We start from the raw sequence: 60,948 nt of genomic DNA on the forward strand, positions 1-60,948 counted from the left end.
TATCAGGCACCGAGCACTGATAAGATGTGAAACCACGCCCATCATACCACCCTTCGAACACTTGCCACTTACAGCCATATAGGGATCGCGTGGAAACGGCCCTAGCCTTCTGAGTAGTGGCGATTACACGCGGCGGGAGCCCCAGTGCATTTTGGTTCGTCTTCTCACGGGCCAGGCCCAGAGAGCCACCCTGTCCGGGTGGGGGTGGTAAATCTCCCCGTTGGCTTGGGACAGTATGTCCGTGCGAGGGGGGAGGCGCCATGGCTCGGCGTATAACAGAGGGATTATCTCTGCCAGCCATGGGGCTTTGGGCCACCTGGGTGCTATCAGAATGAGAGACAGGCCGTGCTCTCTCACCCTGGCCAGTGTGAAAATTATCAGGCACAGGGGAGGAAAAGCATACAACAGCACTTTGGGCCATGGGTGGGCCAGTGCGTCTGCCCCGAGGGGCGCGTCCATGTCCTTTAGCGAGAAGAACATAGGACAATGGTGATTTTCGCGCGAGGCGAAAAGATCTACGGCTGCCTGTCCAATCTCATCCATAACCTCTCCACTATCTGCGGGTGAAGACGCCAATCCCCGTGGATTGGGTTTCCCCTCGATAGCAGATCCGCGCCTCTGTTCCGAATGCCCGGGACATGAGTCACGCGTAATGACAGAAAAACCTGTCTGCTCCACACCAAAAGCCTGTAAGCTAGAGCGTGGAGTTTCGACGAGCACATGCCACCCTGACGGTTGATATAAGCCACTACCGTGGTATTATCGCACCGTACTAGAACAGGATGTCCCTGCAGGCAAGGCAGAAAATGATTCAGAGCTTTCCAAATAGTAAAAGCTCTAAATAGTTAATGTGCGCTGAACGTAGTCTGCTCAGCCACAGACCGTTCACCGTTCTGCCTTCCTGGGTGGTTCCCCAGCCTGTTAAGGACGCATCTGTCGTCAAAACTTTTCGCATCGTACCGTCCCGAGGGGGGGTTCCCCGTGCGTAAAAGTTCTCACTCTCCCAATGGCGCAAGGCCGCCGAGCAGGCGCGCGTCATCGTTACCGAGCGGCAGAGATCGCAAATCGGGCTGAAATGTAGTGTACAAAACCCATTTCGTGAACGTTCTCATTCTCAGGAGACCAATGGCACAACTTGGATAGATGAAGCCATGAGATCCTGCAGCCTGAGGCATGTGCGATATTGTACTCTCGCCCCTTCACTGAACTGAGACAGACAGTCCATCAGCGAGCGAACGCGCTCTTGAGAGAGACGCGCTCGCATGGAGACTGAGTTCAATTCCAAGCCCAGGAAAATGACATTCTGACTGGGAGTCAGATTGTTTTCGCTCGCATTCACCTTGAACCCGAGGGATGTGATGTGCGCGAGCACCCGGCCGGTGTCCAGCGACACCTTCTCCTTTGATTTGGCTATGATGAGCCAGTAAGTCAGAATTCTCAGCCCTGATAGTCTCAGGGGCGCCACGCCCACCTCCGCACACAGACAGAAAGTTCGGGGACTCAAATTGCGCCCGAACGGAAGAACTGTGAATTCGTAACAAACGCCTTGGTAGGCGAAACGAAGATATTTCCTGTGTGGAGGGTAGATGCTTATGTGAAAGAAAGCATCTTTCAGATCGACTGATGTGAACCAGTCGTTCTGCTTTATGGCACAGGCGAGAGAGGCTTGTGTCACATTCTGAAATTGAATTTCCTCAAATGTTTGTTCAACACTCGAAGGTCCAATATAGGGCGGGGGGGCGCCACGCCTTTTGGAACATGAAAATACCAGGAATAAAAACCATGGTTTATCAGATTGGGTGGCACCATCTGAATCGCTCCCTTGTTAGGAGGGAGGAAATTTCCTCTTTCAGAATGTGTGAGGCGTTTTCTTCTGTGTGAGAAGAGAGAACGCCGTTGAAATGCGGAGGTTTTATTGCAAACTGCAGCTTGTAACCCTGGGTTACAGTACGCAAAAACCCACTCGGGCGCTGAAACGGCTTGCCAAGCCGCTTTGTGACTCGCGAGCGCCCCCGCTCGGGCCGGAGCGGAGCTGTATGGGCCCAGCTGGTTCATTTGTGATGCAAAGGCGCCATCTAGTGGGAACACTAGAGGCGACATGCAGAGGTTTGGAGGGATTTCCTCTGTCTGCAGTGAGAAGTTTTCTTTGCGGAGAGAGGTCTTCTCTCCAAAACGAATTCATTTGATTCGTAGCTTTGTGTGTTTTGTGTTGGGCAAACACTGGGGCCGAAGCCTTTATTGACAGAGTGAGGGAAACATAGTGTGGTGTCCACTGTGCTGAACTTTCCCTCACAAGGTGCCCCCAAAAGTGGGAAAAACACATATCTCCTGAACACATGAACTGGGCAGTCTCAAGTGCAGGCAGAAAAATAATATCCGCGGAGAGAGATACTCTCTCTGTAACGGATTTATTTAATGCGTTTTTTTTTTTTTTTTTTTTAAGTGTTATTTAGTTATGTGTGTGTTTTGTGTTGGGGAACACAGGGGCCTTACACACACAACGTCCACTAAAAACACATCGGCTGGACAGCCGCAACTGAGCTGTGTGAGCCCAGTTGGTTGATTTATGAGGCAATGGCGACCTCTTGTGGACGGACTCAGGGCGACATGCATGGGATCAGAGAGATTTGCTCTCTATGTTGCCGCTGGCAGATATATAAATCTGCACGAATTCATTTGATTCGTTTATTAAATGTGTTGTTTAGTAATGTGTGTGTTTTGTGTTGGGAAACACTGGGGCCGAAGCCTTTAATAACTGGGTGAGGGGAACCAAGTGCGTGCGGTGTGGTAACACTGCTATGTACTTTTCCTCACGACAGCCCCCTCCCCCGTAACTTGTTGTTGTGGGGGGGAGGGGGACACACACACACAACGTCCACTAACATACGGGCTGGGCAGCCACGAGAGGGGATTAACCGACCGTAGGTGGGAGACCCTGTTAGTTAACGTTACTCCCAATGGTCGAACAACAGGCAGGCCGCTTGCGTTCGGGACCGCCTTCCTAGGAAGGCATAAATTGAAAACCTCAACACGTAATCGTAACAAATCAAGGCCCGTGAGACCGTGTTAACAGTCTAGCGGGACGCTCCAGCCGTTCAGACTGGGCGGTGGTCCCAGCGTTTACCCGTCGTACATATTTATAGCGGCGATGAGAGCACCACACGCGGCCGGGCAGGCTCGTCGTGATAGGCTGTTCCCCGGGGGAAGCGGCTGTTTAGACGGTCACATAGCCATGGGTGGGCCAGCGGTGAAGAACTCGGAAAAATCCGTGGCGGGCAGCCATGTAAAGGAGGAGCAGGTGAAGGACAGCGAGAGCTCGGGCGGCTCCGGATGCAAAAAACACAGCGGATAGGCTGAAGAAACGACTGTCACTCACGTCTGGCGGAGGCTGATCTGGCGATATGTCCTCCTGAAGACTCGAAAGTGAGCAGCGTAACGTTAATCCAACCGAACTGTGTCAATGCAGAGATCGCGAGAAGCGAATGTCAACTGAGGAATAGCAGCGCACCCAGCTGTGATATGCCCGTAGGTAAGGGGGTGTGGCCTCACCTGGCATTGGCTGCGCGCTTCTGTCTGTTAGCCAGACTTGGTGCAATTGGATGCTTCTGCAGAGGTCAGGTACGGATGCCCTTCCCATAGGTGGATCTCGAAACGAGATGATGAAAGAGAACCCCATAGTGGTGGCTGTGGCTGTGTACTGACCGACCAGAAAGAGTGGGCAGTGGTGGAAATGGTGAGGGCCAGGAATGATATACGGCTGTCAGAAATAAAGCAGGCAATTGAGGAGAACAATGACACCTTTGCCAATGTGGCATCCATCAGCCTGCCAACAGTAGGCCGCCTTTTAAAGAGGCACCAGGTATCAATGAAACAAATTTACCTGGTGCCTTTTGAGAGAAACAATGACCGGGTGAAACAACTAAGGGCTGAGTATGTTCAGGTACAGCACCATATATTGTATTACTGTTACTATTTGATGCATCACTTACATCATATGTATAATGGAACAACACTGTAAAAAGAACTAACCAAAAAAATATATCTTTTAGAGAGTTATGGTGCTTGGCGCTGATGTGAACCATCACAAGTACATTTTTGTTGATGAAGCTGGCTTTAACCTGGCCAAAACTCGTCGCCGTGGATGGAACATCATCGGCCAATGGGCCACTGTCCAAGTGCCTGGACAACGTGGAGGAAACATCTCTATGTGCGCAGCTATCTCTGAAGATGGTGTCGTAGGACGTAGGCCATTACTTGGGTCCTATAATGCTGCACATCTTATTGAGTTTCTCAATGAAATTGAGCCGGCCTGTCAAGGTGAAGGGGTCACCTAAGGGGACAATTGTGTGGGACAATGTCAGGTTCCACCACGCAGAGGTAGTTCAAGCATGGTTTCAGGCCCATCCCCGATTCATGACCCTCTACCTGCCTCCATACTCTCCTTTCCTCAACCCTATTGAGGAATTGTTTCCAGCATGGAGGAGGAAGGTCTATGATCGCCAACCCCTTGAGCGTGCCACCCTCCTTCGGGCCATGAATGATGCATGTGATGACATCAGTGTAGACCAATGTCAAGCATGGATCCGTCACGCCAAATGTTTTTTTTCCAAGGTGCATGAACAATGATAAGATAACATTCATTGTGATGTGGACGAGAATCTATGGCCAAATGCTCAAGACAGGCTTGATCCAAATTAATGTAATGTGTGCACTAAATGTTATGTTTTGTTCTCATTTAGTTATATTTCATTATAGAAAGTATTAAAATGATATCTGAAAAATAAAAACTAATTTCCACAAATGATTATAGAGGATGTCTTCATTGATCCTTCACTTGATTACACATGGATATTTTAGGAAATGATATATTATGTAAATGTTGGGTAATGTAATTTTTGGGTAATGTAAGTGTATTGCCTAATGTGAAACCTGTGTAATCTGTCTTTTATAGTACTGTAGCATATTCATTTCAGCACTTCTAAGGCCGATTTGAAACGTATTTGCATTGTTTGCTGTTGGATGAACTGATTGTTAAAAGTACTAAACTGAAAGAAGATCATACTGTTGTGTTTCGGTGATTAAACCAAATGTTCTCATTTCATATTACAATAAGCTTGTGTTTGAAACTGATTATGTGGACTGAAAACATGTGCAACTGACTGAAAGCTTTACATCAGGTTTTGAAAGAATGACTGCGTTACAAGTGTGATCAGTTTGGATTTTTGTACTAAGAGTATTGAAAATGTACACCTTACTTGTGAAAATAGAACCAAAGCGAATAAAAAAAACTGTAAACATAATCTTATAATTAAAACATTTCTCTAAAGTAAGTTTATGAAAGGTATGTTATAATTGAAGTCAACATAACTTCATTTGTTGTTATGCTGTAAATGTTATAAACAGTTTCTTTTTTGTCACTGATCAAAATCAGACAGTAGACAGACAGACAGACAGACAGACAGACAGACAGATAGATAGATAGATAGATAGATAGATAGATAGATAGATAGATAGATAGATAGATAGATAGATAGATAGATAGATAGATAGATAGATAGATAGATAGATAGATAGATAGATAGATAGATAGATAGATAGATAGATAGATAGATTTAATAATGTATTACCAAGCATCGCATGCAGCTCAGGGGAGTGTTTCTGCTCTGTCGCTGGTTGGCTAACACTGTCTGTCTTGGAAGAGGAACTCATGACTGACTGTTTCCAGTTAAGAAAATAAATAAATTATAAAACCCGCTCGGTGTTGAGGAGAAGATGCTTTTTTTCAAAGCATCTCAGTGAGGCAATGAAGGGAGAAGAAGTTCAAAATCGCGTCTGAGAAACTTTGAAGGAATAACGAGCCACCAATCAATCACAGTAAGTGCGCGCAGTGTTTTCCTTATTTCTATAAAACATCTCTCTTTAAACAGTGGACTTAAACATTTCCCATTATTTTTATGATCTGCTGGAAGAAATTCTGTCGATTTATTAGTGTAGGCTACTTCATAACATCATCTCATGTCGCCTGTTTAGATGTGAAATCGATTTTTTTTTTTTTTACATTTCTGGTTTAATAACCTTTGACAAGCATATCCACCTTTCTAATGCAAAATAAAATGCTAAATTAAGTGATTAACATTTAATTCTGTTTTTAATTAGCAAATCTACAAGCTATATCTCTCGTCCTGTAATTTATGATAGGCTTTAAAGATAGGCTAATTGGATATTTATTTGCTTGTGTTTTTTTTAGCAAGAAACTCACCCAAAAAAATATGCATAGCCTATACAACTTTTTTTCTGTAATGTAAATATAATCTAGCCTACTGTTTACATTTAATATAGCTAATCTCGCAACAGTATCATTATAAGAGATGCGGCAATATTAATGCGGTTAGAACGATGGTGTAAGTTGCCACAAGGTGACGTTGTCTCAAGGGCTGCATCGCAGTAAATATAAAGTTTATAAAGTCATTCATTTCAAATAGGCCAACACAAATATGCGTTTCTCTATTTTTCACTTAAATAAATAAAAGTACTGTCATCTAAACTACAATTTCATCATATTTTAATAGTGCTTGGGTATTTTGGGTAAACTACTGTATATCATGGAAGTAGATTCTATGTTCTCAGTCAGAACAAGGATATTTTTCATAAATGGCAGGTTGGGGCAAGTTGTCACATATGTTTTGAATGTTTTAAAGCCTGTAACTTGTGTTTTAATAAATAAATGTTGGACTACTTAAAAAATAAAACCAACCTGCAAAATATTTACCGGAGTAAAAAGTGAGACAATTAGCTCCGGACTCCCTTAATATTATGATTATTACAGTTTTTCTCAGTCGCTTTGGTGCATTTCTCACATCACTATTTAGATTTGCACAACAGTTAATGGAGTTCTCAAAACAATTAGTACAAACTGCAAAAGTTAATAACCTGCAAAAGTGTGTCACTTGCTCAAAATGAATAGCTCATTCCTCAAAAGCAAGTATTCATGTCAATGAAAGTGTCAGTGTCATCAAGATAAAAAGTCCTGACACCATTGTCAATTATGTTTTAATTATGACAGTTAACTCTGTAAATGTTTTCCAATGTAAAAAAAAAAAATCAGATCTTGGTGACACTACCCGAAAATGCTCAAGACAGCACTATATACTATTTGCACAGCCATTTGAAAACTACAGTAAAGTTACACATTACTGTATTTAGTGAGGTAACTGAGTACAAGACACTGAATATGTATGTTTCACATTTTTACTGTATATGCTCTTTGCAATTCTAATTTGTTCACAGCATTGTGCAAAAGAAAAAATACACCCTTATTTACAACAAACATAAACTCCCTTTGGGTAGAGCTGTGCACAACTGTAAACAATATTGCAGTACATATTGGAACTGAACATACAACGTACTGTAAATCATTCATGCGCATCCCTTCTCATCAGTGAAAGCTGAGGTTCACCTGAGAGAAACTGTTCAATTTAGGATAGAAAAAAAAAATAATTAAAAAAGAAAAAAAAATTGTCACATTTGCTTGACAGATTTTGACAATTAGTTCAACATTTTTGTATGTGATTACTCAAGCAATGAATTGAGGACTATTCGTTTTATATGGAATGACTATTCAGCATTCACAAGTATATCATTTTGACTGACATGACTTAAGCAAATGATAATGTTATAAAACAGCAGAGAGTTGTATGAAAGCAATTGATGCATGTCCAAAAGCATTTGCAATTTGTTGGAAGGAATGAGAAACTGCTACTATGATGTGCACAAATGACTAAATGTTGTGGAGGTTGAACCAACTGTTGTGCAAATGTAAATAGTGATGTGAGAAATGCACCAAAGCGACTGAGAAAAACTGTAATGTTAAGTATTCAAATCATCTAAACAGAGCCATGTTTCTTCATTTGTCAGCATATTGCAAGTCGAAGATTGATTGAATACAATCCATTATGGAGAACGCATTACTATTACAGAAACCGGGACTGTGAAGATGACAAAGGATCATGCAAAAAATTAGCCATAATACAATCTGATATCAGGCATTGACAAGAAGGAGTTGGAACTACTAAAAGATATTCTGACATACTGAGTCAACAGTGGGGTATCATTATAATGCTGGTATCAAACAACTTTTGACTGAAGAGGTTTTTGTCAAGCAGAGCAGCAGCCTGTTAATGAACACAACAGATTGTCCCAAAAGGAGATAAAGGCATGAAAGCCTTCATGAACATCAAGGAACAACCATGACACATGCCTGTAAGCCATCATTTTCAAAAAGAAACAAATCAATATAACACACCTCCATTTATTAATGTAGACTAAACAGGCTCTGTGGAGAATTCGCAAAGATCAGACTCCAGAGATCAGAAGAACTGTTGCTATATAAAGGAAGTATCAATACCGGAATTCTTCAAACAAATTACACCCTTGAAAACCATCAATATGAACCTGACCGCCCATCTTCTGGACCTCATGCTGAAGGCTTCCAACCTCTCTCGCTGGCAGTTCATCCAGGAATACTCCATTCCTCCGTTGGTTGCTGTGCCCAGACTCCCTAGTGCCCTGCTTCCGGTTTTTGGCCTGCTCTACATGCTCATCTTTGGGTTTGCGGTGGTGGGTAACGGGGCGGTGCTGGTTCTCTTATGTCGCAAGAAGGCTCTGCAATCTCCCAGCACCTTTTTCATTTGCTCTCTGGCACTCAGTGACCTTCTGATATCCATAGTGTGCGTTCCTGCCACACTGTTGCAGCACTTCTTCACCAACTGGTTGGCAGGTAGAATTATTTTTTGTTCACGCTTGGCAGAAATCTTAGCTTCCGTTGTGTTTATGATGTTTCATAACTGTGCATATCCATGTGGCCACCTCATTTTTCCTTCATTATGTTTTTTTCAGCCTCAGTTTTTCAAAGCGAAAGCTTTAAAAATGTAAGTATATATTGCTGAAATAGAGAGTACATATATACTCTTAGTTCACAGTATGAGTAAAGACACTGATAATAGGGTCTCAGGGTAATAGGGTAATTGGGTCATTTGTGGCAATTAATACATAAACTCAAAGTACGGTGAGTAAAGTGTAAAGGTTTTATATGCTTTCTAGACATTCTTTACTTGTTCATTCATAAACCTACACAATTCGGTTTGTGCTACACTTCAATAGACCTTATTCGCAAACACCGGAAGTAGCTAACCGCGGCCATATTGTTGACATGACATCTGTCCTGCTGCACCTAGCCGCGCGCAGATTTGAGTTGAGGGGAGCAGTAGCCTGGCTTCATCTCGTCGGTATCAAGTGAAGATAAGCTTGATTGGTGTGGACCCACATGAAATAGACCCAATAGCATTAAGTAAAGATCCGTCCTTATTGCCAGCCGTAACTTATCTGGATATTTATAACTAACTTATCTCGTTCATACAGTATCCGTATACAAACTACAATTTACCTCAACAAGGCAACATAATGAATAGGGGTGGAACGGTACATGTATTCGTATTGAACCGAAACGGTACGGGCGTCACGGTTCGGTGCACGAATTTACACGGAGAATACACGGTATAAAAATAAATAAAACTCGCGTGCAAATTAATTAATGTAATGCGGAACTACTGTTAGATACGCGGGTTCTTTAGGGACACATAATCTGTACCATCGGCTTAGCTCTGAACGCGCGTTCACTTCAAACGTTGGCTTTATACGCGCGTCCTATTCGCTTTGGACTAGCGTCGAACTAGACGCGAATTTGACGCTCTATTCGCGTTTGGTGTGACCGCATAATGAACAGGCTGCGATGTCAAGATTGCAATGCTGGAGTGTGTGTGCGTAGAGGCACGGCCGCGATCGAACTGTGTGTGTGTGTGTGTGAGTGAGTGTGAGAGAGAGAGAGAGAGAGAGAGAGAGAGAGAGAGAGAGAGAGAGAGAGAGAGAGAGAGAGAGAGAGAGAGAGAGAGAGAGAGAGAGAGAGAGAGAGAGAGGCGCGGGCGCGATATAGGCGCGAGATCGAACAGTGGAAACATAAAAAAACATACTCCGTCATTTTGTTCATACAGATCATTAAACCTGCAAAGTGTTTACTTATATTTGTGTACACTCGCAATAAAACACAACATTGTGCTTTTGTCACACTGTAAACTCTTGTCAAACTGTAACCTACAACTGTCACCCAACCAAAATCACACACACACACACACACACACACACACACTGTTTTAAAAGTAAAACATATTTATCCAACTCCATTTCAAAACAGTGTGTGAGTCCCATCATCTTTTGGACATTCATCATATTGCATTGGTTTTCATTTCTTGTCCTCGGAGCACTAATCTTACACATTCTACATTGATTAAAAAAGAAAATCGAATGTGTTTTTAATGGTAGTATTATTTTATACATAAATCAATTATTTATAATTCAGATGAGAATAATGTTACATTGTTAATTAATAATGTTAATTAAAATTAAGGAAAACAAATATATTGATCTGAAATATAGCAAATTAATTTTAAATTAATTCAGGTACAATTACCAAACATATCGCAAGGTCTTTTTGTTTTTTTATTAATTTAATTAATAAACTAATTATATAAGACTATTGTCAGTGCACTACAAATAAACTGGTTCTATGCCTTTATTAATAAAACTTATTTAAAAAATACGATGCCTTCTGCATTTTTGTTTTGCTTTTCCCTCCATTGTACCGAAATCGTACCGAACCGTGATGTCTGAACCGAGGTATGAACCGAACCGTGTCATTTCTGTTTACCGTTCCACCCCTAATAATGAACGACACTCGTCTCATCCGTGGAGGTGGAAAAACAAGTTCTTTGTGACATGCAAGATTTGTTGTATTAAATTTAAATGCAAAAGAAAAGGCATGAGAGTCGGTTGTTTTTGTCAATTTGAAGTTTTAATTTAAAATGTTTGCGATTTTAATATAAGTAGCCTAAGTTACATGGTTAGATATTTGACCACTTGCTTGAGCAACTTAATATATAGAAGTAATGCATGGAATAATTGGCTTACGTTGTTAAAATAGTGAGTATGTGTTAAAATAAAAATAATGAGTACCGGGGTGTTTGTGGTACAGCCGCGGATCAGTTATGCGCTGCAAACGCACCATATAAAGCACTATAGCGCGTCCTGCTTCTGTACCGTATACGCACCGCACAAGCATTGCACACGGATTATGTGTGAAACCTGTGGTAAAATGATGGGAACAGACTTTTCTGTGGGGAGTTGGCTGAAAGTTTAGCCTATTTATCCTAACTAGCCTCTCCTGCGCTGGCTCAACTCTGTCTCCTTCCCTTCACGTTTTCTGACAGTCGATAACTTTTCGCATAAAAACTAACTCCGGGGTTCTTATTGCTGTTGTTAGAACAGCCGTGTATTACACAACACACCATCACGCTGTTTAAAAAAAATACAGTGATAATACCATGGATAATACCGACGCTGCCTCGCTTGTCAATTGACAGACTGACAGTTGCTGTGGTTTCTATGTCAACAATATGGCCGCCGCAAACATTGATGACGCAAATCGAATAACATCTATACATGGGCACTGAATAAAAGATGCGCTTGAATCATGAATTCATGCCAGTGAATAATTACCCTTGAAACACAAAAATAAGCTTAGAAGCACTAAGGTTTTTAAAAGAGACATAAACTGTTTAAAAATGTTTAGGCATCTAGCCTGGTTAAAACCAGACCATTCTCAGTTGTAACTGAGTTATCGTCTGGCAAAGCGTCATAGACAAATCATTTCCAGAGGGGCATCACCAACGGACGTCGCGGATAGACCTAAAACCAATCAGAGCGATGAAGGAGATGACGTATGCAGAGCGGCAGAAAAACATCTCCGAGTGTTGTTCTTTGCTCGGTTTTTAACTAAAAGGAAACGTTCAAATCGCTTAAAACAGACGCGATAGCTGATTCGAACGAGTGATGTTCAACGGCGGCATCCATCTTTGTAATGTAGGCTACAAAATCTGCTTCAAAATCCCAGCGCTGTCGTCATCGTGTAAAGCCCCTACGTTTCTGATTGGTGCCGCGATTTCGACGGATTGGAAATGGGCTTGAATGAGCTCTTTAGCCCCGTTCACACTACACGCGACGCGATACCATTCATTTCAATGGTGAGCGGGCGACTTCCGGCGACACGCGCGACAGCGACCGTTGGCGACTAGATGGGGCGTGTCTGACGACGCGACAAAGTTGAGATCTGTTTAACTTTATGCAAATGCAGAGCGACTTTCGGGAGCGACAACCAATAGGAGTGAAGTCAGTGGAGCGCGTCACTCTTCAGTGCTGAGTCTGACCGAGGCAAGTTGAACGAGAAGGTCGTTTTAGCAGTCAGAAACTGTCCTATTATTTATGATATATCTCCGTGTACATACAGTGGTATTCACCGTACTGACTCCATGCCTGAATGGTTTCGGGAACCCAGATAGACCGGTATTTGCCCATTTTCTGCAGTTAAATAGCCGCGATGGCAAAGAGCACTCACTGTTTCTCATTCATCTTTAATATTATGCATTTTATGTACTGATTCCATTTATATTTAGACTTTTCCTTCTGAAATATTTGTTTGTAGCGGCAAGAAAACGTATTTGTTGTCTAACATAGACTAACATCCGTGAATGTCACTCACAAACATTACTAGGTAACCAGTAGTGGGACCGCCCACTAGCAGCGACCTCATCGCCAGCGACTGGCGACTTGCAGCGACAAAGTCGCGTGTAGTGTCAACGGGGCTTTAGCCAGACTAACTTTCAGAGCAAATCTAAATTTGCCGGAAGTTGTCTGCGTTTTCCCCGGCTACTAGGCATCTCAAGGTATCGTCAGAGAATGTCTAATAGTTTGTTTTCATATGACGTCACGCCACTGCTTTGCCATGGCGCGAAATGCAAATGGAGGGCAGGAAGTGATTTGCTGTATTTAGAAAGCACTATAACAAACTCAAAATGCCTATGTTTTGCGTCATTTATGGTTACTTAAATCGATCAAACCACGAGGAGTTTTTATCGTGTATCAAAAGTTGTTGTTCATAAGGGGGGGGGGGGGGGGGGGGGGGGGATGCAAGAAATTGACCGAAAAACTCCGGAAAAAACGGCTTGCAAACCTACGTCTGCGGTCGGGAGGAGCCGAATGGGAAAAATGCCCGTGTGTGCCGTGATCACTTCGTCAAACGTGAGTTAATACAACTTAAGTGGATATGTTTGTGTAACGTTTCCGAACTTTGTAAAGTCAAAGTATGTCTGTAAGACGAGGTAGTTGCTGATATCTACCGCCTCGACGGCAGGAAAATCTTTCAATTCAGTTGAAAAATCGCTCCTCTTTACAAAGTAAGGATCACGTCCAACATATGTTTTATTTTTTGTTTATATCTTTATCTTGTAATAACGTGTAAAGTAGTACAGTACTGACTTTCGTCCATTGCGCTCTTCACTCCCTGCCCTCCATCTGAATTTCGTGCGTCATCATAATCACGTGACTGAATCCCAGCTATTGAAGAGAATTGGCACTGTCTGGTTACTTCCGGTTTCTGGACAGGCTGCAGTAACACGTGTCTTTCCATGCGGGGGCGCTCGCAGGCGAGTGCAGAATGAATGGGAGTCTATGGGGTTTCACCCCCAGAAATCCACTTTTCTCAGGATGTAATTTTTTGTCAAGTAATTTGAAAGTTGCATTCAAAAGGGAGGGCTAAGATAATACACTCAGCTGAAAATTGCATTTTTAAGATCACTTATCTGTTCTAAAAATCCATTCAAAAATGTGATGACGTCACATAATAGCAGAATGCTAGCGTGTTCCGGCCAACAACGGCCTAACCTGTAAGAAATCGAAAGGACATAAGTACTCGTTCATTCGACTTTTGGCCTATAATCTATATTGAACTTGCGGAATCAACAATAAAATCTATGTTGATTCAACGACAAGCAGGAGAAAGAGATACATTTAGCCGTCTAGCTCCATAGACTCCCATTCATTCTGCACTCGCCCGCGATCACCTCCAGTGGAATTCTAATGGAACTGCAACCAAGATGATACACAATGGGGCTAATAGGAAGTGCCAAGGCTCTCCGTTAGACGGGCTCTGGTATCGTCAGAACTCAATCCTTTTCCATCTCTGAAGAGGGTTTCTGATGTTATTAATAATTCACTCCAAAATAAAAAATAATTTACTGATTCTCATGTTCTGCCAAACCAGTGAAAATCAAAATGCCTCCTTGTTTTTTCGACCATATAATGCATGTCAAAACGGTCCAATGTTGTTTTAGACCCCATTGACTTTAATTTCCTGGGCAAAAACAGTTGAAATAAAAGTTTGGAATGACATGAGGGTGAATACACACAATAAAAAAGCATCTACAAATTAGGCATTTACATAATGTAATGTATAATTTCTGGAACACACATTTCTCTGACAGACATTATTATGCTGTCAGACAATTCAATGGACCTGTACACAAGGTTTTAGCCATCTTCAGCTAAAAATGTTGCTGATGGCTGAATAACATTCAGGGCCATCCTAAAAGTACAATGGAGCTGTCATCCATAAATGAGTCGTTGTGACCAAACAGCCTCACTAAGACCAGAAAGGCACTGTTGTGTTTAAACATCTGCATGTTGTGTGCTCTTGACTGCATTTATCTGTATTTGTGTGGTATGGTTTTTCAACACTTTAATTATGTGCAACAAGTCCACTTACATTAGAGCTCCAAGTAGCCATTGATGAGATGGAAGGTCACCATTGATGAGATGGAAGGTCACCATTGATTAACCGAGATCGGTGGAACATGCAGTTGAAATGTAAATGAGCTCTTTACCCGAAGTTCTTGATATCCTATTAGTTGCAGCTGCCCATATTTCTATAATAACAATGTTTGTGTAAATAACAAGTGTTAATGTGCTTGTGTTGCTGTAGAAACAGTGTTCAAATATTTTTTTAGTGTTTTTGAAAAAAGTATCTTATGCTCACCAAGGCTGTATTTATTTGATTTCTTTGACAGTAAAAACTGTATTATTGTTACTGAAAATATAAATATAAAATTAATACTGAAATATTATTACAATCTAAAACAACAGCTTTCTATTTTAATATATTTTAAAAATGTAATTTATCAACCCGATCTCACGACCAATTCGTCCGAATTTGACGAGTGATTAAAAGATGGCTAATTCGTAACAATTCGTACGACCTCACTCTACGAATTAGTAAGATTTTTGCTAAAACGTACATATTTGACGAGTTGCCCAATTCGTATGAATTCGTACGAATGACCTACCCCTGACCCCGCCCCTAAACCTACCCATCACGTGGGTTTAGACAAATCGTACGAATGAGGTCGTACGAATTCGTACGAATTAGCCATCTTTTTAATCACTCGTCAAATTCGGACGAATTGGTCGTGAGATAGCGTTGCATTTATGTATGTGATGGATAAGCAGCATTTTCAGCATCATTACTTTAGTCTTCAGTGTCACATGATCCTTCAGAAATCATTCTAATATGCTGATTTGATGCACAAGAAACATTTCTTAATAATATCAGTTGAAAACACTGATTCAGCAGGATTCTTTGATTAATAGAAAACTCAAAAGAACAGCATTTATTCTTTTATTTTTTTATAGCAATGTAAAAGTATTTACTGTCAGTTTTGATCAATCTAATGTGCCCTTTCTGAATAAAAGTATAATCTTTCTTTAAAAAAAAACAACAACTTACTGATCCCAATGGGATATAATGCATAGATATACATCTTTATATACACTCACCGGCCACTTTATTAGGTACACCTGTCCAACTGCTCGTTAACACTTAATTTCTAAGCAGCCAATCACATGGCGGCAACTCAGTGCATTTAGGCATGTAGACATGGTCAAGACAATCTCCTGCAGTTCAAACCGAGCATCAGTATGGGGAAGAAAGTTGATTTGAGTGACTTTGAACGTGGCATGATTGTTGGTGCCAGAAGGGCTGGTCTGAGTATTTCAGAAACTGCTAATCTACTGGGATTTTCACGCACAACCATCTCTAGGGTTTACAGAGAATGGTCCGAAAAAGAAAAAACATCCAGTGAGCGGCAGTTCTGTGGGCGGAAATGCCTTGTTGATGCCAGAGGTCAGAGGAGAATGGCCAGACTGGTTCGAGCTGATAGAAGGGCAACAGTGACTGAAATAACCACTCGTTACAACCGAGGTATGCAGCAAAGCATTTGTGAAGCCACAACACGCACAACCTTGAGGCGGATGGGCTACAACAGCAGAAGACTCCACCGGGTACCACTCATCTCCCCTACAAATAGGAAAAAGAGGCTACAATTTGCAAGAGCTCACCAAAATTGAACAGTTGAAGACTGGAAAAATGTTGCCTGGTCTGATGAGTCTCGATTTCTGTTGAGACATTCAGATGTTAGAGTCAGAATTTGGCGTAAACAGAATGAGAACATGGAACCATCATGCCTTGTTACCACTGTGCAGGCTGGTGGTGGTGGTGTAATGGTGTGGGGGATGTTTTCCTGGCACACTTTAGGCCCCTTAGTGCCAATTGGGCATCGTTTAAATGCCACGGCCTACCTGAGCATTGTTTCTGACCATGTCCATCCCTTTATGGCCACCATGTACCCATCCTCTGATGGCTACTTCCACCATGTCACAAAGCTCTAATCATTTCAAATTGGTTTCTTGAACATGACAATGAGTTCACTGTACTAAAATGGCCTCCACAGTCACCAGATCTCAACCCAATAGAGCATCTTTGGGATGTGGTGGAACGGGAGATTCGCATCATGGATGTGCAGCCGACAAATCTGCGGCAACTGTGTGATGCCATCATGTCAATATGGACCAAACTCCCTGAGGAATGCTTCCAGCACCTTGTTGAATCTATGCCACGAAGAATTGAGGCAGTTCTGAAGGCAAAAGGGGGTCCAACCCGTTACTAGCATGGGGTACCTAATAAAGTGGCCGGTGAGTGTATATATTTTTTTATGTAAAATCTAATATTTGATGCATTAAAACAAAGAAGTTTTTTTTGGTTTGTACAGTTCTGGATAGGGCTGTGCGATATGACGATATATATCGGATGGACGATATAAAAAGCCTATCGTTTCATATTATGCCATATCGTTTATATCGTGGTGTCGCAAAAAAACATTGTTTACGGCAAAAATTTGGATGACTGCAATCTTTCACGCCACCATGGGGATGCAGGCAGAAACGTGAATAACAGCATGAATGAAGGGGTGACAGAACCGGGTGTTTCCGAGCAGGAGAAGAACCAGCCAGAACAAACCGAGGAGCTCGTTCCTAAACGAGGGGCTAGATGGTTTGGTTAACTTTCTATTTGTTGTATTGACCATTTTAGGGTGGTTTGGATAAATAAACGCCAGTCTCAAATAGAGGCCTGGTCTGTTTTTTAGTTTCGGTTTGTATTTAATCTTCTAAAACCCGTCAGATCGTCTGTTTAAACCAGTTCTGTGGTGCAGATTGCGCGCATCTGGGCGGAGTTGTTAGCGCAAGCAGAGTTAGCGGAGGCCGGAGAGAGAAGGAGATCGTTTTACAGGGTATAGCCTTCATTCTTTCTTGTTGATGTGTTTCGGGCAACAAGTTCATAGGCTCGATGGATATTACCAGTAATGTATTGTTCAGCCCATGGCTGTCACATCGTTTCGTTTTTTTTAATTCTGCCAATAATCTAAAAGCTATGGTTATATTAAATGTACAATTATCGTTATATACTGACTTCACCCTGTGCTGCAACATACATTTAGTTGTACATTCATTTACAGAAATCAGCTGGTTGAATTCAAATTGATGCTGTTATTATCGGATTTTCAGGTGATATTCCCAATTCATTCAGTTAACGGACGCTCTGAGGTAAAGTGTTCAGACTGCAGACTAAGCAACGATTGTATTTAATTGTACAGTACTATCATTACATAGTACAAACATGATCTGAATTCCATAATGTCCTTAAAAATAACAATTTGCTGGCCATAAACTGACAGCGCGCGTCCGGTGTGTGTGCGATACCTCGAGTTGCTATAGACACGGCGCGCGCGCTTCTCGTCCGGTGAGCGACCCCCTTTAGACATAATAAAGTAGCCTAGGCTAATTCTTAGATTAACGGATTTGTTAAACACATTTATAAATAAAACGTAATCTTCGTTATCTCTAGGCCTACACTAAATGAAAGGCCTGTCTCATAGACGCCTGCCTCAAATACAAGCCGGTGCAGTTCGGCGATTTGGGAAAATAAAAGCCCGGGCTATTATTTGAAGTTTTACAGTATATCGTGATATATATCGTAATCGGGATATGAGATGACTTCTATCGTGATATGAGATTTTGGTCATATCGCCCAGCCCTAGTTCTGGACATTATTTCACCATAATACATGGCTACCTTTGATTGGCCGTCAATGGAAAAAATTGGCTTTTTGCAGCCAGATGGTGTAGGGACATAGCCTGGCATGCCAGACCTACATCAGGATGTTAGGTCTGGGAACTCTCCATTGACATGCCTCAATCCGAGGGGCGGGATAAACGGTTACCTTTCAAAATCCCTCTGCACGCAATAGGATAACGCTACAACCAACCAGAGCAACGAACGGTTGTGGATGAGTGAGTCCCATGCGTTTTTCCACCAGTGGAGCTAATTGATATATTAAACTTTTGCCGTATCAGGACGGCAAAAATCCGAACACATCTTCCTTTTTTAAGAATGACTTAAAGTCCCTGTAAAGTCAAAATTAAGTATGTGTTTTGAGTTTGTCACACCACAGAAAAATTTGTTATTAGTCACCCAGCCAAATTTGAATGATAAAAAAAGCCAGCAAGTACATAAAATAAGCTATCAAAATCTTGAAAAAATACTGCTCTCAAACGCTGGGGGCGTGTCCACTGGCTGCGCTGAAACCACGCCCACTCGCGGGAAAGCTGCCGTCGCCACACTCAACTCTACAGCCGGAATGGATGCTCGCACGGTGGGCACGCACTGCCGATGATGGCACCAGTTGTCGGCGCGACGGGAGGATGAAGTGACGTTCTCTTAACTCCAAGTCCTCCAGAGTCGCGGCCAAAGCCGATTCGAAAGACCGCTGCATCTTCATTGTTTTCAAGTAGCAGGGAAATCCCCAATGGAAATCACGCGGAACGTCATGAACTGTGCCGTCATTGTGTTAAGCCCGCCCGCCGACTCTATACACGATGTGATTGGCCTGACCAGTTTTTGGTTTTTCCAGCTCAAAAGCCTATGGAGAGTTGCTAGACCACACTGGCTGCAAAATAATTTTCGCTGCCGCTAGGGTGCGTCTAGAATTTCTAGGCTAGTAGGGACAATATCTGCAATCAGGGCCTAACTGGACCATGATAACCAGCCAACATTTGAACACTTGACATAAACCAAAACAAATATTAAGTAAATATAACCTCAATTATCAGTAAGACAACAAGCTATGGCTGCCATTTGCTTTACTCTACAAATCAGGCATAGTTTGCAGTTTGCATTGCATATTCCATTAGCATGCGTCATGTTATGTTTTAGTTTCTGTCTTTCGCAAGGGTCATTGACCTTTCATCTAATGGCATGGTATAATGAAGGACATCATGATCAGCATGCAGCAGATATATTATTCTAGATTTCATTTGGAATTTTTGAGGATCAGTGAGCTGGAAAATAAGGGTTATAGAAAGCTCCTCGTGACTTCTGAGAGAAGATTGCTCCACAAATCCATGGCAACACAAACCCAATCTGTGATATAATTATGTGGAACATTGTGTTGTGGATGTGCATGTGCATGTGGTCCTGTGCTCTAGCCTTCTGTCCTCATCATTGTCCATAAAGACCATACATTTACTGCCCACACATTTCCTTCTGTTAGTTAGCAATGCTCTGAAAGTCTCAGTATCCTATATGCCATATATTGTTAAGTATCAACAGTTAACCCTATCTGCCATGTACATCTGGAATTATTCAGTTCATTAGCCTGTTCTCTCACTCATTTTCTGTCTCACTGATTCATTTGCTGTTCCTAATTATTTTTTTCATCCACAGGAGATTTTCTCTGCAAGCTAATACCATTCCTACAAGTTACAGCTATTGCGACCAGCATGCTCACCATGACGTGTATTGCTGTAGAGCGTTTCCAGGGAATCCTTTATCCTCTTCATGTCCGCAACAGCTACTTTCTCTGTCATGCCTTCAAGATGCTGGGTGAGTTATGTAGAGAGAGAGATTAAAGAATTTTGCTGAGTGGTTATAGGGCTTGGGCGTCGTGACGTCATTACTTGGCGTGGCCGCCATGTTGACAGCTTCGCGAATGTAAACATACAGCAAGTCGAACGAGGAGAAGCAGCAAAGTTGGGAGAAAGAAAAGAAAAAAAGATGTTAAAATCCCTAAAAGGATGTGGAATTTACCGGGATACGTTAAATAGAGAAACCAGGGACCGGTATGTGGACAAAATCGGCACTTTTAACGGTTTGGATCCATGTGAAATTTCCAACAAAGAGTCGGCAAACAGTGGGAACACAGTAATCCGGACAAAGGTAACTTTAAGATGCGCTCCACCTAGCTGCTAGTTTAGTAACCGTTACTGCTAACAACCATTCACACATGTACTTTTAACTATGTGTTTCAAAACTGTAGTTAGTAACGTTAGCTGTCAACCCTCACGTTTTTTCCGGGTTTCTCACGTATTTGAGCTCTTTTCCTGCTGTCTTCCCGTTTTAGTATTTTCCTGTAAAATATCCCGTATTTTAATACTCTCATAACATTAACGTTAGCCCTTCCATCGGACCCGTCAGTCTCTGTACTGTTGTCCGGTTGCTACCCCCTTGCCCTAAGCATCGTTTTGCTTACTAACTTAAGTTTTGCTTAAAACAGCTACTAACTACACTTTTGAAACACATAGTTAAAAGTACGTTACATGTGTGAATGGTTGTTAGCACTAACTGTTACTAAACTAGCAGCTAGGTGGAGCGCAGTTTACCTTTGTCCAGATTAAGTTACTGTGCTCCCACTGTTTGTTGGAAATTTCATATGGATCCAAACCGTTAAAAGTGCCGATTTTGTCCACATACCGGTCCCTGGCTTCCCGATTTAACGTATCCCGGTAAATTCCACATCCTTTTAGGGATTTTAACATCTTTTTTTCTTTTCTTTCTCCCAACTCTGCTGCTTCTCCTCGTTCGACTTGCTGTATGTTTACATTCGCGAAGCTGTCAACATGGCGGCCACGTCCCAGAATGCAACGCGGCGCCCAAGCCCTATCAACACTTACATTAGCAGCCAGACTTTAAATTTGTTAATGCATTTAAAAGGTAGTTCACCCAAAAATGAAAATTATATTAATTACTCACCCCCATGTCATTCCAAACATGTAAGACTTTCGTTCATCTGCGGAACACAAATGAAGATAATTTTGATGAAATCAGAGAGATTTCTGTCCCTCCATAGATAGCTACACAACTGGAATGTTGACGCTCCAAAAAGTTCATAAAGAGATCGTAAAACTAATCCATATGAATTGAGCGGTTTAGTCAAAATTTTCTGAAAAGACTTGAATGTTTAAATGATGAACAGATTGAATTTAGGCTTTTATTTACTTCCTACTGCCAATACATACACGACACGCTGCTCTGAGCAAGTAAGACATGCTGCTGCTGTACAACATAGCGTACATGAATTACCTGTAGCAGATCTATACAGGTGGAGCTGGGGAAGATGGAGGGTTTCTGAAAACACTCTACGCTGCACTGCTAAGGCTAATGCTATCCAAGTATTTGAAGGTTGAGCACGCAATCTCATTGGCTACTGAAACAGCAGTAACCAATAAGCTTTGCCCTATAGATAACGATGTGATTGCAAGCAGGTTAAGTTAAGTATCTATCAGCCTGCGCCATCTAGAGTTTCACGAGAGAACTTTGCATAAAGGATGGGGTCCTCTTAACCCTTAAATGGATGAATGTTTCGCCAATCATTATTACATATTCGGGTCTTTAGCGACCCGGATATATATCTAACACGGATGGATCTCTACCTGTCGCGATACTATAAAACTCTCCTGATATTAGAGTAACAATTACAGAAGGATAAAATAAAGCATATTTTGTTACCTTTTGGAGCTTAGAAGTGTTCAGTTTGAGCAGATGTTTTATACCATCATCACTGTCCTCATCAGAGCTCATTTCCCAGTACATTCAGCATCTGGTCATATCAACATTGTGTATCAGACATTGCCACCTTATGGAATAAAGGTGAATTGCACTTATTCAGTCATCAAATATTCAATGATTGTTGTAAAAAAAATATACTTACACTGTTACAAACCTTGGGTCATTAGCGACCGTATACATTTTTCTTTACAAATAATTCATGGGAAAATAGGCATTCTTTTGTATTTTTTCTTTTTCTTGTTATATTGTTTATAATGAATTGATTTAGAAATACTAAGAAGGTTGATGACTAATTTTTTTTTAAAATGACGTCCCGGGTCACTAAAGACACGAGGTATGCTTTTAAGGGTTAAAAAATATACAATATACATTTTAATGTATAAACACCTGTTTACACTGTGTGAAAGAAATGTGTTTTTGTTTCACATAATATAATGTAATAAAAATAATATACCCATTTTTATATGTATAAAGACAACAAAGTAGAATAATTCACAATAATTTACTATAATATACTAAAAATATTATGTCCTACAAAATATTAGCATTTTTCCCCCAAGATTTTCTTTCTGTTAAAAACAAGTCCTGTCAATAGAAAAAAAAATCACAATTAATTTCACAATTTCTGACCCGTTTTTTACAAAGCAGACTGAAAAATAATATTTTCAAATTTAGTTTGCGGACCTCTTGCGGTTTCCTGACCTCAGTTTGAAAACCTTGAACTAGACAATACTGACATTTAAAATTCTAGAAAACAACAAATATTATGTCTTTTCCCTCATATTACAGTGGCCGTGTGGTTGGTTGCCCTGGCAATCGCGGCTCCCATGTGGTTTGTCCAGAAAGTGGAGGTAAACGTCCAACCTTAAAAAAAAATACTACATTCACATGTCATTTCCAGAACAATCGCTTTAATCACCACTACAGACCACTGTTTGTAGAGTAAATAGGCCATTTAGAGTTTGCTCACACTTCGCTGCTGGACATTATGTCACAGACAAAACTCAAGTCATTAACAATCAGAGACAAGGAACACAGTGAACTGGGACAGAGACATCAGTATTCATCTTAAATAGTAGACTCAGCTGAATCTATCAGAGGGAAGAAACAATTGTTCTAGTTTTCATTGAATTTATGAAATGGTTTGTAATTATTAAACCAAAAGATGACATGAAAGAAATAGTAAAAAAAGCTGCTGATAGTATAAATATGATCAGAACAAATCTAGCCATTTGACTCAGTAATTCTCATGCACGGCAGCGGCCGCTAGAAATAACAGATGCATCAACACTTAGGTTCAAATTAGATGCTTGCTGTGCTAGCCTAGAAGAGACCATTGAGGGCTTCAAATGCAATGTTCATATGTTTTCATTGAGATAGTAATGCCTTCCACATATTGCGTCTTTGCTTTATGTTTATTGTCCTTGCGTGTGCAGCTTTCACGTTATCTATTAGCTCTTTTTTCTTCAAAGACGTCTTGCATGAATCACTCCAATCAAATGGTCATTGATGTCACGCTGTTTAAGTCAGCAGATAAACTTCATGAGAAGGATCAAAAGCTCTCTTTACCCATTAGAAATGCCTGTCAGTCTGTAAATCAGACCCTTATATTCATATATTAGCTGCCTCTAGCCTTTCCTCCTATCCGTCAGACTTTTTTTTTTAGAAACATGATAGAAGAATGAAGGGGTCACGTAATGAATTTCCTCTATCCAGGTGAAATATGACTTCCTGTTTGATGTCCACTACACCTGTTGTTTGGAAGTCTGGCCAAGCCAGCGGCAGAGGAGAGCCTACACTACCTGCCTGTCCGTGCTGGTGTTCCTGGTCCCCTTGGCGACCATGGCCATCCTGTACTGGAAAATCATGCGAGAGCTCTGGGGCAAACACAAAGTACATGACGTTATGTTTCAAACACTTCCGGGATCTGAAATCAACAAGATTACCAGGTTAGTCTTCAAGAGAGCACTCCAAAAGTGCTTGGTTAAAAACAACACAATTTGGCTCATTTTGGCAACACGGCACTTGATCAAAAAGGGACAGACTCAGCACTGAGTTGTTTTTGGGTTAAATGTTTGACCCAACATGCTGGGCTTTTTTTATTTAACTCAACTAATTTTTTTAAATGATGATACCGCTGGGTTAAAATGAATCCAAAATGGGTTGGAAATTAAAATCACACACAGAATTACTAGGAAAAACAAAGGTAACAGTAATCAAAAAGTGAATGTTTATTGATAAGCAAGAACACCCAGAAATGGACAAAAATACAGGCTAAAGTAAAACGTGTACATGTGTATGTGATTGAGAAAAGGTGCAGAAAAGAAACTCAACAGTTATACAGCTTATACCAGAGGTCCTCACCCAGGGGGCCTCAAATAAGACAAAACAACCAAAAAATTAAGATATTTCTGATTATTTAGTTATTTTTATAACAAATTGTTCATCTGTTGCCAAATTAGTTCCCTTTGTTTATTCCCTGTATAGTCTCCCTGTTTCATTTGAGTCTGTCCGGTCTCAGCTTTGGATAAGTTGTTACGTTGCCTGTCACATGGATTATTCATTAAAGACTTTTGAATCTCATCTTCATTGTCTGTGCTAAACAACCTGTGACAATTAGCGGGATAGTTAACATTTTAATTCTGTCATCTTTTATACACCCTCATGTTATTCCAAAACGGTATGACTTTCTTTCTTCTGAACACAAAACAAGTTATTTTAAAGAATGTGAGTAACCAAACCATTTTGGTGACCATTGACTGACTTCCATTATATGGACCAAAAATATATATATATATATATTAGTGCTGGGCCGTTATCGGCGTTAACGTGCTGCGTTAACGTGAGACTCTTATCGGGCGATAAAAAAAAATATCGCCGTTAATCAAAGTTGGTTTGGGATCATAAATAGCTTTTTCGAATATCGTTATATTTTCGCGCAATTCTAATGTGTAGTATGACGCCGCGCCTACTGTCACAGATCGCGCAGTAGGGTATTTTCCTGTCAGGGACACAAGGTGTACTTTTACTTTGTTACGTTGGGCGACGTTCCTCTCGTTACTTTATTTTAATGCAATAGTTGTTAAATGAGTTTACAAGCGCGCTGTGTCCTTTGTTTGGGCATGAGTGATGCTCATTTACAAATGAATCACTCTTTTGAGTCGATTCTGTTCAAAGACTTCATCAAACAAGTTGTCAGATGATCTGTCTAAATCGGTTCGCGAATCAGTTGATCTGTTCAGTTCCTCGCGCACTGAATCGTCTAAAGCGCTTTCAATTCACACTCGGAGTCGAAACAGACTTAAGAGCATCAAGAGCGTTGGATGAAGTGGCCGATCTACAGTCTAGTCTAGTGAATGCAAATCTGCAAATGCATCATATTTTTGCCAGCGATGAAGATCTTTATTAGTTGAACATCTTCGTAAGCTGTCTGTGAATGAATGATTCCACAGGACGATACATTCGATTTCATTTCATTCAGGTAATACATTGTGTGTGTATTGCGCGTGTATTGCGCAGTGGCATAATCACACGAATAGTTTACATTGATTGAAACTAATTTGTTTAAAAATGAGGCTATTGCAGTAACAAGGCAGGTTCACATAAAATTCTTATGACATATGATGACATTATTTTTTGATCTAACGAGCATTGGCGATGCAAAAACGGACTGTCGTGCGTATTGTTTTTCCTTCTTCTTCCAATTAGCCTACTATGTTAAAAAAAGGACGAAAACATGTTACTTGTTCAATTAATAAACAGTTTGTTTGATGACAAATTGCTAAAGATGAAATTGGCCTCCCTTTCTGTCATTGCGTTTTTTTTTTTTTTTTACCATATTCGACTTTTGCTCCTCGATTGTCGAATGGCATTTTTGGCAGAAATGCACATCCCTACGCGAGGCAAACTATTCTCAAAGACTTACTTTTAGTCATTATTTGGGTAGCACACATATTCTGAATGCCTTCGGGAGAATTCAAATGAGCCATTTTAATCTAGATTAATCTAGATTAATTTCAATATTAATCTAGATTAATCTAGATAAAAAAAAATAATCTATGCCCACCTCTAATATATATTTTCAGTTATACTCCACATAATAAAGAAAGTATAACATTCGAGCTGAGGAGGAAGAAGGGGTGAGCGCAGCGGATATATTGGCAGAAAAAAAAACCCAACGTTACAAAAACAAAAGAGAGAAATCCAAAACGAAGACTGAACGAAACCGTGTGCTTTAAGGCACATTCAACACCCAATAAAGACAAACTAAACTGAGAACAAAATATTCACAGAGAACTAATGATCTAAACAAGGAACAGGTTGAAGAAAGCAATGAAACAATGAGTCTCTAAAACAACAACTGAACAAGCTACCATGACAACTGAAGGGACACACAGGAAATAATGAGAAACAATGAAACTGAAACTAAAACTAAACATAACAGAAAGTAATAAAGGTTTGTAATGACATAAGTAAATGATTTTTGGGTGAACTTTTATTTTTAAGGCAGTCGTGGTCTAATGGTTAGAGAGTCAGACTTGTAACCCGAATGTTGTGGGTTCAATCCTCAATACCGGCAGGAAACGACTGAGGTGCCTTTTAGCAAGGCACCGAACCCCCAATCGCTCTCCGGGCGCAACGGCAAAAATGGCTGCTTACTGCTCTGGGTGTGTGTCCACGGTTTGCAGTGTGTGTTTGTGTTCAGTACTCACTTCTCCTAATGGAATGGGTTAAATGCAGAGGACAAATTCCAAGTATGGGTTACATGTCACACTTTTGTAATGATTATTTTCAAGGTTTTGCAATGTAAGCATCATTACAAAGTATGTTAATACTTTTATACAATATTAATACCTATTGTAATACTATACAATATTATAGGCTGAGCTTAAGTAACAGGGGGGGTCCTTGCTCCATCTCTATTCACCAAGGATCCTGAAAAAGGTTGAAGAACCCCGGGCTGCCAGTAAACAACAATACACACTTATATATGTATTCCGTTTAATTATACGTTGCTTTTTAGAGGCCCATTGAGCAGATGCTTTCATTTCAAGTATTGTATAGCGTCTAGATTGTTGCTCTTGGATCAGATGATGGATCATGGATCAGACTGGTACAAATGAAATGCTGTTTGATTGACACCCCTGTATTGCGCTTTTAATGACATGTCTATAACAATAGAAATGCCTTTCATTCTTCATTCTCAGGAGGAAGAAGCGTGCAATAAGAATGATGGCCACCGTGGTGCTGCTCTTTGCTTCCTGCTGGGCACCTTTCCATCTGGTCTCCCTCCTGCTTGACTATGGTAACACAACATTTCTTGTGCCCTTCCCTCCTGCTTACTGTTGTCAATCTCCTTGTTTTTTTCCCCTGTTTGGTCTCTCACAGGTAATGCAAAATAATAATAATGATAATTTTGCACTTTTGTCTATCAGCCAGCTGCTGTCTTTCCTGTCATAAAACATTCACATTCTCTCCTTCTTTTACTCTCTCCTCCTCCTCAAAACATCAGAGGGTCAACAGATCATTCCTCTGAACCATCGGCATACAATTTTAAAAGAAATTGTATCCATTGTCTCACACTTAGCACTATGACAACTATTGTGAGTTTTGTTCAGTAGCTAGTGGTGACTCTAATACAAAGATTGTTATTTTGCAAACATCTGACAACAAAACAGCTTCATATTGCACAAAAAAAATGTATGTGCCTAATTTATTCTATGAAGAAGCTTATTAAAATCAGTATCAGTAATCAGTAAAGTAATCAGTTACACTATACACTGAACACGTAATATGTGCATGATGTCATCGTTTTTAAAGATTCACATTTTTTTGGTTTACACAGAGACCGTTTTCAAAAACTTGCACTTTTAAACCCGTTTTCAAAAGTTCGCGTTTTCAGGCACCCCAAAACGCCGTTGTCGTGTAAATGAATGGCCAAAACGCATAAACAGTTTTACGTTTTTAGTTGAAAACTATGTCTTGTAAACAGCCCCTTAGTCTTTTTGTATAAACATAAATGTCCTTGCCTGGTTTAATATATTAACCATTATCCTTACCATTATCGTCTGAAGTGCTTTTGTTGCAGAAACACGTGAACCATGGAAAGAACCATATTGTGCACATGACAATGGAGTGGAAGATGTGGAAGGACTCCACATCTTCCACAAGGACTTTTCAGTGATAAACGTTTAAAGGGATAGTTCACCCAAAAATGAACATTCTGTCATCATTTACTCACCCGTAGGTTGTTCCAAACCTGTATACATTTCTTTGTTCCATTGAACACAAAGGAAGGTATTATGAAGAATGTGGGAAACTGATCAGTTCTGGGGCATCATTGACGTCCATAGTATTTTTTTTTCCTACTATGGAAGTCAATGCTGCCCCAAAGTGTTCAGCGGAACAAAGAAATATACACAGGTTTGGAACAACTAGAGGATAAGTAATGATGACAGAATTTTTATCCCTTTAACTAAACCTCAGATATGAATCCACAAATGAAATCTCATGTAGGCCTAACTGTAAAACTAAATTTGAATAGTTTTTTCCCCCTTCATGTTTGCACTTTCTTAAAGAGGTCTTATGAGGAATCATATTTTTTCCTTGCTTTCTTGAGATTTTATAGGTACTTATAATTTAAATTTGAGAACAAAATATCATTCCTAGTGTAAAGAAAGTACAACATATTTAAATTAAGCTGCAAAAAAGGCTTGTTCTAAAAAACCTCAAACATATTATATTATATTATATTATATTATATTATATTATATTATTCATTGATTGGTCGTCCAATCATCCAGACATACAGTGAGCACTGAATCATGATTCATAAACAACAAGTGTATTTTAGTCATTGAGTCATTTACTTAATCTAAACAGAATTTAAAAATGGCGGACGAAATGAATCATATAACTTATTTGTTCAAAACATTGAAGAAAGAAACACCACTGTGCTGCTTGGGGACTTGCAGTGTTCTACTGTGGCTTTGTTTGGAACTATGTACATTGGCAGTGCAAAAATACACAAGGTGAAGGGCTGTGCACATCAAGGACGATAACTATAACTATAAAGTATTAATAATCATTCTAATTCTATGAGAATAGGGAAGTTCATACCACAACTAAAACGATAACGACACAGAGGAAGGATAACATTGGAATCATTTTTAGAACAATTTTTTTCTAGCTGATGAACAATAAGAACATTGACAGCCAATCAGAATCAACCCAACTTTAACAAGTGACCATTTAAATCGACAGAAGATACATCTGCGGTGTGCGCTTATAATAAACAGAACTTTATCATGCGTTGGTGTGAATGCTATATAGTTATCTTTATAGTGATTGCTTTTGGTGTCATTGGGCCTTAACTGCCAATTTTGCCAAAAATATAAGTTATATTTTTGAACTGTTATATCACACTCGCAATTGTGATGATTACAACTAACAATTTAGTTCATACTAAACATATTTTTCCATATGTTTTTTTTTGTCTGTGACGCTCATATTTTCCGGTCTCGCTCGACAGAAATCTAAAAATATTTTTTTTCATTCCACTACCCCTCGTCTCGTGTTTTTAAACACAAACAAGTCAAACCCCTAAAAGTCAACCCTGAAATATTTTATGAAATTATGATTTGTGGGTAAATTGGCTTACAGTTTTATAACTTACCTTGCATGTCTGTTCTCGAAACACAGGTCAGCTGGACCTTGATCTTGACTCTGAGTTTCTCCTGGTCAGTGTGGTTCAGATCCTGGGATTCAGCAACTCGGTGTGTAACCCGTTGGTTTATGCCGCCCTCAACACCACCTTCAAGAGGGACCTGCTGGCTCTGCTCACCCGAGGATGGAGCTCCGGCGGAAGAGGTTGCTGCTGGAGCAAGTGTTCCTGTTGGTCCTGGACGAGTCACAAACGAGTGGGCATATCAACAGTGGAGTCAGTCGAACCCAGACGGGTCCTGGAGACGACATCTAGACAAAGAGAGATCAGGTCATGGAGTAAACCAGCATGGGAAGCTGAACCAGAGAGGCCTGCGTCTAACATGTTTCCCCCCATGAATCTTCTTAGTGCCATCAGATCCAAAAAGACCTCCAGTACCATGATACTTAGCATCATTGACCCTCCACACACAGACAGCACGTCTAGTTCTGACCAGCCTCTCACAGCGATACTGGGAAAGTGAACTCGCTGACTTCAAGAGTTTTAAACCATCTCAAATTCACAACTATAGTCTTTTTGCTCTCGAAATTTCTCCCACAGCTAATGATGTGGATTCAACCACCTGCAGGTCCCAGTTTTCAGACCTTTGAAGGATGTTTTTGCATTTGGAGCTCGGTTAATACTCCACGATAAAGGTGGGAGCGAGTCACCAATAAAACAAATTGAGATGTTTTTGAAGTGCTTCCAGTTTTTGAGCTTCTGAAGAACAGCTACAGTACGTCATTAGTTTCGGTTCACTCTGAGAAGATCGTTTATTTGTGCATCTTTCCTAGACTATGGTAATTCTTTTCTTGCTGGACTGGATTATTTGCAGAATAATGTCTTTTAATGTCAGTTTGTGGAGAGCAGCACATAAGATTATTTGATGATTTTCTTTGTTGTGCTTTTATGTCTGGTATCTAGGAGTGTGTGCAGCCTCTTGCCTCGGGGAATGTGGTTTCTGTCTCCATGGATGGCCCGAAGTCTACTGAAGGTTATTAGAGACAGCAGGACCCTGAAGAGCCGGTTGGAGGTGCACAGCTGAGTGTGGATAACACACCCTCCATAATGACTAACCATGTGGATTTATAACATGCAGTTAGAGTTAGCTTGGGGACAACTTGGAGATCGATACCACTTGCTTGCCAGAACACACACGTTTGGCACCCTGATACCTCATCAACATCATTTAAATGGTTTTATTCGTTATTTTATCAAAAGATCATATTTTAAAAGTATTTGTGTATTTTTCTATTGTGCTAATCATAAAAGTAGCCTAGATGATTTAGTGATTTTGATTATATTACATTCATTGACTTTGTAATCATTGACTTTTATTTTGATATGTTTCAAAAGGTCTCTGCCTGGCATTCTCTTTTATGAAACATTACGTGGCACTAAACTCCATATTGTCAGATAATTTCAGAGTAAATAATAATAATACAATTATTTTAAATACAAATAAAATGGCAGCTGTTACTAAATTATCTAGAAATTAGGGATTTTTTATGCAAATCTGAAGTTGCTGTTATTGTGTAAGGTGATATTTTTGTATGTTATTTTTTAACATATTGTGTATTTTGTCTGAACACATTCTACAAAACAATGTTAAATTATGTTTTAAAAATGGAATACGGCTCTTTTTTTAATCTCTGCTTGCTGTGCTTAGCTCTTTCCTGCTCTGTCAGGTGTCACCCTGAATCCTGCCTGTGCTCAGCATTCTTAGATAAGAGAGTGTCTGTGGGGCCTGTGTCCTACTTCGTGGCAATTTCAATAGTAAGGAAAGGGTGTCTCTGCAGCTGTGAATATTTGCTAGGGATAAAGTAGAGCCCTTACCTGTTCTTGAGTTTATGGTGTGCTGAATGCTTGCTAAGCCGTTCTGTTTGAGGACCGTCTGACAGGTCGTGCATCACTGGCTCCGGTGGTCATAAGTCATAAAATTGTGTTTCATTGATTGGAATATGTTTGACCAGCCCATTCTCATCCCAAGGCGTCATCTAACTGACGCTTTTGACCATGCGTCAACATGCCGACGCACGGTACCCCTTAACCGTCAATATGAGACGCGCCTCCTAGTGGTCTAACCCTAACCCTACCCCCCAGACCTAAACCTACCCATAACGGAAGCGTCATCTAACTGAAGCTAAAGGGTGCGTCGGATTTAGACGCATGGTCAAAAGCATCAGTTAGATGACGCCCGAGGATGAGCGTCTCATATTGACGCTTAAGGGGTACCATGTGCGTCGGCATGTTGACGCATGGTCAAAAGTGTCAGTTAGATGACGCCACATGACCAAGAAGATTTGAAAGGACCACTATAAAAATAGAGTAAATAGTGTAATAAAAATATTGTAAGGCACCACTATTTATAAAAGGCACACCCAGTTTTATGGGGACATTTATACTGTATAAACTTTATATTCGATCCCCTGCAGAAAATATTCAGCATTTTTACAATTTAGAATGATTTTCACAGATGAAAAAAAAATAGCTTTTTGGCAGCAAACACTTAAGATGGGTTTGGTGCACACAGGGATAAAAAAGTACCCCATGTGTAAAATGAAATACTCTGCTGTATCTTTAATGCTGTGGGCCTAATTTTCTGCTAGAGGTCCTGGACATCTTTTTCAGATACATGGCATCATGGATTCGATCAAATCCCAACAGATAAAAAAATCAAAACCTGACAGCCTGTGCTAGAAATCTTATAACGGGCCATGTTTGGATCTTCCAACAGGACAGTGATCCAAAAACAAACATCAAAATCACTGAGCACAAAACCAAGCATCTGCAATGGCCATCCCAGTCCCTGACCTGAACCCTATAGAAAATGAGTGGGCTGAACTGAAGAGAAGAAGCTGAAGCGCCAACATGGATCTGGGAATCTGAAGAGATTCTGTATGGAGGAATGGTCTCTGATCTCTTGTCAGGTGTTCTCCAAACTCATCAGGTATTATAGGAGAAGACTCAGAGCTGGTATCTTGGAAAAAGGAGGTTGCAAAAAGTGTTTGATAAAAGGGGGCAAATAATTGTTCCCAACGTGTTTTGGAGAAAAACATTTATTTCATAATGTGATTTCGCCCCACTTTCAATTCTTTTGTGTAATAATATTATCATCAATAATAATACTAATTTTTGACTATAATTCATATTTAAGGCAGAATTAGCCATACAATTAAGACTTAAATAAAAAAAAAAAAACCTAAAAAAAAAAAAAAGTAAAACACCACATTTTAAAACAAATTAATAAAAATTCAATTAACGTTTCTTTCTTGAACTTCTGATGGATGAACTTGCCATGGAAACTTTTTGGTATTTTTTTTTATTTATTATTATTTTAAAACAAAAACATTCTACAAACAACTTTGCAACAGCAAACATTTGACATTCATAAACGAGCAAACAATTGTCTAAGGGGGAAAAAAAGCAGATACAAAACTTCTACTCGTAGAGAGATATTGTGGAAAATAAAGTGTAGAAAGAGCGAGCACTGAGGCATGTGTGTTAGAGGCGTCAAGGCAGAAACAATGTAGCTTCAATATAAAACTAGAAACGTGTATAAAAACCTCAGAAAACACAGAAAAACCGAGCTGCTCGAACTCCTGCACCTACATCTGAAGAGACACTCAATGTTGAAATTCAGTGCAAAAAGATAAAAGATGTGAGGAAAAAAAACTGTTAAGATGTGAAAAAAGGGTCCCTTGAAATTGATGCAGGTTTTTTCTCTTGCTATTCAACTCTACGTCAATAGGTGGCAGTGCCTGCACTGTACGACAGCTCTACAATTTCAAAATTAAACGGGGAAGCTCAATGGGATGTGGAGCCATTTTGTCCGGATCTGATTTCAGCTTTCCATAAACTCAAACAAATCTGTTCAGAGGTGATGCTGATCCGAGACCTGTGTTCTGAAAATATATCCATCCTATTTCATACACCGATACATCTACATAGCTATATAGCCGAGTCAGACGTCACAGTTCATTTACTGCTGCGTAAATTAATTTAGAAGCCCTGTTTATTTAGATAACATCTATTCCGTTTGTTCAATTTAATTTCAATTTGTTCCTTCGGTTTGGTTTTTAGGCAGTAGTTCATTACGCTGCACTCTTAGGGCTTCCATAAATATATATCTATTAGTTTCGTTTAATAGAATTCTTGACAACTATGTACATAGATAAAACGCTAGTAGTTTCTGGATGAGCATAAATTTCCTTCATCTTTTAGCTATTTTAAAAACACGTACCTGTGCACTACCGCATGAAAAAAAAAATCAAAGAACAGCGAGCAGAAGTTTGAAATGCCTCCTTATCCTTGACATTAATGCAACCTGCGGAAGCAGTTACAAGCGCCCAAGAGATACTGACCGTGGTACTCTTTCAAGCTTTTTCTTTATCTTTTATCATACACATCAACAACATGTCCACAACGAAGGACGCTTTTTCTGATTCAAACAACGATGACGAGTCTATAGACATGCTCAGGGTTAACGTAGAAATGTCTTAGCTATAGAAATAACTACGGGGATATGGCACTAAATCCGCTTGTGAAAAGAACCGGAAAGGATTTGTCTTGTGAACATCTCAGTCACGGCACAAAAATGCTCCAGGAACACTTACTGTAGGTGAATATTGGTAACAGGTATAAATAATACGTTATTACACAATACAAATAAATACATTACTTATTTAAATATAACAACGGAACAGGCAAGAAAGGTGTTGAAGGTGAATAACACATCTCAGCCTTGCACCAAACAGATGGAGGGAGGCATGGAGGGACAGAAATCACCTTTCACAGACTGGCATAATTCGAGGGCAGCCTAGCATACGAGATATTCTGTAACAACCAAAGTAAAATGAATGTTCTAAACAGCAAATGTAACCCTAAACTGCTGACATAACGGTACATCTGAAATTCAAAACCCACAGCTCGTCTTAAGGCATATTTTTGTTCATTTGTAACTGAGTTGAGTTCATCGACAATGCACTGAGGCCAGTGCATCAAGTAACACTAGAATGCATAGTTTAGAGGGAACACAGCGCCCTCTACTGCTAGCCAGTGTAAATCCCTAAAAAAGGGTCCAGTGTTGGCTTCTAAAACCACCGTGGGCTGGGCGCTACATAGAGGCGATTCACCAATTTCTCCGTGACGGGAGATCAAGTTCATTCAATGAGACCCACAGGCCCATTGGAGAGAATTCAAAAGGAATCTACACCTCTCAATTATTTTGTTCTTTTACTCAACAACTGTCTTGTAGTCTTGAAAAGGCATCATTCATATTTGTAGTAGCCTCGTTCAACAGCCTTGGAGGCGATGTATTCTGCTGAATACCGCTGGTCCAGGTCCAGAAGAGCTTGCAGTAACGTGTTAATGTTTGCCCGCAGGCCCTCTTTCTGCATCCACACCCGCAGTAGGTCGTAGACTTTGTCAATGGTATGCTGTGTTTCGGCCACCTTGATGGCGTTGTCGCTCACGCCGATGCTCCGGAAGAACTTGTTGTGGTACCGCACGTCCAGGGTGTCAAACAGGTCGAAACTCTTGCTCAGAGACTCCTCCTCACCTATTAAACCAAAGCATCGAGACTTCAGAACTTGTCTAATGGCCAATTTCTGGAATATGAACTTGAAATGAGCCAATTATAATGATAAATAGTGTATGTTGTGTACTTATAATTGTGGTTAGGAATAATTCAATACTTGAACAGGAATAGGTTTAGATTTAATTTTTATTAAAACACTACCTTTCAAAAGTTTTGGGGCAATAACTTTTTTTAAAGATTTCTTTTTTATTCACTAAGGATACAGCAAATCAATCAAGTCACAGTAAATACATTTATAACGTTACAAAATATTTCTATTTCGAATAAATACTGTTTTCAACAGTGACAATAAGAAGAAATGACAATAATAGGAAAACACTGGAGTAATGGCTTCTGAAAAGCTTGGTCATCACAGGAATAAATTAAGTTTTAAAATGTATTCAAATAGAAAATAGCTATTTTAAATTGTAATATTTCACACACAAAAAATCGTACTGACCCAAAACGTTTGAATGGAAGTGAATCTTCTCTTATTTGAAAGTGTATCTTACTTATTGTGCATCTTATTTTTCTATCTAATGGTTCTTGAACATTTGCATTCTTCAGAATAATATACTTTTTTTTCTATTGTGTCTTAACTCACAAACAAATCAAGTGAACTCACTCACTAAATCATTCATGTCTGAATTACCATCTGACCCAGTCACTGAACCAATAAAGTCACATATACTCAATATAAACCAAGAACAGTTATGTTGTTATGTTGTACTGATGGTCAAGTTCATTTATTTTTTTTAAATCAACAGTATTCTCCAAATACTGTAACTGAGGGAGTAATATCTTACCAAGTACAGGAACAAGTTTTCTGGGAGGACCATCATCCTATAAAAGAAAGAAGGTTTGGCAAAGTTGTGAATTTAGTTAACAGGACCATTCAGCAGTCCTTGCAAACAAGGATCTTTTCACACATTTGAAGGCACTATCTTGTCGTTTCATGGTATTTAACTGTGTAAAATCTGTGATTGATCTGAAAAGATCCCATTGTTGCTAACCTTCGCCCATGACTCTGTATCTCTCTCCGTCTGCCTCGGGGCCGGGGGACTCGATCGAGGCGAATCCTCCATGTAGACCGCAGGAGGTAGAGCAGACAGACTGGTTTGGGAAGAGCTGGTTGTGTTCGGCAAGCTGTCGCCCAATCCCCGGTCTTCATCCTCCACAGGTATGCTCTTGCTACCCGTTTCCTGTGTTTCTTGCGTCAACAAGGGGCGGGACTCTGGGCGATGCTCCTCCTCCCTCTCTAATCCGGCATTGCGGCTGTTCTCTTGTTCCTCTTCTGATCTTGGGCACTCGTCCTGAGTGAAGGCAACAACAACTGATTAAAACTATGGATTAAAAGTAACCAATTAAAAAAATAATACATTTTTACCAATTTATAAAATAAATATAATTTAAACAAAAAATACATTTAAAGTTTATTTAAAGCATCAGAATAATATTAACCAAAACCAATTCATCTAATTTTAAATAATGCATAAAAAAATAATTAAAAAAAGATACTTACAATGGGAATCTTCACTTCTTTCAAATCACCAGCAGTGTCTGAAATAAAGTTGACAGCAAATGTGTCCATAAAAAGTACATTTGATTTTCCACTTTGCAGATCTATTCGTAATACTATGAATGTTGTACAATGTACTATTTAAATAGCTTGAAACTTCTTATTCAGAAGATATTTTTTCTTGGTATTCGGTGGCATATGATCAGATTCTCCCTCCTAAAATGGAATTTGCCATCTTTGGCTATTCGGACAGTTCCCTCTTTGCCTTATTTGCAGCTGGCATTAATGCTGGGCATGGTTGTGACCGAGAGAATTATATTAAGGGATATAAGGTCTTAAACCTTGAAAAAATACATCTAGCAAAGTCATATTAATTTCCCCAAGATTTAGGGTCCAACATTTACATGAAAGCAGGACTTAAAGATTTAAAACATCTGTTATAGTATGATTTTTGTGCTGATTTCTATCCCCTTCTTTTACATGATTTATCTTCCTTCTTTGTACTTTATTTAGGCACTTATGTCATAAGTAATGTCATTGTAATGTTGTCTGGCCCTTTTTCTGGGGCCGATATTGACAACAATATTGAAACTTCTCAAACAGATATAAAAACTCACTGCTATGTTATTCTCAGCGTTGGGTAGGTTACTCCAAAAAAAGTCAATAAAAACTCTCTCTAAAAAGTATTGCATACCTTATTGCTAATTACCTTCTAAATCCCATATCAACCTCGACCAGTTAAACAATACAATGATAAACATGAACCTGCTCTTTTAATTCTTTCAAATAAATAAAGGAAAACTGCATACATTATTCTTGAACTTAAGTCAATTATTGTTTTATATAGAATTGTTTTATAGTCAATACAGTATTTAATGCAATTGCATCAAAAGTAACTGTAATTACAGAAATATTAAGGGTAATCCCTTTCTTTACCTTTTTCAATGGAGAAGTAATTAAATTACAGTAATAACACTAGTAACACTATTATTAATCAATAAGAAATGCATTACACCCAACACTGGTTATTCAATACAAGGACTAAAAAAGGTTTCCGAACATACCACTTTGATGACGTTGACGTTTCTTCCATAAAAATATTCCAAGCAGGATCAATATGATCAGAAGAACCACAATTGGTATGACAACCGCTAAAAAATAAAAGATTAAATTAAATTTTTCCTTCTGTTAATGACTGATGCAGTGTAACTAATATCAAGGCTGAATCACAATTAACTTTTTTTCTCAAGTTAATTTTGGACCATGTCTGTACGCATGTGCGGACCTTACCTATAGGATTAGTATTGTTTGATGCCGATGGCTTGTCTGTTGGACCTTCAGTCGGATAAGAGGTGCGCTTCCTGCATTTTGTATTGGATGTCGCAGTGCAACGGCTCACTTCTTCCTCATCAGCTTTGCACCTGCAAAACCACGGTCAAAAATTATGCCTTTTAGAAAAGGTGTGAAGCCAAAGGCTTAAAAATAGTGGTCGTAAAATGACTATCATTATGAATAGCACAGTGAAAGCCTCAGGGGTTAAAGGTGGAGAGAGAGTGAATCAGTGGGAAAGGGATCTGACTCATTGGATGTGGTGATCTAAAGCAAGGGTTGAAAGGTTAAGAGAATAGAGGCTGGGAGTGTCTGATCTGTCTGCTTTCATCAGGGTGTTGTGCACCAGAACAGAGGACAAATGGGAAGAGCACATTCCAAAGGAAGAGAGGAACTCACCTGGTGCATTTCTTGCACACTTCACACGGCTCGTCTGGCAGGCAGAAGAAACCAGGTTTGCATTCACACTTGGTGTTGCTTGTGCTGGTGCAATCTGCAACCATGATCTGATCTGTAAAGGGTTGGAGAGAAACAAAGAGGTAAGGGAGGGAAGGATGAAGAAATCAGAAACGAGTGGGAGAGAAGCAATAGACTTAAAATTTCTGAAGGGTGACCAGAATTGGATCAATGTTATATCTGGATTAAATCTGGATTTTAGATCAAAAGTGAATCATAAATTATACAAGTCATTTTTGCTTTGGCAAAGTTCAAATGCATGGAATATGCCTCTGAATGGTGACCTGAATTAATGTTGGATCAATCCAGATTCAGAGAGAATGATTCAGTGTCTATCTGTTACATCTTATATCTAAAATAGAAAAGTCACACATCTGAAGGGGGAACTGAATGATTGGATCAATCCAGATTCAATCCACATATGAAGAGAATTATCTGGAGCTAGATTCTTACGTATAATTGTACTGAACTAGCACCCGTCTCAGAAAACAGCTGAAATGCACCTTCGAAAAGTTAAATCAATTATCTAATTACATGTCGAATAAATCCAGATCCTGATCCATATTCGATCCAAATTTAGATCAAATGTATACATGCTAAAACTAATCTCTGCTTCAGAAGACAGTTGAAATGCACCTCTAAAAGATAATTAAAATTTTGCATAAATACAGATTTCGATCCAGATTCAATCCAGATTTAGATAAAAAAATTGTTAGAACTAATCTGAGCCTCAGGAAACAACAAAAAATGTCTCTGTGAAGGGTGAAATATATCATGGGATCAATGTTGGATCAATACAGATCCAGTTTCAGATTCAATTCACTTTACAATTAATATATGCATGGACAGTCTTAATCAACACACCCTTGTGACTCAGCAGGCAGACGGGATAACCTGGGAGTGATTAATTGAGCAAAATAGATTCCGAACAAGACGGCACATGATACAGGCACACCCTGCATCATCCTAAAACACACGCATGCACACAATCCCGGACAACAGACACAAAGGGGTGCATGCACTAGAGTATAGTTCAGTCATTCATACACACACAAATGGCTAGCGAAAGAACACAGGCGTGGGGCCACACCCAGGACGTGTAACATTAGGAGATCAGATTCCCAGGAGTGAGGTGTCCAGCACAGGAAACACTACACTCAACTCTATTCATGGGGCCTGCTTATGTCCCCGTCCTCATGCAAATCCTATGGGAGGCTTATTGTCTAAACAGGCGAGCGAGATTTTGTTTATATGAATATGTAGTGTTTACAACAGAGTTTGAATCTGAACAAGCAGTAGGATCTTGTGGGAAAGAGTGTTTAGGTAAATCAAATGGTTTAATAAACGGTGAACGTGGCTGTCCAATCAAAATAAACAGCAATTTAATGGATGGCTCTGACTTCAGAGGAACCAGAGACAGACTAAATAGCTTTGCAGAAGAATGGACAGTCACAGCGGAGCGTTCTGCGATGGATTCAACATGCTTTAGATGTTCCGTCTCGCTTGCAGGTCACAGTATGCCGCACATTTTTCCATCTTGTATAAAGGCGAGTCGAAATTTCCAAAAGCAAAGAATTCTGATGCCGGTTTCGTTATATCATTTCGTTTCGTTTTTTGTAATATCTGTATTCCGACAGCAGTTCCAGAAGTTAATTGTTTGTCCAGTAGTCACCGGCGATGGGTTGTGTTATTGCCTTCCCAGCATGCCGAGGACCATGTGTGTTCCATTATTCACTCGAGATGTATAAATGTTACATTCCTGAGAGCTCTGCTTCTCTTGAGAGTCAGTGCAGACTACATATGGCTGTCTACTGGAAAACTGAACAATCAATTACAATAGCAGAAGGTTGAGATTTCTGTATCTCAAAGTGCCAGTCACAGACCGGACTCAAACACTTCTTTAAACAACCCTAAGAGGAAGATCTGACCTGGTCTTTTACAAAATGGCTGGTTTGAAGAGGAAAGTGTAGATTGGAGAACGTTACCTCTGTGGCACTGGCTACACTGCAGACACTGCTCCATGCCTGTGGGGTGCTCGGCATACGTGCCCTTCTCACACGCGGAGCAAATGCCCTTCTCCTGGTCCCTGCTACACTTCTCTTTCACATAAGTGCCTGTGTTACAGAAAACATTTTGAGACAGACATTAAATATCAACATATATCATTTTCAGAAAAATGGAAACCAGTGTGTATTCAAAATTCGAATCCATTTAAAATGGTTTTATTATTAAAGCCAGAATACAACATTTAGGCAAAGATGTTTTGTGCAATTTTGAGCCCTGTGTAAAATACATGCCACCTTTTTGTCACAGTAAAATGTAATTTAATATAATGCATAACTTAAAATGACATGTCTCATTCATTCATTCAAAAAAATTCTTGGTATATGCTGAAACCAAACATCTAGTATTAAAACATTGATCCACATTTCCCATATGAAAAATTGACCTGACAATAAGTAACTTTTTTTTTTACTAGTATTTTGGTAGAAATATTTGAGAATCTATTTTTTTTTTATATGATAATTGTATTTGTTCATGAACATAGTTTGTTTTATTTTATGCATTAAACAATTTGTATTTATTGTTTTACATGACTTTAACCATGGCAAAGGAGAACCCATTCTGTGATTATCATACTACACAAAAATGAAAATTAATAAATCATTACAAAAATGAACCACATGTTCTGACTGTTATTCCCAATACTATATTTTGTGTTTAATTCCCTTATCAGCAGGTTTGGTGATTAAGCTTCTCTTGTTTAAGTGTGCTCCTTCATGACCTGTCATTCTGGACATTTAAACACTAACTCCAGGCCTACAAACACCTCATTTTAGCACTAACCTTACAATACCTCTTGCGAGACATCTCTGTGAGAAACCAGAGTCTCACAAATGAGAATTCTGAGTTTTAAGCTCTAAAATAACAATGCTGTTTCTCTTCAAATCTTCTTCAGAGAATAACACTCTTAATAGCATCACTGACGGATGTTTGTCAGCACCTCATCGACAAAGCCTGGAAAGACATTTTAAACATCTTGCAAAAAGCCTATACTGTAAATTACTTAAAAAATGTTGCTTTGAGCGAGTTGACTCATTTGTGTTTACAATACTTGCCTTTACAAGGGAAGTTCTCACGGTTCGACAGGATCTTGTCTGCTACTTACCAGCTTCACAGTTCTTGCAGCAGAAGCTGTTGTGCGGGTACTCCTGGTTCTCCATGCAGCTCATCTGTCTGGCTGTGCGGTTCTGGAGGTCTCCTGCAAACCCGAGCTCTGCTGCCCCATGACCCAAAAAAGTCAAAGCAAAGAGAATAGGGACCTAGAGGAGAAAAAAAAAGGAAATTCGATTTTTCAATATGCATTCATGATGACTTGCAATTGATGTACCTCGGTGGGTACTTGGAAAGATTTTGGTCTAACTTCCTTAAATCTATAAAACATCAATTATGAAATGATTAATTAACTGAAAGTATTAGTGCAGTCAATGGATTAAATTAATTGCGATTAATATCTTTTTCATATTGAATGATTTTTGGAAACACACTGACGCTTTCAATTAAACAAACAAAAAAAATATACATAATTAAAAATAAATAAATTAACTATAGACAAATAAATTATAATAACAAGTAAATAAAGTAAAATTAAATGAAATCCAGATGAGATATTTCACAAGTCATTTATTTGTTATATAATGTTAATGAGAAGATGAGTAAAGACATCTGTTGCTGTCTGAAGTTTTTACGACTGCAAATTTATTTTCATTTATAAATCAATTGTTGTTGCCGTTGCTTTTGATGAATTGGTATTTAAGCCTTCCCGATGAGGCTGTTGGGGCACACAAGACAAAAAAGCCTGCAAGGGCTGCAGATAAGAGGTTTCTTCTGGAGAAATACCAGTTTTGTATTTTCACACGACTGGTCATGCTCTCTCTCACACATCTAGAATTCTTTCTCAGCTCCAGAGGCAAACAGAGAGGTATTCTGACTGAGTTCTCACAGCTGACCTTGTGTGAGCAATCTAGCATTTAATTCAAACCATCTGATGTGAACATCTGCAGAGCAAAGCAAATTAACAGAGCAGGAGAGAATCTTTTCCTGGACCAGAACAAAACAACCTACCCTGACAAAACACACATACACAGAACACTAAATGTGCTCTGGGATCCAAAGAAATCCCAGGAAACGTCTAAAAAAACTTTCTCAACCGGTGAGTCGTTAGCAAGTTCTGATAAGATCACAGACAGCAATGAAAAACAATGTTAAATGGATATCATAAAATGCAACTCTTATCATGCATATTTAGGAGAGCAAAATAAACTTATGTCATGTCAACTTATCCAATAAAATATGGATCAAAAGGTCGACATCAAAGACACTCAAATAAACTTAACAATAATTCATCTATTATTTGGAAATGACTCATGTTTAATTCATCTAATAAACCCTAAAAAAAAACCTCAAACATAAGAGCTACAGCTTTGAATCAATCTGATGATTGAATCAAACTCTCTGAACTCATCAGTAGTTGCTATTAAATCCCTTTTGGTTCAACGTGCTACTACATTTTTTTCTTTCTTTTTTTGACCTAACCCTAAAAAAACTCATCAGTAGTTGTTATTAAATCACTTTGAATCACTTTTGGTTCAACATGCTACTACATTTTTTTTTTCACAAAAAAGAAAAGAGTTTTCCCACAAGCTTTCATAATATGACAATGTAAAGCTAAAGATGCACATTTACAACAGACATTTTAATAAACATTTTTTAGAATATGCTCCCCTGTAGCAAAACTGAATGGTAATATTAAACTCTTAAAGGTGCAGTAGCAAAAAAAAAGCCTGTTGAATTGGAACATGGAGGAAAAATCTGTGGAAAATGGTAATTTAAGTCTAAATTATGAATATTTTGTTGCAAGAAACCTTGACTAACGTTATAAATGGACTTTAGAGGAGGAAATACTTCAATGCGTTTCTTTTTAACATTAATGCGGCACTATAAACAAATGTTCCCAGTGCTAGTATTTGGCCAGTCAGTTTGGTATCTCTGTCTTTTTGTCTCAGAGGATAATGGGAAATGTAGGCCGTTAGATGGAGCCGATGGTATCGAGTTGCTGGTGAGGTGTATGGCGGTGGTGTTGTGTGTCTGGGAGAATGTGGGTCATTTGAAGTGGTGGCTCTAAAGTGTGTTGTTTAGCCGTAAATGAGGCTCTCTCATTGTGACATGCTGAAAAGAGGGAGAAGAAAGAAGGGGTGCCTCAGGGACCGAGTAAAGTGCTCGTCTGAAGTAGAAGACCCCTGCTCCACATGCACAGTCCATACAGAGCTGCTGTTGACTCCCTCACACACTCACACACATCTCTGTCTGCTCACAACGGCCCCAAATATCTCTTCTTTTCTCTCATTTAACTGAGAGAGAATGCAAAGCAACCACCCTCAAACTCCTTTTTCCACTTAAACGCACACACATATAGAGTACAAACCTTGCCTTTACTCTTCTCTATCTCCCACACACATTGGTTTTCTTTGAACACTGTTAGACACTCATTCACCATATGGATGTGCTCTCACACACACACACCTCTTTTATCTCGAACACTTAACTGAAACCTCACAGCTCCATCTAGAGCGTAGGGTTGTGGTGCTTTTCTCAGTAGTGCAATATTTAACATTACATGTCATGTAAAAGTGTTCATTTATATATCAGAGTAAATAAACCAGTGAAATAAAAGCTTGATGAACAATCAAATGGGGTGTAATCTTGTAAGACAGTGGTTTTGCTACAGGATGCTGATTGGACATTTACACAAAAAGTAAACAAATGCCCATGAAATCAAACAATGAAATATTTGAATATATAAATGATCTCTGTTATGATTGACTAACCGTTGTTTACCAATATAATGAGCACTGTTGTCCCTTAGGGAAGGCCAATTTGGAATTCCGAATGATTGTTGATTTATGGGTGATCACATGTTAATATGACGTGACTTCATAATATCTAAATGATCTGGGTGGTTTTTTTTTGGGCTTACGTTGTGTGTGCAAAGGAATAATACACTGGCTGCATACTTTAAAGCCTACTATATGTGAAAAATTCTAAATAAAATATGAACCAGAACAGTAGATTATGCAACTATAATAGTAGCATGCTGCATCGTTGTCTCAAATGTTGATGCTGGACGTTTGTTACATTGAGAAATTTTAAGAAAATATAAATATAATTTATTAAGCCGATTTGACAAAAACATTAATTTAAGTCAAACTGAATAATGAGTAAAAAGAGGTTTTAAAAATGCAGCATTATGACATCATAACGAAAATTGGATACACTACTGTGCAAAAATTGGAGAGAAGTCTCTAACGCTCACCAAGGCTGCAATTATTTGATGAAAAATACAGTGAAAACCATTATATTGCGATTGAAATATTATTGCAATTTAAAGTAACTGTTTTCTATGTTAATAGGGCTATATTATTGTCCAGTTTCACAGACAAGGTTTAAGCCTATTCCCAGACTAAAATTCAAGTTTGAGCTGTCTGACAGCAACTTGCACTATCTTAAAATATGTCCATGCCATTGTTTTGTCTCAAGATGCATACCAGTAAAAGTTTGGTAACGCTTCCTTTTACAGTCCTGTTACCCATGTACTTACTATGTAATTATAATTACTGGGTAATAACTAGGTACTAACCCTGAACCTACCCCTAACCCATGTACTTGCCTTATATTAGCCAGTACTTTCTAGGTAAGTACACGTAAGTACTGTACTGTAAAAGGAAGCGTTACCAAAAGTTTTTTCTAAGGCAAGTTTATAAAAGCTACTTAAATGTTCTAATTTAACTAAGGCGCAATCCTGACTTAATCTAAGCCCTTTCTGTGAAACCAGGCCTATAAAATGTAATTTATTCCTGAAAAGATTAATTTCCAGGAAGTCATTGATCCTTCAGAAATCATTCTAAGCAGCACAACTGTTGTCAAAACTGATAATAATAAGAAATCTTTTATTAATATCAGTTTTGACAACAGTTGTGCTGCTTAATATTTTTGTGGAAACCGAAATACTTTTTTTTTCAGGATTATTTGATGAACGGACAGTTCAAGAGCTTATTTGAAATAGAAATATTTTATAACATTATATATCTTTCCTATCACTTGTTTTGATTAATTTATTCCATTCTTGCTGAATAGTATTAATTTATTTCAAAAAACTCTGATAGTGTATCAAGTAGAGTGCATTTCAGGGCACATAATCCCATGCAGTGTGTGCTTTGATTACATACTCCATATTTTTGCAAATCTTCTGAATGTTGTATGCCTGCAAAAAACTGCAATTACAAAAATAGCACAAGTAATATGCTATTCTGTAGCCTTTGATTCCATGTGCTCTTTAATGTTTAGTCAACAAGTTAAACTACACCGCTGGCAACAATCTGCAACAGCAAAACTTCAGATGTTGACAGTGTAATATTATGTACTAATAGTTGTAGAATAGCAACAGGGTTGCCAAAACAGAAGAGCAATCAGAGAAGACATACCACAGAGGTTTACAGCACACTCACTAATGCTACTTGTAAACTAGTATCAAATAGAGTCGAACAGCTGCGTTAAGACGCCGCAGAGGACCGGGGGTATTAGACAATATGGCAATAAGGGCTATAGTGTCTGACGCAACCACAAAAATTAGGTTCTCGACAACTATTGCATTGTCAAACCGCAGATTTGAACGCCAACCCATCTTTAATAGCCGAAATATCACACCACAGTAAATCAACTCAAAAACAGATTGAAGACTCTATTCGCAGATGCAATGTTTGGAACTCAGAGGAGTGTACAATGGTCCTCTTGTTGGAAGACGGACTGAGTCTATCAGCCTTGAGGGGAACCGAAATGCCATCGAGTGTCCACACAGACAGTAGAACCTCTCGAGACAATGAAATGAGTGCGGGCGACCCGAACGCATGTGTGAGAGTTTCTTGAGCGAGAGTGTGTGTGTAAAGGGGGAAGTCTGAGACTAACTTTGGCTCCAGAGGAGCTCTCTGGATGTCAGCCATGCCTTGTTGTTCTAAGGGAGTTTCCTGGATTGAGCAGCGCTGTTGAGCCACACTCTCTCCGCGCTCACGTCAGACTTTCCACAGACGTTCACATGCACACACGCACAATCGCACCATTTAGACGCAGCCGTCGGGAGGTGGGGTCAGAGAGCGACGGCTATGGAGTGCTGGAGGAATTTGAAAAGAAAGGGAGAAGGAGGACAGATACAATAGACGGAGTGTGAGAGGTCCAGAAATGGCGCAAAAACGTAGGGCAGGCGCATGGGAGTTCGGGAAGGCACGGCGGAGAGGAACGGAGAGAGTGAAAGAAGAGATTCCTGACTCCGAATGGGTACACTGAAAGCATTCAGACGAGTGGAACATTAAAAGTCACACTAATGAGTTACAGTACTCGCTCTCTCACACCCAAACACACACACACACACACACACCGCAAAGACTGAATTTTCCCAGACAGGATACAAGTATGGAGTGAAGCACACGTATCAGTTGCTGCAGTCTGAAAAATTAGTAGCTACATTAATGTCCAACACCTGTTCTGGCCCCATGGGCACATGCAAACCCATCTGGGTCAAAGTTCACTGGTTTGCCAATGACATGAACCCACCAATGACAGCAGAGCCTGTCTGACAGACATCTATGCCAGCGCTCGTTAAAAAGCAGTCAAAGTTTTTCCTGACTGCGTTTGTGTGTGCGAATGCTATGGAAACTCCATGTCTCCATGGCGACAAGTCTGATCCTGGGACAGGTGGTCTTTTTTTCTTTTCTTTGGAGAGGCACGGATAGGCAGATTGAGGGGGAAGTGACATCACTTCCTGTGTCTGCACATTCCAGATCTGGTGAATCACTGGATTCCAGAGTGGCACTAGAACTAACTTGTCAGCTATATTGCTGACAGCTCATAGAGAAACTATTAACAAACAAAGAACATCAGTTTTAGACGTCATGATATGACTTGCTAGATGATTTTTTTTAAATTTTTTTTTGGGATGTATCTGCAATTACAGCCACACCTTTAGAAGCTTTTAGCAAACAACAGTTACTTCCTGTTGACTTATACCTCAAAAACAATCTTATTTTCAAACACGAATCGACAATTGGATTTTTTTTTCTTCTGACCTGTGATTATTTTTACTGTGGCCCCAACACAAACTACAAATGTAAATGTTTTATGAATTGTAATGTATACATTTTTATTTTAAAAAAATATATAATTTTATACTTTATTTTATTTACAATTTTAAATTGCTAAGTTTAATATTTTTTTCCCCACATACATTTATTTTTTTCATTAAAGGAGTACAATTTAGACAGATGGAAATTATAAACTTTTTGTAAAATTTTTAACTTTGGGTTTTCAGGAAACTCCAAGACAGAAAAATGATGGTATGCATGGCAAAACATGCATGTACATGATAAAAAAAAAAAAAGATATTTATTTACATTTACATACATAAAGTCATGTTTATTTCACTGGCTTTTGTGATGCAAACATCCAGAGTACATTAGCAGCCACATCAAGACAAAAGACAATAACAATTTAGTAGAATAATTCCATGAAAAGACCGATCTTGTGCTAATAATTGTAACTACTAACACCGTTTAGAAAACTAATCTCATCTGAAAAATGCTTGTGTGGAACGGTGGTCTGGCTTTTATTATCTAGCGCTGCTAAAAGTGAACTATTGTCTCCATTATCAGTGCTTCAAGACTATCCCGATAAACCGCTGGGTGAATTGTGACAAAGGCGTCTCAGTAGTGGAGGGACGCGGGTCAGCCGGTAGGCATGACCGGTTAGAACTAAGATAAGACCAGAACAAACTCGACGCAAACCGGCTTCCTGCTTTCCCAGGCAATTCATTTATACTGGAGGAAACAGCAGTGAAATCTGGTTCAGACTTCAAGGTCTGCGCTCGGTTAAAATCAAACTTGTGCACTGCAGTTATCTCACAGAACATCCTCAACAAAAATGACAAGGAAACACTCACACGCACACACATTCACAGCATCCAGACAGCCTGCGGTAGGGTTTGGCCAGTAATAGGTGGTCAGGACGTAGACCAGCGTGGTAACCTTAACCTCCTGGATGAGAGTCCTCCAAACCCACAATCACTTTGCACTGGCAGCTCACCAGCGTGGCGTGTTTGGACCAGAGGGGACGCCCTTTTCCTTCTGTCTGAGTGAATAATTGTTGAATATGGATGGAATAACTTGTGAAGATGATGTGAAAACAACTTGCAGTTTGACAAAAAAGCAATATCCCAAGGAAGATGCCAGCATTTTCAAGTAGGGGCGTAAAAATAGACGATTCAGTTTGATACACGATATGATACTTTCACATTATATTAAACAAAGCCAAAATAGAGTTAAAGGGATGGTTCACCCAAAAATGAAAATTCTGTCATCATTTACTCACCCTGAAATTGTTCTTAACCTGTAAGAATTTCTTACTTCTGCTGAACAGAAAAAAAGATATTTTGAAGAATGTCGCTAACCAAACAGTTGATGGGCTCCATTGACTTTTTCATAGTATGGAAGTCAATGGAGCCAATCAACTGTTTGGTTACCCATATTCTTCAAAATATCTCCTTATGTGTTGTTCAGCAGAAGAAAGAAATTCAGCAGAAGAAAAAAAACTTAAGGGTGAGTAAATGACGACAACTTAAATTTGGGGGTAAACTATCTCTTTAAAATTGTGAGTTTTTTTTAAAAATTATTATTTCAAATGCAAACCATAATGATAAACAGTTAGCAAAAAAGTACTGTAAATGTTCACTAAAATGCTAAATTTGGTATTACATTAGGAATGAACTTGAATGGGCTTGAACTTGGTGACACCAGCCAGTAGCATAACATAGCCACCAAGTTAAAACCATCTACATTTTTATATAACTGACTTTAAAAAGTTATGACCAGCCTTGAAGAAAATAATTAGCCTAGATGACTAACTTGTAAGACTAGTCTAAACAGTTTACGCAACTAGCCACTGAATAGAAATATTCATGATTCTGCTAAATACAGAAATATGCACTCTGTCCTGACTACATATATTTAAAAAATAATAATTCATTGTATCTTATTAAATAAATTATTTTATATTTCATAATAATAATCATGGAAGCTAAAATGTAAAATAGTTTGGGTGAACTAAACACAATAAATTGTTGCATTGTTGTGTTGCGATATATTGTTACTATGCATGCTTTCACCACTATTTGCAAGTGATTGATCTGGAATAAGAGACAAACCAGAAGTCCTACCCATAATTGAAAGAAAAACGAGAGGGTTGACCCTAAAACATGGTGGCTACCCAAAAGCTATTCTAAATGCTATTTATGATTATTGAATGAACGGCAGAGAAAGAATGAATGAGTTTTGTTTAACTGGCTGACCACCAAAGTAAACGTAACCGAGACTGGTGCTCACACAAGAGCTCATGAATGAACTGGTTAATGCCAGTGGCAGCAACAAACAACACAACCACAGCACACAACAGTTCAAAGAAAACTTTGGCCAGAATGAAAGCGCAAAGTGTGCTGGCTTCCTTTGCTACTCTTAAACAATCGAGTTTACAATGCTTTCTGCCAGCTCTAAACTATTAGGCGAGAACATGAAATCTACATTGTTTAAAAGTGCCCGTTTCCATATGTGGACGGGCAGCTGTATGTCTTTCTCTTTCATACGCACACACACACACACACTTCTGGCACAATCTTGGCTAGTTGACAATGGGATCTCACAGGTTATATTGTTTAGAATTACAGTACGATAAGGCAGTCAGTCATTCACGTTTGCCGCGTGTGTGTACGTGTTCAATTACGGCTACATCCGCACTACATGCTGTATAGTGCGTTTCATTATGTATGATGATTGGAACTGGCGGATTGACAGGAGTTTTTCCCCGTATACAGATGATTTTTATCAGAGCTATCGGTTAAGGGAAGACACACCGTTCTTCATTATTTCCAGCGGACTGGAACAGGAACCTTATGGAATCATGTGCCTTACATTACCCGCACTGACTCCAGTGTTTTACGCATTATACTGACAGGATGCACATGATAAACATGCTGTACAAAGATACAGACTCAACGAAAGGGAAGGAAAATGATTGATAGGGAAAACAATATTATTATTATTTTAATTCATAGCATAGAATGAGAGGAAATGAAATTGGGAAATGTTGCAAACTTGATTTAAACTCACAACCTGCATAAGCACCATGACTCAAAAATATTACAACAATATAACAACAAAAAAATTATACCAGCCTTCTGAACGTGTGTGTGTGTGTTCTGTGATGGCAAAGCTGAATTTTCAGCAGCCATTACTCCAGTCTTCAGTGTTACGATCCATCAGAAATCAAGATAGATTTCTTATTACTATAAATGTTGAAAACAGATCTGCTGTATAATATTTTTGTGCAAACCATGACACATTTTTATGATTTTTTGATAAATAGAAAGCTCAAAAGAACATAATTTATGTAAAATCTTTATACTATCACTTTAGATTAATTGAATACATCCTTGCTAAATAAAAGCTAAATGTTTCTTTTTTTTCTTCCATACTACTATACTATTTACACATTACTCATTTTGCTATAGGCTAGTGAGTAATAAAGAAAGTTATGTACTGACTTGTTCTGATTTCAAATACTGATATTTTCATTTAATATATGTGCAACTAAAAACCAAAACACTGCTCCTTTAAAGGGGGAATGAAAGTAACTCAGATGATTCATTGCCCCAAGTTTTCACCTTTGTAATAGATTTACGGGAATGAGATCACAAACACACATACCTCGGCAACATATGCAAAAGTGATTTCAAAACAATGCATACTCCAGTGAGATCACTGCTGCCCTTTTGATGCAATACGGCAGTCACACACATACTGCAACTAGTGAACTCTACCTAAACCACAGATCATGTGCAGGCATACAGGCATACACACACTAGTATCTTGGGTATGAGCGTGTGAAAATCTGTAAATGGCTCCTCTCGGGGAACACAGGAAACAGTCAGACAATGTGGAGGCTTCATTTGGAGTTCAGCTCCATGCTGAGTGACAGAAAAACACGCACACCGTCTTTGATAGGAGCAAACTCTACAAAGTTTTGGTGACGACAAGCTGCACAATGATTTACCAACCATCTGATCCTTTAAATAACGCAATATTTCTCCTAAAACCTGTTAATGTCACATTTCGCCAGTTATATCACAATCCCAAAACCACATATCGACCGTTTTCGACCGGCAGATTCTGAAACCTCCAGCCCAACGAGTGCTATTCTCAGTCCCGTGGAGATGATGGGGGGGGGATCAACCAAGCCCTCAGCCCGAGATTTCAGGCGGGCGGCCTGCTGTCCTCAGTGTGCGTGGGAGGATATTAATAGCCAGAGAAAGCCACGACAGCACAGCCTTCCACATTTCAGATTTCCTGTGGCTTTTCTGTCTTCTGTTAAAAAAAAGCGCAGTGAATAGTGACCAGACAGGACTGTCCTAATCTCTTTCCTTTAGAAAGAGGAAGAGAGGATGAGAGAGACAGACAGACAGAGACGATGTGAAAAAAAATGTGATTTACAGTACACTTCCTGTGTAAAACCACATCTGCGGTTCTTCACTATATAGGCCTACACGAGGTGTAACGTTGTGTGATAAGGAGATACGTTGAGGAATTTTAAGTCTACAAGAAAAAAACTAAAAATAAGTTAATTCAACTTAAAATGGCTGATTAACAGTTTAAATGACTTTTTTTCTTCCCAAACAAACTTTTATGTCTTTAAACACCCTAGATAGCATGCTTCATGTCTTGAATTACTGGTTTTGGCCCACATGCAGAACATCTGAACTTATTTAATAAAGGTGTATTCAATTTACCTAAACTGGGACGCGTTTTCTTTTTTGACAAGTAGCAGAACTTAATTAAGTGGGACAAACCAGATAAAATGCAACAGACTGAATCAGAAACGTTGAAACTTAACAACAGCCAGAAGTAAAATAACCTCTAGCCACCCTTGCCAAATTTAATTACCATTAAATATTTCCATTTATTTCCAGCATTTCCATGGAAACATCAGGAGGTAAATAGCTTGACTATGCGTCACAGATCAAAGTCCCGTCCAATGAAAGCTTTAAAGCTGGATGACTCAGTGTCTCTTCTCTTTGTACGACAGCCCCATTGATTATCAAAAACAGGTCGAACAAGTTTTAAAAAAGCCTTATTATGGTTACAAATCACCTTTGCTCTTCTGAACTGGTTAATCTTTAAACTACTGTATTGTTATCAAAAGAAAATATGCGTCATTACAGTCAGCATTAACACAAACAACCCTGCAAAAACAACCTGTTTGATGGGAGACAAGATTATCAGAGCCAAGTGGTATGAATTGTGTAAGATGGCATTTTAAGCCTGAAAAACATATTCCCATGACATTAGGCCAGTGCCACGCTGAGTTGCCCCACTCATTAGCCAGCCTCAGTTCAGTGAGCTCACATCAGACGGAGGCTTTGTGCCGAATGCCTTTCCCATCACTCACACAAGCAGGAGGTTCGCTCTTTTTTATGCTGAATGCATTCTTTGACCTATTCGAGGTGAACATTAATTCAGGCATCTGCAAATGTCAAACTAAAGTAATTCTAGAGCTGTAAAGGTGTTCAATTACACATGATTAGAATAAACAGTTTTTGATTTATTAAAGACAAAAATATGGTAAAAAAATATAAAAGTTATTAAATATATATACAAAATAAAGTTAAATATAACATTTTTAAAGTAGAAATACAATAAAAGAAAAGAATTACTAAAAAAAAAAATACTACATTGTTTTTTTTTTTAAGCTAAGCCTAAAACTGTCAAAAATGAGTTTTTAGTGGAGTCTGTGCATGGTTCAGGCAAGAATCACTGCAGAAGTTTATTATCTAGGGCTGGAGTTTTAACAAGCCTCTAACCAGAACATTTGCTCTACTTACATTTAAGAAGTCATTATGCTTTTTCTATTTATAGAAACTTTATAAAAAAAATAAAAAAAAAATAAAAATAAAAAAAATCGCTCTTTGCCCCATGACATCAAAACCAAGATAAGGTTTTACAGGAAGACTCATCCACACCGCAAAATCCACATGGAAAACATCTGCAAGGCGTGAACAAGCTACAAACTGACACTATTATCCATCGACTTAAATGAGACATAACACCCTCATCTAATTTCCAACATTGAAGCGCACACCCTAATTTAAGCGTGTTTGACACAGTGGCAGGTTACCCAATCTGTGATACACCTGTGGATTCATGCGAGGAGAAGACATAAGAATAAAAGTGAGAGCGAGAGGGTGTTGTTTTCAAGGAGAATCGCCAATGACTGTTCAATTTTAAGTCAAACCAATGGGTAATTATTGTTTGAAGACACTGGATAGGGGGTACGTGCGAACTCACACACACACACACACACACAGAAATGCACACTATTAGCGTTTTAACTGGAGTCAATGGGGGTTGAATAGAAGGGTAGCTGAATAGCAGGCGCATTGTAATATATGTAACACATCTCTCGTTCAGTTACTGAATCTGGGTGCAGTGACCTGTAAGGTGTGGCTACCTTAGACATAAATGAATCTCTGACAGATGCTTCGCCTTTCCTGGGAAGAGGTAAATGGCAAAAAAAAAAAAGAAAAAAAGCCTGACCACAAACCCACATGCTATCAAGATGCTTTCATTTCGACAGCAGATAATCTTTCAACTTGTCTCCCACTTCTTGAACTTTTTAAAGCCACACGGCATATCAATATAAGGTCACAAAGAAGACTAAGCTGAAAATGTTGCTCTCATGAGCTTATGGTTCACGAAAAACATATGAATTCCCTAACTGAATGGATTGGCAATGGCATACTTCACCCAAAAATGAACATGTAAATTAAAATATCTTAGGCCATGTAACCACCATTTAGGTCACTTTTTGCCTTCACTAATTAATTTTAAAAGGTCCTATGCTGTGACAAATATTTCACTTTATTTGTTTAAAATATTTACTTTTAAATAGTAACAGGTTTAAATAATAAAGTGTTTTTAAGTGCAAATGCTACATAGTCTCTCAATACATATTAGCCAAATAAGTACATTTCATTTAAATACATTTTATGTCAACTATTCATCTCAATCAACATACCGACATCCCTAAAAAATAGCTGAAAAGTTTGATAAATGTGCTTCTCATCTCAGTATAAACACTTCTAGACCTTGTTTATTGTGGGAAGTCTACAGCATTGACTAAGAAACAGATATGGCACGATTTCTAACACACAATCTCCCACATCATTCTGATTACTCTGATAATGAGCGTTGCATTTAATTGCATCACGCAATCTTCTCTCTTCCTGTCTCCTCGTTAATGTGGATTCCATAAACATCTGACGGAGCGAAGTGGCTTTAAAAAGGCTCCTAATGAGCAGCGGGATGTGGACTGTGCTCTGGAGTCTTTCTTGTGGATCCCGGGGTATGTGCATGTCCTGTTTGGATTTCAGAGCCGCTCGGAGATACCGTGCACACTTCCTGTCCATGCCCACACCCTAGAGAGCACACTACCGATAACATCGAAGGAGTTTGAGAGGGTAAAAAAAAAATTTGTCAAGAGGGAGAGAGAAATCTGTGATCCCAAGAAATCTCCAGAAAAAAAAAAAGAGGAGTATGAAAAGACTAATGGAGAAGGGACCCCTGCCGATTGTATGCTAAATGTTTGTGATTGTGGGTGGAAAGAGTATACAAAGATCTGATTCCTGTCACTGGCATCTGTGTTGACAGGAAGTTTACAGTAGGAGCTGAACGCCTCCGTCCACCCCCCTCCCCATCCGCTCTCACTGGCCCAGGAATGTGTGAGCTATGCAGACTGGCAAGGATGAGCTATCTTCATCTAGTAACCAGCCAACCAGAGCAGACTCATAACTTAGGATAGTTTACAGCATGCATAAACAGCCCTGTTGCAAACAACCTCTGCCCCATCATTTCAATAAACAAATGCGGGCCTCAAAGTAGGGTGAGTTCACCTGGGGCTCATGGGAAAGGGAGGCTGTTAAGGCAACAAGATTACTAGTTAAGATGATGATCACTCCCTTGGCTTTGATGATTTAATTATCTAATTAACTACTAGCTGAATGCCTACTTATTACATAATACATGAATCTACACAAAAATACACGCAAGTTCAATGCAACACTCATCATGTGTTATTTTACTATACTGTCAATTATCTTGAGGGTCGCTGCTCTATAAGGAACGGTGTAGTTTTAAGTTAAAGATGCACAGTATGAGCCGAGTGTGGCTCTGGACTCAAGAGAAAGTTTTAAAGGTGAGTCAAGTCATTCAGTAAGTGAAGCGTTTTTATAGTGCCACTTTTGGCAGAGCAGAGCTGGAAAAACCAACAGAAGAGCAGTGAATGGCTCTTTCAATGTGGAATAAACTTAGCCTAACACTGGCACTACTCTTAGAAAACTCTCACAAGGCAAGGTTCATAAGAGAAGAGAAGACTGGACTGCTTTTAAAGCTATAGACCGACAAACAGTCTAGCTGTTTTTTTTTACACTTCTTAACCAATAAATGCCACTATTTGGTGGGTCTTTAAAAAAAAACAGCACCCAAAAACAGTATTCACAAAAAAGTCAATTATTTATTAACAATAGCCATTGATTCTATAGTGATGAAAGTGCATCTTAATAGGCTAAACTGTAAAAAATGTAGCTGAACATAAATTATCCATATTACAAATATATCTATATAGCTATATAAATAAAATACTACTGTAGAAGAATTATTACTAGGAATTATTATATATTTTATAATATTGTTATTACTAATTATAACAATCATTAAAATGTATATGTAGCCTATACTGTTTTAGCCTAATTATAATTTAGTTAGTGTCAGAAAGCAGAAATGAAAAAATAACTAAAAAATCAGTTTGCATATTGGTTAGTGGACACTCAAACATAACATAATATCATAAAAAGGAAATATTGCTTAAACTCTACACTGCAGTACATCATAAAAAAATAAATCGCACACATTATGGCCGTGCCTCAAAATATACCTAGACAGCACTTTTTGACATCTTGGCTACATTGAATGCCCAAAAATGTTGCCTAGGTAGGCAGCTCACTAGGTTGAGGCAATGATTTTCAAAACTGCACATGACTTGTACTCAACAAGCGTGTATCAAATGTGTTCAGAATCAGATATTCTAAAATTAAAATCCAATATAAAACATACCACTCCGGTAATATTTACAAATCTGAGTCAAAAGTTTTCTGAACTTAAAACCACTATAAGTTGTCCAACATGCCCAGTTCAGTATGACAATGTTCATTATCACTACCCAACTTTCATATGTGTGATCAAACAAGCATTTCACATCAAACTAAAACAGTAAAAAAAAGACCCGACTGAAATGTTAAATAAAACTAAAAGCCAGTTTAGAATAAAATGCACTTGATATACCGAAAAGACTGATAACGCATAATCACCGACACTAAGTTACATTCAAAGCGTCATGACCCGATAACACCAGGAATTTACATTCACATCCATGTTTACGACAAGAATAGAATAACAGTGAGCCAACAATAAAATAATACAATACACTGCGAATTACACATAGCTTAACAAATCTACAACCAACAAAAACCCGTCAGATTTCTTACCATGGCTATCATCGTGGATTTGTCCATCCGATGAGGATGGCGTGTTTCTCCGAGTTTTCCAACTGACGTTACTTGTTGATCCCTTTCACACTACGAATACAATACTTTCAGACCAACTATTCAAAAACAATTGACGACGCAAATCAAAGTACATCCAAAGTTTGACGGCCTGTCAGAACCGAATCATTTTCGGCTCTCGGCTGCTTGCTTTCTCATGGAAACGCGGTTGGTGTAATGTGACGCTTTCTCTCTGATCTATGAAAAAGTTAGAGAGAGATCAGCGTGACGTCATGTTACATCCGTCTCATCGACCAATCAGAGAGATGGAGTCTCGACTAATGAAAGAGCCGTGATTTACTGTACTACTACTGGGACGTTCCTACAATTCAATAGCCTACAAGTTATGACATTTTCAATCTTAATGTAATGTTACATTTCACTTGATAATTTCAGTGGATAACAACTAGGATAACAACTTTAAAAAATGGACAACTTTTTACACTGAATTAAAGACACATTTCTAACGACTTTATAAAACCTTACTCTGACAATTATACAAATTAGGTCAATTTAATCAACGTAATCTTATTTAGTTTTCCCTCCTCTCACAAAAATAAAGTAAAAAGCCCCAAGTTTGCTGCGTTACAGGCAAACAATGTTACATTAAGGGTGGATTGCCGCCCCTTGTACCTGAACACACCTAAACTGTCATTATAAATGAACAATTTCCCTTCAAAAAAAATTTAAGAGGGTGATACAAGGGGAATTCTGCTTTCAGCAGGCACAAGGTAATCCTTCATGCCAACCCTCTGATGCAATGCATATAAGTATTGTGAAATCAGGCCCCTCGAGTCGTGTGATCTGCTCCGCTTCATCTGTGCCTCTGAAGGTGTGCATACAAAAAATTATAAATAGCCTTCATTACAATGGTCACAAAACACAGGGTCTTAAATGGATGCTCAATGTTGTCATAGTAGAACAAAAGTGATGTGGTCTCTTTCTTATTTATGTCAGACTCAATGTGTGCGGTTTGTGAGCTCAAGCACTATCAAAGACATACTGTATAATGCTTTTTAGGCTAATTTTATAAATTATTAGTTGTTATCTCATAGGCTAAATTGAATCACCATTTACACTCATAAACAATATATTTCCATCAAGGTTGTTATGCAAATAACCTCGATGTGTTTTAAAAGCACTGCTGTGCTGTCAACATCTTATGATTAAGGCGATGAGGTAAACTTCAATAAATATGATGTTGCAATCTTTCTCCCGACGGCTAAACAGATGGTTAAAAGGTAACCATTAGAAACCAACCCAAACTCACCATATGCATAACTGTAGATTTGTAAGGCAAATCAGGTTTGGGATTTGAGTACTACTTGGCAGAATAGGGAAACTGATTGTCTTCTTCTGATTGGGATTCACACATCATTTACAGTACATGCTCAGGTTTGTCATAGACATTCATGGCACAGTATACAGAATTATGTTTCATGCAATTCATATGATCAGCTTTAAAGGGCATTTTTTCATGCCATATATAGGTTAGATTTTTATATGCTCATGGTTCATGACTTTTGAACCCTATGGCTTTTGTAATGGCCCAGATTTCTTAATTTTCATAAAATCTAAAATCAGACAGAGAAAAACAGATCCATACATATTACTTGTTTATTTATTTAAATACAAAAGCAAAATCACAAGGAAACACGCTATCTTTTTAAGACATATGGATATGCTCATGCATGCTGCCTTACCTCAGTAGTCTTTCTAAACATTAGTACAAAAGGTGGCAGAAGACACATTGACAACCTGGTATGCATGCTATGCTGAGAGCTTAGTCTAAAGAGGTTCAGAAAATATAAGCGAGAGAGAGAGAGAGAGAGAGAGAGAGAGAGAGAGAGAGAGAGAGAGAGAGAGAGAGAGAGAGAGAGAGAGAGAGAGAGAGAGAGAGAGAGAGAGAGAGAGAGAGAGAGAGAGAGAGAGAGAGAGAGAGAGAGAGAGAGAGAGAGAGAGAGAGAGAGAGAGAGTGAGAGAGTGAGAGAGAGAAATTACAAAAGGAAAATATAGTGTTTTTGGCATTTTTAAATATGTGAATAGATGTCTAAAAGCTCCAATAATCTTCTCAGTGTCATACAATAATCCACACATCTGTGCAGCTGTTTTAGATTGTATGTTTCCATGAAACAATGCATGTTTTACATCAAATATTAATCAACTTTCATGCGACATGGTTTTTCATGCAGATCTTCCCCAATACAAATTCATAATGACTAGCACCTAACAATAAAATAAAACAAATATATAAGTACTTGGCAAACCGTGAAAACCAAGGAAACAGGAATCAATGATAATCAACTTAGGGTACATTTACTTTACATGACAACGAAGTACTAAAATGGAAAAGGTTTTCCTTTGCGGTTTTCATGTACAGACGACAACGTTGTCAAAACGATCCCTGTTCACACGGATCCGCTAAACGACTAAAAACGCTGTATTTTTCATGTACAGACGACAACGTTGTCAAAACGATCCCCGTTCACACGGAAATGCTGTATTATCCATGCCAGGCCAGTAGTTGGCGATGTCCCTTTGTAAAGAAACACTACACGCCTATAGACTGTACATGATGTAATACGCATGTGTATGGCATCACAGTTTTCACAAATGCGTGATTTTGCAGTTTACACGGAGGCGATAACGGCATCGTTTTAAAAAGCTTGGACTTTGAAACACGTTTTTTAAAAGCTTGTTTTCAGGCCCCCAAATTACCATTTTCATGAAAACGAACGGCCAAAACGCATAAAAAGTTTTCCGTTTTTAGTTGAAAATGGTGTTGTGTAAACAACAGAGTCCATGAAAAACTAAACTCAAATTTACATCTAGCTAGTGATGGGCTTTATTAGATTAAAACATCCACCCTGTTACTTAAAGGTGCTCTAAGCGATGTCACGTGTTTTTTAGGCCAAAACTTTTTTTGTCACATATACAGCAAACATCTCCTCACTATCCGCTAGCTGCCTGTCCCCTGAACACACTGTAAAAAAACGCGGTCTCTGCAGACACCCCAGGCTCCACAAATGGCAACAAAAACAAACTGGGCTTACCCGCACCACGAAACATAACTAACTGTTCCAGCCAATGACCGACAAGAAGGGTTTGGGGGTGTGGTTTGGTGGGTTAGTGTGCGGATGAGGAGGAGGGAGGGTCTAGCTAGCCTCCGTTTTGTTTGACAAAAGTTCGAACGTCAACAAGAAGTGACGTCACCCAGGATCGCTTAGAGAACCTTTAATGCATTTTAAATGTAACAGGGTGGACAACTGCCATAGAATGTGAATTTCAAATTTGAAATATTTGCTCAGGATTATTAGGTTGTACTAGCTAGCCAGAGCTTGACCAGAGTGTTTTTATGATAGACAGACATTTTCTCCCTCTGA

The 60,948-nt window shown here is 39.0% G+C and overlaps 2 protein-coding genes across 2 annotated transcripts; one reads left to right on the forward strand and one right to left on the reverse strand.

The window, feature by feature from the left end:
* Positions 1-8,390: 8,390 nt before the first annotated feature.
* LOC130076906 (pyroglutamylated RF-amide peptide receptor) lies at positions 8,391-30,747 on the forward strand. The gene is made up of 6 exons (XM_056242205.1): positions 8,391-8,776; positions 20,056-20,214; positions 22,966-23,027; positions 23,893-24,125; positions 27,384-27,481; positions 29,878-30,747. The coding sequence occupies exons 1-6, from the start codon at positions 8,446-8,448 to the stop codon at positions 30,360-30,362; spliced, it is 1,368 nt and encodes a 455-aa protein (XP_056098180.1). The 5' UTR covers positions 8,391-8,445; the 3' UTR covers positions 30,363-30,747.
* A 3,896-nt stretch (positions 30,748-34,643) lies between these two features.
* On the reverse strand, positions 34,644-57,760 carry tnfrsfa (tumor necrosis factor receptor superfamily, member a). Its single transcript, XM_056242206.1, has 10 exons — positions 57,509-57,760; positions 41,930-42,083; positions 40,746-40,874; positions 38,704-38,815; positions 38,266-38,396; positions 38,040-38,126; positions 36,979-37,016; positions 36,470-36,769; positions 36,263-36,299; positions 34,644-35,438 (listed from the first exon to the last, which is right to left on the reverse strand). The coding sequence occupies exons 1-10, from the start codon at positions 57,533-57,535 to the stop codon at positions 35,149-35,151; spliced, it is 1,305 nt and encodes a 434-aa protein (XP_056098181.1). The 5' UTR covers positions 57,536-57,760; the 3' UTR covers positions 34,644-35,148.
* Positions 57,761-60,948: the final 3,188 nt, after the last annotated feature.

Source organism: Rhinichthys klamathensis, unplaced genomic scaffold (assembly GCF_029890125.1).
Source record: "Rhinichthys klamathensis goyatoka isolate OS25496 unplaced genomic scaffold, OSU_Roscu_1.1 h1tg000709l_1, whole genome shotgun sequence".
Taxonomy (NCBI): domain Eukaryota; kingdom Metazoa; phylum Chordata; class Actinopteri; order Cypriniformes; family Leuciscidae; genus Rhinichthys; species Rhinichthys klamathensis.

Coding starts and splice junctions, on each gene's coding strand:
- LOC130076906 (XM_056242205.1), top strand. CDS start 8,446: ATGAACCTGACCGCCCATCTTCTGGACCTCATGCTGAAGGCTTCCAAC. Junction 8,777..20,055: donor CTTCACCAACTGGTTGGCAG/GTAGAATTATTT, acceptor TTTCATCCACAG/GAGATTTTCTCTGCAAGCTA. Junction 20,215..22,965: donor TCATGCCTTCAAGATGCTGG/GTGAGTTATGTA, acceptor CTCATATTACAG/TGGCCGTGTGGTTGGTTGCC.
- tnfrsfa (XM_056242206.1), bottom strand. CDS start 57,535: ATGGACAAATCCACGATGATAGCCATG. Junction 38,816..40,745: donor GTGTAGCCAGTGCCACAGAG/GTAACGTTCTCC, acceptor AACCCTTTACAG/ATCAGATCATGGTTGCAGAT. Junction 36,770..36,978: donor AAGAAGTGAAGATTCCCATT/GTAAGTATCTTT, acceptor GCCTTCACTCAG/GACGAGTGCCCAAGATCAGA.